Here is a 72089-nt window from a genome sequence, read left to right as displayed (position 1 = left end):
AAAGGATGGTCATTGACTATAGCCAGACCATCAACAGGTACACACAACTAGACGCGTACCCTCTCCCCCGCATATCCGACATGGTCAATCGGATTGCCCAGTATAAAGTCTTCTCCACCGTGGACCTCAAGTCCGCCTACCATCAGCTCCCCATCCGCCCAAGTGACCGCAAGTACACAGCCTTCGAGGCAGACGGGCGATTATACCATTTCCTACGGGTCCCTTTTGGCGTCACAAACGGCGTCTCGGTCTTCCAACGGGAAATGGACCGAATGGTTGATCAACATGGGTTACGGGCCACGTTCCCGTACCTCGACAATGTAACCATCTGCGGCCACGATCAGCAGGACCACGACGCCAACCTCCAAAAATTCCTCCAGACTGCCAAAGCCTTGAACCTCACGTACAACGAGGACAAGTGCGTTTTTAGCACCGATCGGCCAGCCATTCTGGGCTACATAGTGTGCAATGGGATAATAGGCCCCGACCCCGAACGTATGCGCGCACTCATGGAATTTCCCCTCCCGCACTGCCCAAAAGTCCTGAAACGCTGCCTGGGGTTCTTTTCATACTACGCCCAGTGGGTCCCCCAGTACGCAGACAAGGCCCGCCCCCTAATACAGACCACGACTTTCCCGCTGTCGACAGAGGCTTGCCAGGCTTTCAGCCGCATCAAAGCGGACATCGCAAAGGCCACGATGCGCGCCATCGACGAGTCCCTCCCCTTCCAGGTCGAGAGCGACGCCTCTGACGTAGCTCTAGCGGCTACCCTTAACCAAGCGGGCAGACCCGTGGCCTTCTTCTCCCGAACCCTCCACGCCTCAGAAATCCGCCACTCCTCAGTGGAAAAGGAAGCCCAAGCCATAGTGGAAGCTGTGCGACATTGGAGGCATTACCTAGCCGGCAGGAGATTCACTCTCCTCACTGACCAACGGTCGGTAGCCTTCATGTTCGATAATGCACAGCGGGGCAAGATCAAGAACGACAAGATCTTGCGGTGGAGGATCGAACTCTCCACCTTCAACTATGAGATCTTGTACCGGCCCGGAAAGCTGAACGAGCCGTCCGATGCCCTATCCCGCGGGACATGTGCCAATGCACAAATTGACCGCCTCCAAGCCCTCCACGAGGACCTCTGCCACCCGGGGGTCACTCGGTTTTACCACTTCATCAAGTCCCGCAATCTCCCATACTCCTTAGAGGAGGTCCGTACAGTCACAAGAGACTGCCACATCTGCGCAGAATGCAAACCGCATTTTTTCAGGCCAGATGGAGCGCACCTGATTAAGGCTTCCCACCCCTTTGAACGCCTCAGTCTCGATTTCAAAGGGCCCCTCCCCTCCACCGACCGCAACGCGTATTTCCTTAATGTAGTGGACGAATACTCCCGCTTCCCTTTTGCCATTCCCTGCTCCGACATGACCGCGGCCACAGTCATTAAAGCCCTGAACAGCATCTTCACGCTGTTCGGTTACGCCGCATACGTCCACAGCGACAGGGGGTCCTCTTTCATGAGTGACGAGCTGCGCCAGTTCCTGCTCAGCAAGGGCATAGCTTCAAGCAGGACGACCAGTTACAACCCCCGGGGGAACGGGCAAGTAGAAAGGGAGAACGGCACGGTCTGGAAGGCCGTCCTACTGGCCCTACGGTCCAGGGATCTCCCAGTTTCACGGTGGCAGGAGGTCCTCCCAGACGCTCTCCATTCCATCCGGTCGTTATTATGTACGAGCACTAATCAAACGCCTCACGAGCGTCTCCTTGTCTTCCCTAGGAGGTCCTCCTCTGGAACGTCGCTGCCGACCTGGCTGGCGGCCCCAGGACCCATCCTGCTCCGAAAGCACGTGCGGGCACATAAGGCGGACCCGTTGGTCGAAAGGGTTCACCTCCTCCACGCAAACCCCCAATACGCCTACATGGAGTACCCCGACGGCCGACAGGACACGGTCTCCCTGCGGGATCTGGCGCCCGCCGGCACCACGCACACCCCCCCGACACCATCAACCCAACCGCCCCCTTCCTGCCACCGCCGCACCCCGTGACCGCCCCCTTCCCAGGAGGATCAGTCCCCCTCCCCTTTGCACCGACAGCTGAAACCGTGCGGCTCCCGGAGGCGACAACGCTGGTACAAGCACCACCACCACCGCCGGGGCCGAGGCGATCGACACGGACGACCAGACTGCCCGACCGACTCGTGGCGTCGATGTAAAACAAAGATGGACTGTCCAATGAACATTTTGTTTTTCCTATATCCTCTGTAAATAGTTGTAACAGGACGATACTGTCCAATACTGTACTACCATGTAACTGTTCTATCCTCCCAGGACCAGCCCTGTAAACCCTTACCACCATACGAAGCATCACCCCGCCGGGTTCATTTTTGACAAGGGGTGAATGTGGTAGTATGTATTGGGGGTCATGTGGGACTGGAAGCCCTAATGTCATTGGCTGACAGATCCCGAGTCCTGGTTGGCCGTTGACCTCATACTCCGCCCTGAAGGCGTAGTATAAGAAGCCGGTGCCTTCCCCCGCAGGCCAGTTTACTATCGGGCTGCTGGGGAACAGACACGCTTAATAAAGCCTCATCGACTTCACTCTATTCGTCTCACGGAGTCTTTGTGCGCCACAAGATGCACAGCAACGTGGTTGACTTTTAAATGCCCTCTGAAATGGACTACCAAGCCACTGAGTTCAAGGGCAATTAGGACATAGAACATAGAACGATACAGCGCAGTACAGGCCCTTCGGCCCACGATGTTGCACCGAAACAAAAGCCAGGCATGGGTAATAAATGCTGGCCTAGCCAGCAACACCCACATCCTGTCAATTAAATCTTTTAATTGGAAGATACTGCTTCCAGAGATTACCATTTTCTCAGAGCAAGGGGTCACCCATCTAAGACAACAATGAGGAAGAATTTCTTCCCTCAGAGGGCAGTGAATCTGTGGAATTCCTTACCGCAGAGGCCTGTCGAGGTTGGCCCATTAAATATGTTCAAGGCTGAGATAGACAGATTTTTAATCGGGAAGGGAATCAAGGGTTAAGGGGATAAGTCGCGTAAGTAAAGTTGAGGATTCATTTCTGATATCAGATCAGTCATGATCTCATTGAATGGCGGAGCAGACTCAATTAGAAAAAGTAGTCTACTTTTGTTCCTATGTCTTATCACATATTGGTCTTATGGCCCTGTTAAGGTAAAAATTGTAGATGGAGAAGTTAAAATTAAGGGTTGTACATGGAGAAGTTAAAATTAAGGGTCTCTCTGTTTTAATTATGCTTGCAATAATGTAATTGGGATTCTGCAAAGATCTGGTGCAGCTTGCAATAATGTAATTGGGATTCTGCAAAGATCTGGTGCAGCTTGCAATAATGTAATTGGGATTCTGCAAAGATCTGGTGCAGCTTGCAATAATGTAATTGGGATTCTGCAAAGATCTGGTGCAGCTTGCAATAATGTGATTGGAAGATTCTGCAAAGTTCTGATACAAAAGTGCAACAAACTAACCGTTTACTGTTGAGACTCTTGTTACTGAAAACAAGGAGTTGTGGACATCAGTTATCGAATGTTTTCAGAGGAATGTGATTGGAAGCTAATTGTTGCTAAGGGGACCTAAGTAGTCATGTATGTAACCCCTTCAAGCTAATGAGGAACATGTATAAAAAAGGCTGACTGCCGCTGTGAAATTGAGATGGTGACTGCGAGCAGTGTGGAGTGCCCGCTCTTCTCCCAAAAGCTTTTGCCAATAAATGGACTTGACTCAACTCTTTGGTGTGGACAGGTTATTACCCACTTCAGACCAAAAGCAAACAAGGCACTTGAATCTTTACTTCAACATAGAAATGATATCCTCTGTAACAATCCTGGTGGTCCCATATATGGCTCTCATTATACCTATAATGCTCAGTGTGATGAGTTTGCCAGGTACCCCTTATACCCTAGCAGCCATTCATTTATATTTCTGGATGGGTGGAAAAGTGGGGAATGGATTAATGTCACAGAATGATGGTGGTATAGTAACTGCCAACAAAACTGATAATACTTGCATCATCCTTTTTTGGTGATTGCCCACCAGTTATACAACGATGGAGGGAGAGTCCAGCATGTTCACGTATCAGCTGGCTCATCCTCTGGTGCCTTAACAACTACATGATTGCCATGCATTTATGCCCTGGACATGAGGGAAGCCAACCATTGCTGCAAGTCCCAGAACTCTCTCATTCTGGCTATTTGCGACAATTTCAAAGGCAAAGTACAAAGAGGTCATTGGTTACTTCTTTGATGCAGCTCTGCACTTTACCGTGGGAGGTATGGGTTAGGTTATAATCAGGCCCTTTGTCTCTGAAAAGTCAACAAGCTTGTGATTTTTCTTCAAAACACATGTAATTTATTTGGTGAAAAAAGACCGCCACTTGTATATTAATTCATTTTAAATAATTGCTTTGGAGGAGGGTAGATCTTTATCTCGTCGAGCAATGCCTGGTGAGTGGAATCTTTGCAGATAGATTGGAGAAGCTGGGACTGTTTTCTTTGGAGAAGAGAAGGTTGAAAGGAGATTTGATAGAGGGATTTAAATTCATGAGAGGCCTGGCCAGGGTAGATAGGGAACAACTGTTTCCACTGGTGGAAGGATCAAGGACGAGAGGGCACAGATTTAAGATAATTGGCAAATGAAGCAATGGAGACTTGAAGAGAACCTTTTTTACGCAGAGTGTTGTTAAGATCTGGATTGTATTACCTGAGATTGTGGTGGAGGCAGATTCAATTGAAGTATTCAAGAGGGAATCGGATTATTATCTGAAAAGGAAGAAGATGCTTGATTACAGGGAGGAAGCACGGGAATGACACTAGATGAATTGCTCATTCAGACAGGTGCAGAAACGATGGGCTGAATGGCCTCTTTTAATACTTTAATAACCCTGCAATTCTGTGATCTTTCATTTTTTAATTTGTTTTGCACAAGAGGTGGTAACATCTATCCCCAAGGCAGGTCCAAAATAGCGCGTTTTCAGATATTTCCACCCTGCCAGAAAGGTGCTTCAATGTCAATCTGACATAAACACCCAATTCAGCACCACTGTGACATTTCTGCTTTCACCGCAATCAGCTCTGAAGGTACCAACTTATTTCCAATCAGTGAAAGGCTATGAACAACTTACAACAATTAGAAACTGGGTAGAGAGCAATCACTCATCTTGCGGGGGCCTTTTAAAGGAAAATTAATTATCAAATTCCAAATCATGGAGGTCTGCTTAAAACCTTCTTGATATATGTTCCCGACCTGCAAAGTTCCACTCTGGACATACAAATTTGTAAAACATGCCGTTTGAAATGAAGAACAACCTACAAGAAGGATGCAATTCTGGGACGGGATTCTCCGACCCCCGCCGGGTCAGAGAATCGCCGGGGCTGGCGTGAATCCCGCCCCTGCCGGTTGCCGAATTCTCCGGCACCGGATATTCGACGGGGGTGGGAATCGCACCGCACCGGTTGGCGCCCCCCCCCCCCCGGCGATTCTCCGGCCTGCGATGGGCCGAAGTCCCGCTGCTGGAATGCCTGTCCCGCCAGCGAGAATCAAACCACCTCTCTTACCGGCGGGACAAGGCGGCGCGGGAGGGCTCCGGGGTGCTGGGGGGGTCGCGGGGCGATCTGGCCCCGGGGGGTGCCCCCACGATGGCCTGGCCCGCGATCGGGGCCCACCGATCCGCGGGCGGGCCTGTGCCGTGGGGGCACTCTTTTCCTTCCGCCTTCGCCATGGTCTCCACCATGGCGGAGGCGGAAGAGACCCCCTCCACTGCGCATGCGCGGGGATGCCGTGAGCGGCCGCTGACGCTCCCGCGCATGCGCCGCACGGCAAAGTCATTTCCGCGCGCCAGCTGGCGAGGCACCAAAGGCCTTTCCCGCCAGCTGGCGGGGCGGAAATCAGTCCGCCGCGGGCCTAGCCCCTCAAGTTGAGGGCTCGGCCCCCCAAGATGCGGAGAATTCCGCACCTTTGGGGCAGCACGATGCCGGACTGATTCGCGCCGTTTTTGGTGCCGGTCGGCGGACATCGCGCTGATTGCGGAGAATCCCGCCCCTGATCTTTCATATGTATTACAGAAAGATTTGAATGATGGCATTTGAAGTTGTCAGGCTGGTGAGGATTCTACAGTCTGATTGGTTGAAGGGTCTTGCTCACAAATGTCACGCATCCCCTAGATACAGCGGCAGACCATTGGGTAGACACTTGACAACAAGTCGCTGCTGAAAAGCCCGCAAAATCTCTGTGTGCAGTCGTCAATGCAGTGAAAGGTGAACACTGTTCCTTCACTATTGACTGCCAAATCCAGGTCTGTATAAGAATTAGAGAGTTGTAGTTATTTATTTGACTGCAGTGGTTTCCCAGGTACTAGGAGCACTTTTTTTTTCTTGAAACTTATTCATGACCTAGACAGTGTAGAGCACAATTTTCAGATGACATAAAACTTTGACGTATTGAGAACTGTGAGGTATACAAGATAATCTCGAAGGAGCAGCAGACTGTTGGAATGTGTGGACATCTGGCAAATGGAATTAAATGCAGAGCAGTGTAAAGTGAGTAGGGGACTTGTGCTGCAGTGGCTAGTGTCCCTGTTATATTATGTGATTGTAATACGTCGTTACTCTTTTGCTTACTTCCAGAATGGTCTGATGGTTGTAATTCAATGAAACTATCAGTCTTCAAATTAAGCAAATAAATGTAATGAATAACGAATATAAATATCAATGAGTTTGTTCCCTCTTCTACAATTATAACTGATGATTAAATAAATAAAAAGTATAAATAATGTTTAACTACACGTGCCAACTAAGCTAACTCTCTAACACTCTGCTATCTAGTCACTCCTAATACGAAGAGGCAGCAAGAACCTCTGAGTTCAGTTTATATACATAGATCTTGAGCTGCCATCTAGTGGTTGTCTAGCACTATGATACAGTTGTTAACCCTTTACATACCAGCACGTATACAGATCACTACAGTCCCTGCCTCTTAACCAGAAGGTCTGGGTTTGACTCACATCCCAGGACTACATAACCATGGTAGGTAATTTCATAACGTGGCCAAACAGGTGGTAAATTCTTCCAGCATGCCTATGGCCCGGGATAAGGGTGAATCCATCCATAGAATCCATAGACCCCTTACAGTGCAGAAGAAGGCTATTCAATAGTAATAATCTTTATTGGTGTCACAAGTAGGTTTACATCAACACTGTAATGAAGTGACTGTGAAAAGCCCCTAGTCGCCATACTCTGCGCCTGTTCGGGTACACTGAGGGAGAATTCAGAATGTCCAATTCACCTAACAAGCATGTCTTTCGGGACTTGTGGGAGGAAACCGGAGCACCCGGAGGAAACCCACGCAGACCCGGTCGGATTCCGCACAGACAGTGGCCCAAGCCGGGAATCAAACTTGGGTCCCTGGTGCTAATCACTGTGCTACCGTGCAGCCCCAGGGTTTGACTCCCACCCCAGTTCGGCCCATCAAGTCAGACGGCCCATTCGGTCCATCAAATCTGCACCGACCCTTTGAAAGTGTCCCTACCTAGGCCCACTCCCCAGCCCTATCTCCATAATCTTGTAACCCCTCCTTAACCAATCCACCTAAAGTGCACATCTTTGGACTGTGGGAGGAAACTAGAGCGCCCGGAGGAATCCCACGCAGACACGGGGAGAACGTGCAAACTCCACACAGTCACCCAAAGCCAGAATAAAACCTGGTCACTAGCGCTGTGAGGCACAAGTGCCAAACTCTGTGCCACTGTGGTAGAGACACCTGGTCAGCCATCTCCATGGCCCTGCACTCAACCCTGGAACACCTAGATAACAAAGACACCTATGTCAGACTCCTATTTACCAACTACAGCTCAGCCTTCAACACCATAATTCCTACAAAACTCATCTCCAAACTCCGTGGCCTTTACCATGGCCCTGTACTCAACCCTGGAACACCTAGATAACAAAGACACCTATGTCAGACTCCTATTTATCGACTATAGCTCAGCCTTCAACACCATCATTCCAACGAAACCCATCTCCAAACTCCGTGGCCTTGGCCTCGGCTCCTCCCTCTGCGACTGGATCCTGAACTTTCTAACCCACAGGCCACAATCAGTAAAGATATGCAACAACACTTCCTCCACGATCATCCTCAACACCGGTGCCCCACAAGGCTGTGTCCTCAGCCCCCAACTATACCCCTTATACACCTAAGTCTGTGTGGCCAAATTCCCCTCCAACTCAATTTTCAAATTTGCTGATGACACCACCCTAGTGGGTCGGATCTCAAACAATGACGAGACAGAGTACAGGAATGAGATAGAGAATCTGGTGAACTGGTGCGACGGCAATAATCTCTCCCTCAATGTCAACAAAAAGAAGGAGATTTTCATCGACTTCAGGAAGCATAGTGGAGAACATGCCCATGTTTATATCAATGAGAATAAAGTAGAAAGGGTCGAGAGCTTCAAGTTTCTAGGTGTCCAGATCTCCAACAACCTGTCCTGGTCCCCCCCATGCTGACACTATGGTTAAAAAAGCCCACCAACGACTCTAAAATCTCAGAAGACTAAGGAAATTTGGCATGTCAGCTCCGACTCTCACCAACCTTTACAGATGCACCGTAGAAAGCATTCTTTCTGGTTGTATCACAGCTTGGTATGGATCCTGCTCTGCCCAAGACCGCAGGAAACTACAAAAGGTCGTGAATGTAGCCCAATCCATCACGCAAACCCGCCTCCCATTCATTGACTCTGTCTACAATTTCCGCTGCTTCGGAAAGGCAGCCAGCATAATTAAGGACCCCACGCACCCCGGACGTACTCTCTTCCACCTTCTTCCGGAAAAAGATACCAAAGTTTGAGGTTACGTACCAACCGACTCAAGAACAGCTTCTTCCCTAACAGCCATCAGACTTTTGAATGGACCCACCTCGTATTAAGTTGATCTTATCTCTATACCTTGCTATAACTGTAACATTATCTTCTGCAGTTTCGCCTTCCTTCCCTATGTATGGTATGCATTGTTTGTACAGCATGCAAGAAACAATACTTTTCACTGTTTACCAATACATGTGACAATAATAAATCAAATCAAATCAAAATCAGCCATGTTTGGTGTAAAGTGGTGCCACTCAAGCTATCATCTCAGGATAGTGACCCATTCTATGGAAAACAGGCCTAAGTGTTTGGGAAGTGTGAAACGATACATTTTGGTCGCAAGAATGAGGAAAGTCAGTATAAAATAAAGGATGCAATAGTGAAGTGAGTGCAGGACCTTCAGGTGTATGTGAACAAATGTTTGAAAGTGGTCGGGCAGGTTTAGAAAGTAGTTCAAAAGGAGTCAGGATCCTGGGCTTTGTAAATAGAGGAACCCAGTACAAAAACAAGAAAGTTAAGATGAATTTTTCTAAAACTCTGGTTTGGCCTCAACTAGAATACTGTGCCCAATTCTGGGTATTGCACTTTAGGACGTTAAGACCTTCGAGAGGGTGCAGCAAAGATGTATGCGTTTAATTCTCAGAATGAGTAATTTAGTTATGTGCGTAGACTGATGTTCAAATCAAGTGGGCTCAAGGCAGAATTGACAGAGAAAATCAGTTCCCATCGTGCAATATTTGAAAGCTAGAGTACATGGTGACTGGTAAAATAACAAATGGCGATATGAGGAAAACCAATTTTTTATTCAGGAAGTAGTTAAGATATGGACTGCATTCCCTCAGAGTGTGGTTTCAAGAGGGTGTTGGATAATCCCCTGAAGAGAAAACAAATTGTAGGCTTATGCAGAAAAGGAAGTGGAATGGGACTAGCTGCAAGGCTCCTACACAGAGCTGGCATGGCCTGGATGGTTTGAATGGTCTCCTATTCTATAACCAATATATGATTATATGTCATGTGACCTCACCGGTATGGAGTTCCTCTGGTCCTCCCTTGCCCCAATGTCAGGAAAATGGAGGTAGCTTTAAGTGATCTATATTTGTATTGTTAAATATTAGAAATAAGGAATAGATTTAAGTGGGTTTAGTTTCATGTTTCTGTGTAAGAAGACTAAAACTCTTGTTATGTTCATGTTAGACAAAGGTGTGTGCATTCAGTTCAAACTGTTTTTTTATTGTGCTGAGAGAGTTTAAGTCTGTGATATCTTACTACATACTGTGTAGTAATAGCTGAAATAATTGTGGAGCAATCGGTGGATGGATCTCAGAGTTTGTTTCAAAGCATTTAAGACAATAGAATACTGAAAGGAGAGTTGGAAAACCTGGAGGCAGATCTTTGCTAAGACAGCTGAGGAAAAGCCTTTCTTGAAAGAATAGTTGGAAAGCTTGGTGGTAGCGGATCTTTGATGAAATCAACTGATGGAAAGCATCGGTTGAAAGAAGGTTTTGAAGCGTGTCTTTTTAAGACTGGAATTTGGAAACTCTCGTATGATAACCATCTGGGGGAAATTTGAGGAGAAGTCGTTGGAAGATCGGTTGAGTGGCATTTGGCACTTGGTCTCCGAGTAGGGTGTTATCTGACCACAGTCAGTCTGTTGTGTTACATGAACAATGTGTTTATTGAGAACATTATAACATAAGATATATTGAGTAACCTATGTTGACTTTAAAATCCTTGTACATTTGTAAAGATAAGGGGGAGTGAAGGAATATTGTATGATAGTCAAACTTTTATGTCTAATAAATGATTTTTTATTGTTGCGCAAAGGTAATTGGCAGTCCTGTCACTCTGTTCCTCCATGATTTTTTAAAAAAAGTAAAAGTTATACTGCAGGATTCTCCGTCGGCGGGATCCTGCGTTTCACTGGCAGCGCATCCCCCGGCCACGGGTTTCTCAACGGTTTGGGGTGGCCACAATGGGAAACCCCATTGGCCGGTTGCGGGAATGGAAAATCTCGCTGCCGGCATTGGGCGTGCCATGCCGTAAAATGGGGCTGGCGGAATGGCGAATCCCGTCCACGATCATTTGAGCCAGGATTACACTCTGAGATCTTCCTGTTCAGCAGTAACATCAACTGGAATCTTGACCCCAAACTGTAAGATGGCAGAATTGATTGACAGTAGTAAATCCATTGGTGAGGGTAAAGTTGCTGGGACTGAGAAATTGCCATAAAGATCATAATTACAGCCTAAGGTGGAACAAAACCATAAATGAAAACAATCCATAAAAACCCAAAATACAATTATCTCAACAATGCTTTTTTTTAAATGAAATTTTTATACTTAACATTACTTTGCAAATGTTGACATCCAATTCACGATTGGTGGATTAGAAATTGGTAGCTTGCGCACCACAATGTTGTAGTACATTGCTGTCCTAATTCATGTTTAAATGAGTATCTTCAGCAGAGTACTTTCTCAACATGTTTTCTATGTCCCTGGATATTTATGCGATGCTCAATATGGGCAGGAATCTGGTGTAATGGATCATCTTCCTAGCTTTTCAAATCATTTTAGATTCCCTTAAGGTAGGTAATTATGCCTTCTTTTTGATTGCCAAAACCATTGAAACAGGAGTGAAGTTGATTTATGTAATCTTACATACCATCCAATAGTCTATATTGCAAAAAATTAAACAATAATTAAAGTTCATCTCCTTCCAAGACATCAGAATACAAAAATTCCAGTTTGTGAAACAGATCTGTGAGTTCATTAATTCTTTACTCGTTCCAGGCAAAGTTTGCTTTCATTTTTTTGTCTGATGGTTTCTTGTTTTTCCAAGTTATTTTAGATTTTGATTTAATGTCACGTGTACAGAAGTACAGTGAAAAGCATTGTTCTGTGTACAGTCCAGGCAGATAGTTCCATATATGGAAAACATAGGTCACATGATAAATGAACAATGTAAATACATAGAGATAGACATCGGGTGAAGCATATGGGGCGGAATTCTCCAACTCACCGCCGGGTTGGAGAATCGGCGCCGTGCGAATCGCGCCACGCCGCCCCGACGCAAAGCGGAGAATCGGCGCCATCGGCGTCAGCGTGGTCGGCGCGCCGCCGGTTGGGGTATGCGGCGACTCTCCGGCCCGGGCCGGCCCGGGCCGGCACAGGCCGGCCCGCCGGTTCTCCGGGCCGGATGGGCCTAGCGGCCGTTAATAAAAGGCCAAGTCCCGCCGGTGCTGTTCTAACCTGCTGTGGGCCGGCGGGACCTCGGCGTTGAAGGGTCTGGGTGCGGCCTATGGGAGAGAGGGGGGTTCCGACCCCGAAGGAGGGGCCTCCGTAGAGGCCTGGCCCACGATCAGGGCCCACCAATTGGCGGGCCAGCCTCTCTGCCCCCCCCCCCGGCCTCCTTTCCTCCACGCTGGCTCCTGTAGCCCTGCGCCATTTGGCGTCGGGGCCGCCTCGGGGAAGAAGGCCACTGCACATGCGCTAGTTGGCGCCGGCTCAACTGCACATGCACCGACCCCGCGGCGCCAGGTTCAGGCCGGGATCGGCAGCTGGGGTGGCAGAGACCGCTCCTGCACTGTCCTAGCCCCCTGTGGGCTGCAGAATGGGGTCCCGGAACGGGCACCGACGCCGGAGTAAAACACTCCCGTTTTTACTCCAGCGTCGGCACTTAGCCGCCCGTTGAGAGAATCCCGCCCCTGGAGTATGGTGCCACGACATTAGAGAAGATGCGTGGAAAGATCAGATCAGTCCATAAGAGGGTCATTCAGGAGTCTGGTAGCAGCGGGGAAGAATCTGTTTATGAATCTGTTAGTGCTTGTTCTCAGACTTTTGTATCTTCTGCCTGATGGAAGAGGTTGGAAGAGAGAATAACCCAGGTGGGAGGGGCCTTTGATTATGCTGCCCACTTTCCCAAGGCAACTGGCGGTGTAAACAGAGACAATGGATGGGAGGCGGCTTTGCGTGATGGACTGGGCGGTGTTCACGACTCTCTGTAGATTCTTACGGTCTTGGGCTGAGCAATTGCCATACTGTTGATCCCCAAATTTCTTTCTCTGTCAGTCTGGCCTCAATAAAAGTTGAGATGGATTTGCACGTAAAAAGAAGTTATTTATTTAGCTTGCAAGCTTGAATCATCTTACAGAAACGTAAGAGACATCCAGCCTCTTACACCCCAGAAAACGACTGAACTAAAAGACAAAGGGATCTCTGCAAAATCAATTCAAATGGTATCAAGTTTCACATACTCGACGGACATAGGTCAGCCTATGTCCCTCCTGACCTGTTCGATCTATTCTGATTGGCTCACTTCCAATCCCTTTCTCTGGCCCCTATCAATGCAGCATCACTCTCATAGACACACCTCTTCCTGCTTTTTCCATGCGGTCTCAAACCCCTTTGTCCCTAACTGCCAGAATCAAAGTGGCTTATTTCTACATTACATTAACTAGTATCTCTAAAGTAACTATTTTATATCACATTCGTCAATACCAAACTGCGATGCAGCCAGATAGGGTGCTTTCTGTGGTGCATCTGTAAAAATTGGTAAAAATCAATGTGGACATGCCGAATTTCCTCAATTTCCTGAGAAAGTATAGGCACAGTTGTGCTTTCTTGGTCGTAGTGTCGACGTGGGTGGACCAGGACAGATTGATGGTGATGTGTACCCCTAGGAATTTGAAGCTGTCAACCAGTGAACAAGAAGAACCTGTAAACAATTTCCTCTTCCCTCACGACACAGGACCTCATTTTTGCCATGTGCCTTCATGAGGTAAGAAACTTAGTGCTTGGGGAAATGGTGGGTGTAAATCAAAGTGGAACCACGAGAACTCAAAAGATAATAAAGCTTGAGGAAAAATCAGCCCCACAGGATAAATTTCTTTCATAATCCAAGTAAAAATACTGCCAGAAAGGATAGATATTCCAAAGGTTTATTGTCAAACTTTTTTAAGAGGGTCAAAGTTCACTTATCTTGCTGAACTAACAATATTTCTACTCTCACCAGATGCATAAAGCATGAATCCTGCTACCATTGAACACAGATAAGGGCAGATTTCCAATTGCTCAACGCTTGAGTAGTGAGCTTGAAGTGGACAGAAATTCAGTATATCAGATTTCTGCATATTCAATGTACCATCTAATTTTCCAATGGGTTTCACCAGTTTGCAGTATTTTTATTCAAGTTATTTAATAGTTAATTATATAAAAGATGGACATACATGGATTGGTACCTGGGACTACGATGTTGTGGCCATTACAGAGACGCGGATAGAACAGGGGCAGGAATGGTTGTTGGAGGTTCCGGGGTTTAGATGTTTCAGTAAGATTAGGGAAGGTGGTAAAAGAGGTGGAGGAGTTACATTGTTAATCAAGGATAGTATAATGGCTGCAGAAAGGCAGTTTGAGGAGGACCTGTCTACTGAGGAAGTGTGGGCCAAAGTTAGAAATAGGAAAGGAGCGGTCACTTTGTTAGGAGTTTTCTATAGGCCCCCAAACAGTAACAGAGATGTGGAGGAAAAGATTGCAATGCAGATGTTGGATAGGTGCGGTAGTCACAGGGGTAGTTGTCATGGGTGACTTTAACTTTCCAAATATTGATTGGAACCATTATAATTTGAATAGTTTGGATGGGGCTGTTTTTATCCAGTGTGTGCAGGGGGGTTTCCTCACACAACATGTGGATAGACCGACAAGAGGCGGGGCCACATTAGATTTGGTACTGGGTAATGAACCGGGCCAAGTGTTAGATTTGGTTGTGGGAGAGCACTTTGGAGATACTGACTTTCTGACTCACTGGAAATTCGGTGACTTTCACTATAGCAATGGAGAGGGGTAGGAACATATGGCAGGGCAAGGTTTATAATTGGGGGAAGGGTAATTATGATGCGATTAGGCAAGAATTGGGGAGCATAAGATGGAAACAGGAACTGTCAGGGATAGGCACAATTGAGATGTGGAGCTTGTTCAAGGAGCAAATACTGCATGTCCTTGATATGTATGTCCCTGTCAGGCAGGGCGGAAATGGTCGAGTGAGGGTACCATGGTTTACAAAAGAGATTGAATGTCTTGTCAAGAGGAAGAAGGGGGTTTATGTAAGGATGAGAAAACAAGGTTCAGTTAGGGCACTTGAGGGATACAAGATATCTAGGAAGTGTCATAATATACAGGCAGGTATATGATGGTGCACAGACAGGCAGTGATTGACAGACAGGAATACCAGTGAACACACAGAGCACAGCAGCCAATCACCAGACAGGACACAACTACTATAAAGCCAGAGTGCACTAGTTTTCCCGCTCTCTTGGGATCCAGCCTCTGAGACAGTCAGAGCCCGCGAGCAGCAACTAGAACATACACCATGTGGTAGTAAGATAGTCTGGTCAGGTTAGCCTTAGGTCTCCAGTCAAGTCAGCATACTGTCAACCCACAGTTAAAGTATGTATGATAGTTAAGAGTTCAATAAAATCGAGTTGCATTTCTTAAAGTGTTGGAAACCTGTCTCTCTCACTGCTGCAGCAAACGCAGTCCTCGCAGACCCGGCATACCCAACACATCAGGAAGGAGCTCAAGAAAGGGCTTAGGAGAGCTAGGAGGGGGCATGAAAAGTCCTTGGTGGGTAGGATCAAGGAAAACCACAAGGCTTTTTACACTTATGTGAGGAATAAAAGAATGACCAAGGTGAAGTTAGGGCCGGTCAAGGACAGTAGTGGGAAAGTGTGCATGGAGTCTGAAGATACAGGAGAGGCCCTAAATGAATACTTTTCTTCAGTGTTCACAAAGGAGAGGGGCCATGTTGTTGAGGAGGATAGTGCGATACAGGCTGGTAGGCTGGAGGAGGTAGATATTCGGAAGGAAGATGTGTCAGAAATTTTAAGAAGCCTGAGGATAGATAAGTCCCCTGGGCCTGATGGGAAATATCCTAGGATTCTTTGGGAGGTGAGGGATGAGATTGCAGAGACTTTGGCTTTGACCTTTATGTCCTCACTGTCTACAGGAATAGTGCCAGAAGACTGGAGAGAGGTGAATGTTGTCCCCTTGTTCAAGAAAGGGAATAGGTATAACACTGGGAATTATAGGCCGGTTAGCCTCACTTCGGTCATAGGTAAATTATTGGAAAGGATCCTGAGGGATAGGATTTATGATCATTTGGAAAAATACAGCTTAATCCAGGATAGTCAGCACGGATTTGTGAGGGTAAGTCTTGCCTCACAAGTTTGATTGTGTTCTTTGAGGAGGTAACTAAGTACATAGATGAAGGTAGAGCAGTTGATGTCATATACATGGATTTTAGTAAGGCGTTTGATAAGGTGCCCCATGGTCGGCTCATGCAGAAAGTAAGGAGGCATGGCATAGAGGGAAATTTGGCCGATTGGATCAGTAACTGGCTATCATATAGAAGACAGAGGGTGGTGGTAGAGGGTAAGTTTTCATTCTGGAGCCCAGCCACCAGCGGTGTACCACAGGGATCAGTGCTGGGTCCTCTGCTATTTGTGATTTTTATCAATGACTTGGATGATGGAGTTGAAGGTTGGGTTAGTAAATTTGCTGATGACACCAAGATTGGTGGAGTAGTGGATAATGTGGAGGGATGTTGTAGGCTGCAAAGAGACATTGATAGGATGCAGAGCTGGGCTGAAAAGTGGCAGATGGAGTTTAACCCTGATAAGTGTGAGGTGATTCATTTTGGTAGGACAGATTTGAATACGGATTACATGGTTAACGGCAGGGTTCTGAAGAATGTGGAGGAGCAGAGAGATCTCGGAGTTCATGTCCATAGATCTCTGAAAATTGCCACCCGAGTGGATAGAGCCGTGACGAAAGCCTATAGTGTGTTAGCATTTATTAACAGGGGGATTGAGTTTAAGAGCCGTGAGGTTATGCTGCAACTGTACAAGACCACATTTGGAGTGTTGTGTGCAGTTCTGGTCACCTCATTATAGGAAGGATGTGGAAGCATTGGAAAGGGTGCAGAGGAGATTTACCAGGATGCTGCCTGGATTGGAGGGTAGGTCTTATGAGGAAAGGTTGAGGGAGCTAGGGCTTTTCTCATTGGAGCGAAGGAGGATGAGAGGTGACTTAATTGAGGTGTATAAGATGATGAGAGGGATAGATAGAGTGGATGTTCAGCGACTTTTTCCACGGGTGGATGTAGCTGTTACAAGGGGGCATAACTATAAGGTTCATTGAAAGATATAGGAGGGATGTCAGAGGTAGGTTCTTTACTCAGAGAATGGTTGGGGCGTGGAACGCACTCCCAGCTATGGTAGTGGAGTCGGACACTTTAGGAACTTTCAAGCGGTTATTGGATAGGCATATGATTGGAAGTAGCTTGATTTGATCTTAGTTTCAGACTAGTTCGGCACAACATCGTGGGCCGAAGGGCCTGTATTGTGCTGTACAGTTCTATGTTCTATATACAATGCTGCTAATATGAGGAATATAGCAATAGTGTTCGAAAATAAAATTGAATGAGTAACTCATGTGCAATCATACAACCTTAGCATATTGACATACAAAATAGTAATGTTTACAATTGTAAATTAGATTACGAGGTCAAAAGGTCTCAATGCAATCCTTACACAGTGCAATTACTGTTGATAAGCAGACAATCATCACACCAATTCAATCATAAATGTTCTGCAAACAACTGCAAATGAATTCTGCATTGGCAGTACGATTGGTTGTGGCCATGACACTGGAAATGCCTTATGCATCTTCAAATCATTGCATATTTCTTAACTTCCACATGAACTATTGTAACAGGACTGCAGTTTATGTCTTATCTGAAAACAGCACACCAATTGTGCAAAATTCCCGTAATAAGGCACTGGAGGTTGTGCCTAAATTATGAGTTCAAATCCTATTATGCTGCTCAAATCTTAACCCTCTTGCCAAAGAGCTCAAATAAACATATATAAGAACCAGGCATGGTAATAATTATGTCCTGTGAGCCTTACTCGCTCTTAAAAATATGTTATGACAAGTAAGTATTGAGCAATTGGCCGGTTTCCAGTTGGAATTGATTTCCTATCTTACAAACAAGACTCTGAGGAGTGCACATTAACGAAACACTGACAATTGCTTCTCATTTGGCACAACTTTGCCTCTGCATTTCTCACGGCCAAGTGTCATATTTACTGCACACCCTGGATAAATGTAATAATTTGCTAACATCTGGTGCTCAACGTTTGTATATGTAGAGCTCAAATTGGCTAAGAGGTAACGATCGGAACTAATTTAGCCCAGCCTCAATCAAAGGGGAAAATTCCTCACAGGGATAATTTTGAATACATTTGATTGTAAAAGCGTTTTTAAAATGTTGGTTACACTGTCCCTCTGCTCCCAGTATCTGCTATAATGTATTCATTGTTTTGTGTGTCTCATCTCTGCTTCTTATTATTTCTCTTTCCCAAACTGATGATCCTTATTGTAAACTGGGTTCAGCTTCATGATAAGTGAGACCAGTGTCATGCTCAGTAAAAGGCATTTCAGATTCATAAATTTAAACATGGACTATGCTTGCATGTAAGTTTCTGGTACTGACATTATTTATTTAAAAATGGACACTGATGAATAGTTAAGGTGGCTCTCATTGTTTGCCGTGACCTATTAATAGGCCATCAAACTTCTGGAAAGTTCTGAATTGAATCATAGTGGGAGGGTGTCTTAGACAGCACTTTTGTGGAATTTATACCTGTCATTATTTGAAGTTTGCTCCATAGCATAAAATCAATGGGCTCCTGGCTGTCTAACAAAGGATGTCTGACAAGACCAGTTATCCACAAGATAAGTGTGAAAGACCATCCATTGTATGTCAATGGTCATTGGCCAAGAGAGTGAAACTGGTTCTCTGATACTGAAATCCTTTTACTCCAAAACTCAGAAGAGACCTGGAGGCAGTCTGTAGAATAACACCAATAAGACAACAACAGTCGAGAAATGCTGTGCGATCTTTGCCTTTGAAGAACTGAGGACATAAAAGTATTTTAAAAAGTCTCTCAGTCTGATTCAAAACTCCAAGTTCACCTCGAAAGAAATGCTTGACTTGGTGATCTGCTAAACAGTCTTCTCTTCCAATGCAGTCTACAATATCTGACCCAAGCTATCTGAACTTCTATGAACGACAATTCGAGAGTGGGAAAAACGTCCTTTTTTCATTGAACTCGCAAAGAAACAGACGTCGTTTGCTATTCTTCTGATTTAAACTTGTGGAAGTGCACTATTTTCTTTAATTGTATGTTTTCTGAAATGTGTGGTATGTGCCTGGCATAGCATTTAGATCTTGTGAGATGAATGTGTGAATAAGTAATCCTCCTTGTTCAAACGCACAAACGTCTGCTGCGGTACTTTTGAATTGACCACGTGCGAACATGGATTTAGACACACACACCTACACCAGAAACACAACCATCTTTAAGGTCCAGCCCAGACCACACACCATCTGACTTGAAACCATGTCCTTTCCTTTCACTGTCGCTGGGCAAAAATCGTGGAACCCCCTAACAGCTCTGTTGGTGTACCCACAACACATGGACTGCAGTGGTTCAAGAAGACAGCTCATCATTTATCTTGTGGATAACTGGTCTTGTCAGACATCCTTTGTTAGACAGCCAGGAGCCCATTGATTGTATGCTTTGGAGTAAACTTCAAATAATGACAGGCATAAATCACCTCCTTCTCAAGGGTAATTAGAAATGGGCAGTAAATGCTGGTCGATCCAGCAACACCCGAAACCCTTTAAAGAATTTTAAAATCAATCTTTTTAAAAAGAAAGACCGGATCAACTGGACTTTTGGGCCGCACGGTAACACAGTGGTTATCCCTACTGCCTATGACGCTGAGGACCCGGGTTCGATACCGGCCCCGGGTCACTGTCTGTGTGGAGTTTGCACATTCTCCCCTTGTCTGCGTAGGTTTCACCCCCACAACCCAAAGATGTGCAGGGTAGGTGGATTGCCCTTTAATTGGATGAGAAATAATTGGGTACTAAATTTTTAAAAACCTGGGCTTGTACTCACTGGAATTTAGAAGATTGCGAGGGGAACTCATGGAAACATATAAAATCCTGATGGGACTGGACAGGCTAGATGCAGGAAGAATGTTCCCGATGTTGGAGACGTCGAGAACAAGGGGTCACAGCCTAAGAATAAGGGGTAAGCCATTCGGGACTGAGATGAGGAAGTACCTCTTTTCCCAGAGAGTGTGAACTTGTGGAATTATTTCATAATAATAATCTTTATTGTCACAAGTAGGCTTACATTAACACTGCAATGAAGTTACTGTGAAAAGCTCTTAGTCGCACATTCCGGTGCCTGTTCGGGTACACTGAGGGAGAATTCAGAATATCCAATTCACCTAACAGCACGTCTTTCAGGACTTGTGGGAGGAAACCGGAGCACGCGGAGGAAACACGCAGACACAGGGAGAACGCGCAGACTCCAACAGACAGTGACCCAAGCCGGGAATCGAACCTAGGTCCCTGGAGCTATGAAGCAACAGAGCTACCAACTGTGTTACCATGCCGCCCACAGGTTGTTGGGGCCTGGTCATTGGAGCTGAATGTGGCCCTTGCTGCTGAAGGAATCAACCAGGATCATATTGAATGATAGTGTGGCTGGAAGGGCTGAATGGCCTCCTCCTGCACCTATTTTCTATGTTTAAACCATATTGATTAACATTGAATGGGAAGGGAAGTTGGATTTTCAGTTTATCTCTCCTCCCATGTCGATAACACCAGTATGACGGAAATTTGGCTGTAGGGTTTTCAAGCCCAAATCTAGGGTCAACAGGTTGTTGCTGTTCTTGTTGTTGTTTTGCTGATTTTCATTGCGGAAAAAATACACTTGGCGCTGCATGTCACCTTGTGCTTCCAGTATAGATCGTACATAGTTGAAATTGCACTTGAGAATGTTCTTCTACAACATTTGCTGCCCATCCTGCATTTAGTGCAGTTTAAAGGATTTGTTTAGTGGTTCTGGAATCTTCAATGTGAATGAAATGTTATGACAGGTACAGCTGTACTCTATCAGCATGGTCTGAATGATGGCTGCCTTGCCATGTTCAATCTTTTGGCAGTTGGTACTTTCGTTCTGTGGCGGAAATGGATGGTTGATGCGATGCACCAAGTGCGTTAGCACAGTGGGTGGTGCATAGTCTGCTTGTCACTTCTTGCTTTTAGCTCTCACCGCTGGCTAGCCAGTGCAACCATTGACAAAAGAGAGCCGAGTGTTCTCCCGCCAGAATGTAGCCTCTTCTTCAGCAAGCCCCATCTCGTGCCTCCCTGTGGAGATATACATGAACAGCTTACCTTTTTGGTCCAGGTTAAGCTTAAGTGGACTTGGAAGAGGTCTGAACCTCAAATACGTGGCATATAGGCGCACTGGCATGTCATTGCACCCTGGTGCCCCACAAGTGGACTCCCAGATGTGGGTAAATAGCCCCTGTGCCTCAGATGTCTTGAGAGAGGAGTAAACCCTGATAGAAAATCCAAAGTGGAGCCAGTAATCTGTCACCTCTCATACAGTTTTTCTGATAACTCCTGCAGCTGAGCTGATTGCTGGTGGTGGTGGTGGGGGGGGTCTTGGTGCTTGGGGAACTCAGGGTCGCCATACTATTTGTCAAGGCCTGCATCTTGAGGAGGTTGCTCCAAATTCTGATCTCCATTGGCACAGCAAGGCAACCAGTTATGAGGTCTTGCACGATTGGCGCCAGGAGTTACTCCTGATGATAGGAGAGATCATCACGTCTGATTGGATAGCTACCACTGCCTAAAGCTGAGCAGCTCCAGTCAGTTGGGTGCTGTGTCGCCCTGGCCTCTTTGCTTCAATGGGTGCTTGGAACTCGGTGAGTTCTCTGTCGACAAGCTGGTCACTAATCTATACACCAGACAAGCCAAATTCAACAAAGAAGACACCAGTCTTTCATGGAAACATGGAAAATAGCCTGTTATGCCATTCATTGTGATCATGGCTGATCATCCAGTTCAGTAACCTGTGGATGTGGAGACTTCGGATAGGGTGCAGAGGAGGTTTACCAGGGTGCTGCCTGGTCTGGAGGGTGTTGTCATAATATGCACCCATGCACATCATGAGGTAAAAGCAGGCAGTGACAGACACCCAGGTGAGCCAATCAATATACAGAACAGAACACGACCAATCACCAGACAGAACACCAGAGGGGGGCTTCCAATTATAAAACACACGAGGCATCAGCACTCTGCCTCTTTCCACTGGTGACAACTGTAGTGACAGTCAGGGTGTACAAATCATTCAACACCTTCTACAGGTGGATCAGAGCTAGCATGGTCTCAGATAGTTAATGTTAGTTTACTTAGAGTAGTAGAGAGTCAACCCACAGGCAGCTGTGTGCTTCGTTACTGAAGTTCAATAAATCTTATTGAACCAACGCCGTTTGGTGTATGCTTGATAATTTCACTGCGTCGTGTTGCAGTCCGTGTTACCCCAGGGTGAATAACACAACAGGTGTTAGCTATGCGCAGAGGCTGAATAGACTCGGACTGTTTTCATTAGAACGATGGAGGTTGAGGAGTGACCTGATATAGGTCTGCAGGATTATGAGAGGTATGGATAGACTGGATGGGCAGGCACTCTTTCCCAGGGTGGAGGGCTCAGTCACCACGGGGAATAGGGTTAAGGTCCATGGGGCAAAATTGAGAGGAGATGTGTGAGGCAGGTTTTTTACACAGAGGGTGGTGAGTGCCTGGAATGCGTTGCCAGGGGAGGCTGTGAAAACAGATACATTAACAGCGTTCAAAAGGCATTTTGACAAACACATGGATAGGATGGGTATAGAGGGATACGGCACCAGGGAGTGATGAGGGTTTTGCCAAGGGTGGTATCATGACTGGTACAGGCTTGGAGGGCCAAAGGGGCTGTTCCTGTGCTGTATTGTTCTTTGTTCTAACTTCCCCCCCATATTCTTTATTCCCTTTAGCCCCAAGAGCCATATCGAACTCCTTCTTGAAAACAGACAATGCTTTGGTCTCAACTGCTTTTGGTGGTAACGAATTCCACAGGCTCACCAGTCTCTGGGTAAAGAAAGTTCTCCTCATCTTCGTCCTACTCGGTCTACCCCATATCCTGAGACTGTGACCCCTGGTTCTGATCACCCCCTCATCTGGAACATCCTTTCTGCATCTATCCTGTCTAGCCCTGTTAGAATTTTACAGTTTTCTATGAGATCCCCCCTCATTCTTCTGAACTTCATTGAATATAGTACTAACTGACTCATCTCAGTCCTGCCATCCCGGGAATCAATCTGGTAAACCTCCAGCCCCTGGTCCAGAGTCGGTGTTACTGCCAACCCAGGGCCTGCAGGTAGGTATCACAGAGTGGGGTTGCAGGCGGGTGGGGGGGAGGTATGGAGGTCAGATTCGGTGTCCGTGCCCCTGGCCAGCCCCGCCCCCCAGTCGGTGAACCTGGAATTCGATCAGGGCATCCTGTGCACATTGGCACTGGCGCACACGTCATGTGCGACCTCCCGTGCCTGCCTTGGCCCCATATCTTACTCACCCTCGCTCTCCCCCGCATCGTCCTCCAACACTCCATCCCTCTCAGCATCATGCTGGACGGCCCCTCCAGAGCGGTCCAGGCACCTGAACCGCATCTTCAGGATACCAAAACACTGCTCGATCACGCCCCTGGTCGCTACATGGGCGTCGTTGTAGCAGGTATCGGTGTCGGTCTGTGGCCAAGACCGCAGTGGATACCCCTTTTCGCCCAGGAATCAACCCCCCAATTGGGGGGGGGGTCTCGAACATGTCAGGAATCGTCGAGTGCAACAGGATGAAGGTCGTGCACACCGTCTGGGTATTGGGTGACATGCATCCCGTCAATCAACCCCTGGACCCGGGGCATCCCGGCGATTGTGGTGAACCTTGTTGCCAGGGCATCTTGGTGGGCTCGGTCCACATTGAAATGGATATATTGTGTCAACTGAGCATATAGGGCCTCTATGATGGCACGGATGCACCTGTACTCGGCGTTCTGTGAGATCCGAGACAGGTCCCCACTCGGCGCCTATCAAGAGCCCGTGGAGTAAAGGTTCAGGGCGATCACCAGGAGCGGCTGTCCTCCCTCATACCCCTGCAGTGCCATGTGCGCCATGATCTGGCAGATATGTCGCACTGTCTCCCTTCTCAGCCAGAGTCTTCGACAGGCATTCTGGTACAAGCGAAGCCTCATGCGGCGCCTCCTTAGCACCTCCTCATCTTGTTTGGCGGCCGGGTCTCCATCCCATGCGGCTGCCACTTGTTCCTCCGTTGGTGAGCAGCACCTTAAGGCCTATGGCCATGGCAACCGTCCCTGCTGCCAGGAGAACCATTGGCTAGCACTGCCCTTGCTAGCGGTACGCTCCACGGCCACTGTCCGACACCCCCATAGGGGCTACAGTGGACGTTGCCCTGGGTGGGCCGCCTGATGCCCTGCCGGTGGGTTGCAGCTGTTTGGGCGGTCGGGGTTATGGCGGACGGTGGGATACGGGGTGGGAGACACCCATACGGTTGGTCTCACTCTTCAGGACCAAGGCCAAGGTGGGTGGTCAGCGGGGTGTGCATTAAGATGGCTGCCTTTCTGCCGCAGTAATGGCGGTCCGAGCCTGAATACTGCCCCAGTCCCGTAGGGGGTCACCCCAGCCCCATGGCCATTCCCCTGTCACCCCCACCCACACACCCCTCCGGTACTGGCAGGGGCCACCTACTCCAGCCAGCCCGGCCAGTGACAGACAGACCCGGCAGCCCGCAGTCGCACCTTTCTGTGTTCTACCTCCTCTCTCTCCCTCATCAGCCACGATGCCGGTTTCAAAATTTTTAAAAGCACAAGTGAACCTCGGGAATCCGTCCTATCGGAGGTGGAGAATCGCGGAGACCCCGGTGAATACCGGGTTGGGCCCGCTAGTGATATGCAAACAGGTTTACTGTACGTGCATTCCAAAATGCATTGACGCCACTGTCGAGGCGCCAGAGAATTGCGATTTGGCATGAAATCGGTGCCTGCCACAATTTCGGCGTCGGAACTTATTCTCCACCCAATCGTGTTCCTGATTCCGCCGTCGGTCAATGGAGGATCCCACCCAGTATGTTTTTGAAGAGCAGTTAGATGTAGCACTTGGGGTGAAGGGGATCACCAAATATGGGGGGAAGGCAGGATCAAGCTATTGAGTTTGATGATCGTCCATGATCATAATGAATGGCAGAACAGGCTGGAAGGGCTGAATGGCCCCCTCCAGCTCCTAATTTCTACGTTTCTATGTTTCCCAAATCCTTGGTCCTGTTCAGCTTCTCCTGGGTGCAGCTTAAAAATAAACTTAAAATGTATTTCTAACCTAGGATGTCTCTTGCTTACTATGCAACAACCTGGTTTTCCTTTAAACCATGTTTCCTTTTCTATCATAAACTCTCATTATGATACATACACCTAAACCAAGCTAAAGTCATTTACCCTTTCAAATCTGGAACCACAAAATTAAACTAACCTAAAGCTGTGCCATTGTTCTAACGTTCACAATACGAAAGTGGATTATTTAAAACTACCCCCGTTAACAGACAATACAACAGACTATAATAATAGTTGAGATCCTGGCAAGGCTACCTAAGAACATTGGGTGGACATTAACTCAGAGGTGGGAGGGAGCGGGTGTGGTTACTGGTTGGTTTGAAATTTCAGAAGGATAGGTTTCATGCAGTTCCTGCCGAATTTGATTAGAGTTTATTTTCCTTCATTTCATAGGATCGTAGAATCTCTACAGTGCAGAAGGAGGCCATTTGGCCCATCGAGACTGCACTGACCCTTGAGCACTCCACCCATGTCCACCCACCCCACCCTGCCCAATCCCACAACCTAACCTGCACCTCCCTGGCCACTAAGGGTCAATTTATTATAATAATCTTTGTTAGTGTCACAAGTAGGCTTACGTCAACACTGCAATAAAGTTACTGTGAAAGGCCCCTGGTCGTCACACTACGGCGCCTTTTCAGGTACACAGAAGGAGAATTCAGAATGTCCAGTTCACCTAACAAGCACATCTTTCGGGACTTGTGGGAGGAAACCGGAGCACCCGAAGGAAACCCATGCAGGCACAGGGAGAACATGCAGCCTCCCACAGACAGTGACCCAAGGTCATAATCAAACCCGGGTCCCTGGCGCTGTGAGGCAGCAGTGCTAACCATTGTGCCACCGGGCAGTAAGGGTAGCTGTCTGATATGCAGGCCTTCAGCACCAGGCCCCAGCCAGGAAACAGGGGTGAGGGAGAGAGGGATCAGATGGGTGCTTATATCCTGGATCCAGCAGTCTTTGCCTCCTTTTAGCCAATGGCCTCTTAAGGCCCGGATAACTGTCCGATCAGGGTTAAATTTAAAATGTTTGTTAAATGAGACATGCATCCTCATTATAACATTTAAATTGCCAACCTGTCTCCTCGGAGCAGGATGCTTGCCTGCGTTAAAGTAGCTGGATTACAGGCATGGTCGGACTAGGATTCATATTTTTTACATTTTAACAAAGTGTCTGACCCAAGTTCGCTTATTTTTGGGGATTCGAATTCCCCCACTGTCTTTGATCATCTGAAACTTTTCGCTCTCCCATGGTGCGTTCCACAATTATCCTGATGGTCACGTGTTTGGTTATACCACTAGTCAAGAAATTGTTCACAATTATCACAGGAGGTTCATGGACGAGTAGGAAGAACAATATTTGTTCAATATTTCAAACCCTTCACACATGACATGACAACATGAAAGCATTATTACCGCCTGCACATTCACATATGGATATGTATATTATGTAAAGCATGTATCCATTTTTATGTATATGGTCACATGTGGAATTTGATAAAATATGCTTTTTTTAAAATTCATGGGATGTAGGCGTCGCCTATTACCAATCCCTAGCTGCCTTTCGGAAGATGGTGATGAATTGCCTTCTTGAACTGCTGCAGTCCTTGAGGTATAAGTACACCCACTGTAGTAATAATAAAATGATCTTTATTGTCACAAGTAGGCTTACATTAACACTGTAATGAAGTTACTATGAAAAACCCCTTGCCGCCACACTCCGGCGTCTGTTCGGGTACATGGAGGGAGAATTCAGGATGCCCACATTACCTAACAGTCATTTGGGACTTGTGGGAGGAAACCGGAGCACTTGGAGGAAACCCACGCAGACACGGGGAGAACTTGCAGACTCTGCACAGACAGTGACCCAAGCCAGGAATCGAACCTGGGACCCTGGTGCTGTGAAGCAACAGTGCTAACCACTTTGCTACTGTGCCGCAGTTTGTCAGTGGTGGAGGGTTTGAATGTTTGTGGAAGGGGGAGCAATCAAGCAGGCTGTTTTGTCCTGGATGGTGTCAAACTTCTTGAGTGTTGTTGGAACTGCACTCATCCAGGTAAGTGGAGAGTATTCCACTACACTCCTGACTTGTGCCTTGTAGATGGTGGACAGGCTTTGTGGGGTCAGGAGGTAGGTTACTTGTCGTAGGATTCCTAGCCTTTGACCTGCCGTGGTAGCCACGGTATTAATATGGCTAGTCCAGTTCAGTTTCTGATCAATGTTAACCCCCCAGGATGTTGATTGTGGGGGATTCAGCGATGGCAACGCCATTGAATGTCACGGGTAGTGGTTAGATCCTCTCTTGTAGGAGATGATCATTGCCTGGCACTTGTGTGGCGCCAATGTAACTTGCTATTATAAAAGTCACGGGATGTGAGAAGGGGCTAATTGATTATATGCATGAAAACAACCATTTCCTGCCTGTGGTAAACACCACTAGTAACACATTGCATGTATTACGGTACTGCCCATGTATTACAGGTACCACAGTAAATCCCAGCCTGCTGGCTCCTCCCAGCAGGTGGCGTATAAAAGTGTATGCTCTCCTGCGCTGCTCCCATTCTGGTTCCAGCTGCAGGAGGCACAACATTTTGTGCAATAAAGCCTCGGTTGTTTCACCATTCTCGTCTCGTGGTCATTGACGGTGCATCACTGCCCTTTGGGGAAACCAGCCTGTCAGTACTCTCTTTTCAACTTTCTGAGTTCTATGGGGAAAGTGATGAAGAAGTTTCCTCCACCTGTCTTAGGCATCAAATGTACTACGGATTGAAGAATTTAGTTTATATCCTCTCCAGTCACTTATGAAGATCCAGAGCATAACAGTTCAAGGCAATAGTTACCTCGACAAGTACTGACAGAAGAATCATTCTTGTGGAACTCGGTTTAAGGTCTGGCTCAAAGATATGGCGAAAAGACTTTCTTCCTAGTGAAACATAAGGCGATGAAGGCAGACCTCATGAGGTGTGCTGAGATAGCTGCGCCTTGATCTGTGTTCCAGGTAGTTGATTCAAGACCGCAACGCGCAACCCACCTTGGCTGTAAACATACCTCTGTATTGCATCAAAATATGCTTTTGGAGCTAAAGTAGACATATTTTAAGACTGCCAATCCCAAAATTGCTGGCTGCGTTCTCAACACAGACTTACTTGTCTTCAAATGCCGTTCAATTAATTGGTTGTCTGTGGCAAAAAAAAACATAAATGTAGCAGTGGCAGAATAACTGAAAGAATTCTTGATGACTTAATGAAGATTTTCCATGAAACATGTGATAGCATTCTGTGAAAATTGGTGACAAAATGCTATTTTCTGCAGATCTGGGTGAGAAACAGCCTGGCTGTTTTATCCTGTTCATCTTGCTCACACGGCACAAAAGGTGCAACTTATGTCGCAAATCACCTGAACAGCATTTCCCCAAAACTTGCACCTTAAAAAAAAAGTATACCCAGATCATTATTTATTTCCCACCAGTCATGTTCACTTATTGCAGTCCAAGAGCTGGGTTCGACATCAAACGCAATAATCATCCTGCTGTGTTGATGCCGTTGCCTAGGTAACAAGGTCAGACAGCATTTTTTTCATCTGTCATGGAAGGGATATAGAACGGTTGTTGATTGATATTTTTATTTAACGTGACAGGCTTGTCTAAGATGACAAAGTAATTTTTACATCTTTTCTAGTAATATCTAGGAAAAAATATGAAAGCTGCAAAAATTAGAACAGCGTTTTTCAAAGTCAGGGTTGAGACCCGTGGGTGGGTCCCAGGCGGGTCGGAAGGTCACGGAATGATCGATTGCGCCGTTCCTGCGGTGGTTCTGATCACGGGAGGTGTGGCCATCTTTTACTTTGAGAATAGCAGCCAAGTTTGAAAATGTCCGCACTTCTGGCAGAGAGGGCGAGTTAGCAATGGGGGGTGGTCAACAGGGTGGAGAGAGAAATGTAAATGTCCGAGGCTCGGGGCTGACCCCCTGTTTGTGTGGAGATGTCCGAGTGCCGGCTGGTGTCCGGGAGGTGTTGTGCCATGCGCTCGGGGTGAGCAAGTCCCGGTGATTGAGGGAGAGGTGAGGCCGCTCCATCCCCATGATCGGGAGGAAAATCCACCCCTTGTGAGTATTTTGATCTGATTCCCGGTGCGCCTGCGCCCGGCCCGGGAGTTCATCAGCTGAGATAGGCCCTGGTGACTGAGCCCCCCCCCCCCCACCTTGCTTAGGGTGAGACCCACCACCAGTTTATGATTTGGTTTTGGGAGCATGGGGGGGTGACTGAGCACCGGGTTTTCTTTTGGTGGGGGGGTGGGGGGGCAATATTTGGTAAAGCCCTGGGCTGCACTGAGTGCCGGGCTAGCAGATGACAGTCAATGTAGTAATTCTCAGGAGTTGTGTCCATGGCTTTTTACATGTTATTTTAGTATTTGAAGTAGCATTTTGAAAATTATTCCAGTCTGTACTGAGAGACCAATCTTGTGAGGTAGACCGAACTTTGGTGTAAAATGACATGAACCCGGAAAGGTCTACAGAGATGACCTGAATGTGAGAGATTGGGTTTTCCGTTTTCATAAAGATGAAGACGGCACAGAGGAATTGGCTGAATTCTGCACCTGATATGTGCATTTTCCTCTCCTCCTTTGAACCTAATTCAAGTGAGATCGTGGAGACCAAGCAAGCTCCCCTTTCGCATTAAAGGTAAGCAAACTTGGTGTTTGTCGTGAAGGTCGACCAGCGTGGGTTCTGAAGATTGGTCAATGTGGGTCCCGAAGGTCAGCCGGCATGAGTCCCGAAGGTCGGCCAGCGTGGGACCTGAAGGTCAGCCGGCGTGGGTCCCGAAGGTCGGCCAGAGTGGGACCTGAAGGTCAGCCGGCGTGGGTCCCGAAGGTCGGTTGGCGTGGGTTCTGAAGGTCGGCAGGCGTGGGTCCCGAAGGTCGGCCAGCATGGATCCTGAAGGCCAGCTAGCATAGGTCCCGAAGGTCGGTTGGCGTGGGTTCCGAAGGTCGACCGGCGTCGGTCCCTAAGTTCGTCCAACGTAGGTCCCGAAAGTCGGCTAATGTGGGTTCCGAAGGTCAGCCGGCGTGGGTTCCGAAGGTCGACTGGCGTCGGTACCGAAGTTCGTCCGACGTGGGTCCCGAAAGTCGGCCAGCATGGATCCCGAAGGTCAGCCAGCAGGGGTTCCGAAGGTCGGCCAGCGTCGATCCTGAAGGTCGGTCGGCGTGGGTCACGAAGGTCGGCCAGCATGGGTCCCGAAGGTCGGCCAGCAGGGTTTCCGAAGGTCGGCCAGCGTCGATCCTGAAGGTCGGTTGGCGTGGGTTCTGAAGGTCGGCCGGCGTGGGTCCCGAAGGTCGGCCAGCATGGATCCTGAAGGCCAGCTAGCATAGGTCCCGAAGGTCGGTTGGCGTGGGTTCCGAAGGTCGACCGGCGTCGGTCCCTAAGTTTGTCCAAAGTGGGTCCCGAAGTTCGGTCCGTGAGTTTCATGTAGGTCGGCCAGCATGGGTCCCGAAGGTCAGCCAGCATGGGTTCCGAAGGTCGGCCAGTGTCGATCCTGAAGGTCGGTCGGCGTGGGTCACGAAGGTCGGCCAGCATGGGTCCCGAAGGTCAGCCGGCGTGGGTCCCGAAGTTCGGTCCGTGTGGGTCATGTAGGTCGGCCAGCATGGGTCCCGAAGGTCGGCCAGCGTCGATCCTGAAGGTCAGCCGGCGTGGGTCACAAAGTCGGCCAGCATGGATCCCGAAGGTCGGTCGGCGTGGGTCATGAAGGTCGGCCAGCATTGGTCCCGAAGGTCAGCCGGCGTGGGTCCCGTAGTTTGGCCAGCATGGGTCCCAACGATCGGCCGGCGTGGGTCCCGAAGTTCGGTCAGCATGGGTCCTGAAGGTCTACCGGCGTGGGTCATGAAGGTCAGCAAGCGTGGGTACCGAAGGTCGGCCAGCGTGGGTCCCGAAGTTCGGCCAGCATGGGTCCCGACTGTCGGCCGGCGTGGGTCCCGAAGGTCGGCCAGCATGAGTCCCAAAGGTCGGCCGGCATGGGTCCCAAAGGTCGGCCAGCATGGGTCCCGAAGGTCGGCCGGCATGGGTCAAGGAGGTCGGCCGGCATGGGTCACGAAGGTCGGCCAGCATGGGTCCCGAAGGTCGGCCGGCATGGGTCACGAAGGTCGGCCAGCATTGGTCTCGATGGTCAGCCGGCATGGGTCCCGTAGTTTGGCCAGCATGGGTCCCAACGATCGGCCGGCGTGGGTCCCGAAGTTCGGTCAGCATGGGTCCTGAAGGTCTATCGGCGTGGGTCATGAAGGTCGGTCAGCGTGGGTCCCGAAGGTCGGCCAGCATGGGTCCTGAAGGTCTATCGGCGTGGGTCATGAAGGTCGGCCAGCGTGGGTCCCGAAGGTCGGCCGGCGTGGGTCCCGAAGGTCGGCCAGCATGGGTCCCGAAGGTCGGCCGGCATGGGTCCCGAAGGTCGGCCAGCATGGGTCTCAAAGGTCGGCCAGCATGGGTCCCAAAGGTCGGCCGGCATGGGTCCCGAAGGTCGGCCAGCATGGGTCCCGAAGGTCGGCCGGCATGGGTCACGAAGGTCGGCCAGCGTGGGTTCCGAAGGTCGGCCAGCGTGGGTCACGAAGTTCGGTCCGTGTGGGTCCCGAAGGTCGGCCAGCATGGGTCCCGAAGGTCGGCCGGCATGGGTCACGAAGGTCGGCCAGCGTGGGTTCCGAATGTCGGCCAGCATGGGTCACGAGGTTCGGTCCGTGTGGGTCCCGAAGGTCGGCCAGCATGGGTCCCGAAGGTCGGCCGGCATGGGTCACGAAGGTCGGCCAGCATTGGTCCCGAAGGTCAGCCGGCGTGGGTCCCGTAGTTTGGCCAGCATGGGTCCCAACGATCGGCCGGCGTGGGTCCCGAAGTTCGGTCAGCATGGGTCCTGAAGGTCTACCGGCGTGGGTCCTGAAGGTCTACCGGCATGGGTCATGAAGGTTGGCCAGCGTGGGTCCCGAAGGTCGGCCAGCGTGGGTCCCGACTGTCGGCCGGCTGGGTCCCAAAGGTCGGCCGGCATGGGTCCCGAAGGTCGGCCAGCATGGGTCCCGACTGTCGGCCGACGTGGGTCCCGAAGGTCGGCCGGCATGGGTCCCGAAGGTGGGCCGGCATTGGTCACGAAGGTCGGCCAGCATGGGTCACGAAGGTCGGCCAGCATGGGTCCCGAAGGTCGGCCAGCATGGGTCATGAAGGTCGGCCAGCATGGATCACGAAGTTCGGTCCGTTTGGGTCATGAAGGTCGGCCAGCGTGGGTCACGAAGGTCGGCCAGCATGGATCCCGAAGGTCGGCCAGCGTGGGTCCCGAAGTTCGGTCCGTGTGGGTTCTGAAGGTCGGCCGGCGTGGGTCACGAAGTTCGGCCGGCGTGGGTCACGAAGGTCGGCCAGCGTGGGTCCCGAAGGTCGGCCGGCATGGGTCACGAAGGTCGGCCAGCATGGGTCACGAAGGTCGGCCAGCGTGGGTCCCGAAGGTCGGCCAGCGTGGGTCCCGATGTTCGGTCCGTGTGGGTCACGAAGGTCGGCCGGCGTGGGTCATGAAGGTTGGCCGGCGTGGGTCATGAAGGTCGGCCGGCGTGGGTCATGAAGGTCGGGCAGCGTGGGTCCCGAAGGTCGGCCGGCGTGTGTCCCGAGGTTCGGTCCGTGTGGGTCACAAGGTCGGCCAGCGTGGGTCCCGACGGTCGGCCAGCGTGGGTCCCGAAGGTCGGCCAGCGTGGGTCCCAAAGGTCGGCCAACGTGGGTCCCGAAGGTCGGCCGGCGTGGGTCCCGAAGGTCGGCCGGCGTGGGTCACGAAGGTCGGCCTGCGTGGGTCCCGAAGGTCGGCCTGCGTGGGTCCTGAAGGTCGGCCGGCGTGGGTCCCGAAGTTCGGCCAGCGTGGGTCACGAAGTTCGGTCCGTGTGGGTCACGAAGTTCGGTCCGTGTGGGTCACGAAGGTCGGCCAGCATGGCTCACGAAGGTCGGCCAGGGTGGGTTCCGAAGGTCGGCCAGCGTGGGTCACGAAGTTCGGTCCGTGTGGGTCCCGAAGGGCGGCCAGCTTGGATCACGAAGGTCGGCCAGCGTGGGTCACGAAGGTCGGCCAGCGTGGGTCACGAAGGTCGGCCGTCGTGGGTTGCGAAGGTCGGCCGCGTGGGTCACGAAGGTCGGCCAGCGTGGGTCACGAAGGTCGGCCAGCGTGGGTCCCGAAGGTCGGCCAGCGTGGGTCCCGATGTTCGGTCCGTGTGGGTCACGAAGGTCGGCCGGCGTGGGTCATGAAGGTCGGCCGGCGTGGGTCATGAAGTTCGGCCGGCGTGGGTCATGAAGGTCGGCCAGCGTGGGTCCCGAAGGTCGGCCGGCGTGTGTCCCGAGGTTCGGTCCGTGTGGGTCACAAGGTCGGCCAGCGTGGTTTCCGAAGGTTGGCCAGCGTGGGTTCCGAAGGTCGGCCGGCGTGGGTCATGAAGGTCGGCCAGCGTGGGTCATGAAGGTCGGCCGGCGTGGGTCATGAAGTTCGGCCGGCGTGGGTCATGAAGGTCGGCCAGCGTGGGTCCCGATGGTCGGCCAGCGTGGGTCCCGAAGGTCGGCCGGCGTGTGTCCCGAGGTTCGGTCCGTGTGGGTCACAAGGTCGGCCAGCGTGGTTTCCGAAGGTTGGCCAGCGTGGGTTCCGAAGGTCGGCCGGCGTGGGTCCCGAGGTTCGGTCCGTGTGGGTCATGAAGGTCGGCCAGCTTGGGTTCCGAAGGTCGGCCGGCGTGGGTCATGAAGGTCGGCCAGCGTGGGTTCCGAAGGTCGGCCGGCGTGGGTCACGAAGGTCGGCCGGCGTGGGTCCCGAGGTTCGGTCCGTGTGGGTCACAAAGGTCGGCCAGCGTGGGTTCCGAAGGTCGGCCAGCGTGGGTTCCGAATGTCGGCCGGCGTGGGACCCGAGTTTCGGTCCGTGTGGGTCATGAAGGTCGGCCGGTGTGGGTCCCGAAGGTCGGTCAGCGTGGGTCCCGATGGTCGGCCAGCGTGGGTTCCGAAGGTCGGCCGGCGTGGGTCCCGAAGGTCGGCCAGCGTGGGTCCCGATGGTCGGCCAGCATGGGTCCGGAAGGTCGGCCAACGTGGGTCCCGAAGGTCGGTCGGCGTGGGTCCCGAGGTTCGGTCCGCGTGGGTCACGAAGGTCGGCCAGCGTGGGTCCCGATGGTCGGCCAGCATGGGTCCGGAAGGTCGGCCAACGTGGGTCCCGAAGGTCGGTTGGCGTGGGTCACGAAGGTCGGCCGGCGTGGGTCCCAAAGGTCGGCCAGCGTGGGTCCCGAAGGTCGGCCAGCGTGGGTCCCGAAGGTCGGCCGGCGTGGGTCCCGAAGGTCGGCCGGCGTGGGTCCCGAAGGTCGGCCAGCGTGGGTCCCGAAGGTCGGCCAGCGTGGGTCCCGAAGGTCGGCCAGCGTGGGTCCCGAAGGTCGGCCAGCGTGGGTCCCGAAGGTCGGCCAGCGTGGGTCCCGAAGGTCGGCCAGCGTGGGTCCCGAAGGTCGGCCAGCGTGGGTCCTGAAGGTTGGCCTGTTGACAAACGTGGGTCCTGGGAAAAACATTTGAAAAACATTGAATTAGAAGAACAGCGTAGCAGTTTAACAGCAAAGGTTTTCAAGCCCAGGTTAGTCATGTGCCCTTTGAGGTTTTTTTCCCAATTACCATCAATTGATACATTGTATGCTCATCCTAATGCTTATAAAACTAGACAATGTCAAGCTATTCATCATCTTCATATCGAGCACAACTGTGTCAGGTATGACATGGGTTCGACACAGGGTGTCTTATTCTAAATCGCTGGCTTTTAAAGCAGACCAAGGCAGGCCAGCAGCACGGTTCAATTCCCGTACCAGCCTCCCTGAACAGGCGCCGGAATGTGGCGACTAGGGGCTTTTCAGTGTCTTCATTTGAAGCCGACTTGTGACAATAAGCGATTTTCACTTTCACTTTTCTTTTTTCATCTTGGAGATGGTACACACTGCTGTCACTGTGCACCATAGGGTCCCGAAGGTCGGTTGGCGTGGGTTCTGAAGGTCGGCAGGCGTGGGTCCCGAAGGTCGGCCAGCATGGATCCTGAAGGCCAGCTAGCATAGGTCCCGAAGGTCGGTTGGCGTGGGTTCCGAAGGTCGACCGGCGTCGGTCCCTAAGTTCGTCCAACGTAGGTCCCGAAAGTCGGCTAATGTGGGTTCCGAAGGTCAGCCGGCGTGGGTTCCGAAGGTCGACTGGCGTCGGTACCGAAGTTCGTCCGACGTGGGTCCCGAAAGTCGGCCAGCATGGATCCCGAAGGTCAGCCAGCAGGGGTTCCGAAGGTCGGCCAGCGTCGATCCTGAAGGTCGGTCGGCGTGGGTCACGAAGGTCGGCCAGCATGGGTCCCGAAGGTCGGCCAGCAGGGTTTCCGAAGGTCGGCCAGCGTCGATCCTGAAGGTCGGTTGGCGTGGGTTCTGAAGGTCGGCCGGCGTGGGTCCCGAAGGTCGGCCAGCATGGATCCTGAAGGCCAGCTAGCATAGGTCCCGAAGGTCGGTTGGCGTGGGTTCCGAAGGTCGACCGGCGTCGGTCCCTAAGTTTGTCCAAAGTGGGTCCCGAAGTTCGGTCCGTGAGTTTCATGTAGGTCGGCCAGCATGGGTCCCGAAGGTCAGCCAGCATGGGTTCCGAAGGTCGGCCAGTGTCGATCCTGAAGGTCGGTCGGCGTGGGTCACGAAGGTCGGCCAGCATGGGTCCCGAAGGTCAGCCGGCGTGGGTCCCGAAGTTCGGTCCGTGTGGGTCATGTAGGTCGGCCAGCATGGGTCCCGAAGGTCGGCCAGCGTCGATCCTGAAGGTCAGCCGGCGTGGGTCACAAAGTCGGCCAGCATGGATCCCGAAGGTCGGTCGGCGTGGGTCATGAAGGTCGGCCAGCATTGGTCCCGAAGGTCAGCCGGCGTGGGTCCCGTAGTTTGGCCAGCATGGGTCCCAACGATCGGCCGGCGTGGGTCCCGAAGTTCGGTCAGCATGGGTCCTGAAGGTCTACCGGCGTGGGTCATGAAGGTCAGCAAGCGTGGGTACCGAAGGTCGGCCAGCGTGGGTCCCGAAGTTCGGCCAGCATGGGTCCCGACTGTCGGCCGGCGTGGGTCCCGAAGGTCGGCCAGCATGAGTCCCAAAGGTCGGCCGGCATGGGTCCCAAAGGTCGGCCAGCATGGGTCCCGAAGGTCGGCCGGCATGGGTCAAGGAGGTCGGCCGGCATGGGTCACGAAGGTCGGCCAGCATGGGTCCCGAAGGTCGGCCGGCATGGGTCACGAAGGTCGGCCAGCATTGGTCTCGATGGTCAGCCGGCATGGGTCCCGTAGTTTGGCCAGCATGGGTCCCAACGATCGGCCGGCGTGGGTCCCGAAGTTCGGTCAGCATGGGTCCTGAAGGTCTATCGGCGTGGGTCATGAAGGTCGGTCAGCGTGGGTCCCGAAGGTCGGCCAGCATGGGTCCTGAAGGTCTATCGGCGTGGGTCATGAAGGTCGGCCAGCGTGGGTCCCGAAGGTCGGCCGGCGTGGGTCCCGAAGGTCGGCCAGCATGGGTCCCGAAGGTCGGCCGGCATGGGTCCCGAAGGTCGGCCAGCATGGGTCTCAAAGGTCGGCCAGCATGGGTCCCAAAGGTCGGCCGGCATGGGTCCCGAAGGTCGGCCAGCATGGGTCCCGAAGGTCGGCCGGCATGGGTCACGAAGGGCGGCCAGCTTGGATCACGAAGGTCGGCCAGCGTGGGTCACGAAGGTCGGCCAGCGTGGGTCACGAAGGTCGGCCAGCATGGGTCCCGAAGGTCGGCCGCGTGGGTCACGAAGGTCGGCCAGCGTGGGTTCCGAATGTCGGCCAGCATGGGTCACGAGGTTCGGTCCGTGTGGGTCCCGAAGGTCGGCCAGCATGGGTCCCGAAGGTCGGCCGGCATGGGTCACGAAGGTCGGCCAGCATTGGTCCCGAAGGTCAGCCGGCGTGGGTCCCGTAGTTTGGCCAGCATGGGTCCCAACGATCGGCCGGCGTGGGTCCCGAAGTTCGGTCAGCATGGGTCCTGAAGGTCTACCGGCGTGGGTCCTGAAGGTCTACCGGCATGGGTCATGAAGGTTGGCCAGCATTGGTCCCGACTGTCGGCCGGCTGGGTCCCAAAGGTCGGCCGGCATGGGTCCCGAAGGTCGGCCAGCATGGGTCCCGACTGTCGGCCGACGTGGGTCCCGAAGGTCGGCCGGCATGGGTCCCGAAGGTGGGCCGGCATTGGTCACGAAGGTCGGCCAGCATGGGTCACGAAGGTCGGCCAGCATGGGTCCCGAAGGTCGGCCAGCATGGGTCATGAAGGTCGGCCAGCATGGATCACGAAGTTCGGTCCGTTTGGGTCATGAAGGTCGGCCAGCGTGGGTCACGAAGGTCGGCCAGCATGGATCCCGAAGGTCGGCCAGCGTGGGTCCCGAAGTTCGGTCCGTGTGGGTTCTGAAGGTCGGCCGGCGTGGGTCACGAAGTTCGGCCGGCGTGGGTCACGAAGGTCGGCCAGCGTGGGTCCCGAAGGTCGGCCGGCATGGGTCACGAAGGTCGGCCAGCATGGGTCACGAAGGTCGGCCAGCGTGGGTCCCGAAGGTCGGCCAGCGTGGGTCCCGATGTTCGGTCCGTGTGGGTCACGAAGGTCGGCCGGCGTGGGTCATGAAGGTTGGCCGGCGTGGGTCATGAAGGTCGGCCGGCGTGGGTCATGAAGGTCGGGCAGCGTGGGTCCCGAAGGTCGGCCGGCGTGTGTCCCGAGGTTCGGTCCGTGTGGGTCACAAGGTCGGCCAGCGTGGGTCCCGACGGTCGGCCAGCGTGGGTCCCGAAGGTCGGCCAGCGTGGGTCCCAAAGGTCGGCCAACGTGGGTCCCGAAGGTCGGCCGGCGTGGGTCCCGAAGGTCGGCCGGCGTGGGTCACGAAGGTCGGCCTGCGTGGGTCCCGAAGGTCGGCCTGCGTGGGTCCTGAAGGTCGGCCGGCGTGGGTCCCGAAGTTCGGCCAGCGTGGGTCACGAAGTTCGGTCCGTGTGGGTCACGAAGTTCGGTCCGTGTGGGTCACGAAGGTCGGCCAGCATGGCTCACGAAGGTCGGCCAGGGTGGGTTCCGAAGGTCGGCCAGCGTGGGTCACGAAGTTCGGTCCGTGTGGGTCCCGAAGGGCGGCCAGCTTGGATCACGAAGGTCGGCCAGCGTGGGTCACGAAGGTCGGCCAGCGTGGGTCACGAAGGTCGGCCGTCGTGGGTTGCGAAGGTCGGCCGCGTGGGTCACGAAGGTCGGCCAGCGTGGGTCACGAAGGTCGGCCAGCGTGGGTCCCGAAGGTCGGCCAGCGTGGGTCCCGATGTTCGGTCCGTGTGGGTCACGAAGGTCGGCCGGCGTGGGTCATGAAGGTCGGCCGGCGTGGGTCATGAAGTTCGGCCGGCGTGGGTCATGAAGGTCGGCCAGCGTGGGTCCCGAAGGTCGGCCGGCGTGTGTCCCGAGGTTCGGTCCGTGTGGGTCACAAGGTCGGCCAGCGTGGTTTCCGAAGGTTGGCCAGCGTGGGTTCCGAAGGTCGGCCGGCGTGGGTCATGAAGGTCGGCCAGCGTGGGTCATGAAGGTCGGCCGGCGTGGGTCATGAAGTTCGGCCGGCGTGGGTCATGAAGGTCGGCCAGCGTGGGTCCCGATGGTCGGCCAGCGTGGGTCCCGAAGGTCGGCCGGCGTGTGTCCCGAGGTTCGGTCCGTGTGGGTCACAAGGTCGGCCAGCGTGGTTTCCGAAGGTTGGCCAGCGTGGGTTCCGAAGGTCGGCCGGCGTGGGTCCCGAGGTTCGGTCCGTGTGGGTCATGAAGGTCGGCCAGCTTGGGTTCCGAAGGTCGGCCGGCGTGGGTCATGAAGGTCGGCCAGCGTGGGTTCCGAAGGTCGGCCGGCGTGGGTCACGAAGGTCGGCCGGCGTGGGTCCCGAGGTTCGGTCCGTGTGGGTCACAAAGGTCGGCCAGCGTGGGTTCCGAAGGTCGGCCAGCGTGGGTTCCGAATGTCGGCCGGCGTGGGACCCGAGTTTCGGTCCGTGTGGGTCATGAAGGTCGGCCGGTGTGGGTCCCGAAGGTCGGTCAGCGTGGGTCCCGATGGTCGGCCAGCGTGGGTTCCGAAGGTCGGCCGGCGTGGGTCCCGAAGGTCGGCCAGCGTGGGTCCCGATGGTCGGCCAGCATGGGTCCGGAAGGTCGGCCAACGTGGGTCCCGAAGGTCGGTCGGCGTGGGTCCCGAGGTTCGGTCCGCGTGGGTCACGAAGGTCGGCCAGCGTGGGTCCCGATGGTCGGCCAGCATGGGTCCGGAAGGTCGGCCAACGTGGGTCCCGAAGGTCGGTCGGCGTGGGTCACGAAGGTCGGCCGGCGTGGGTCCCAAAGGTCGGCCAGCGTGGGTCCCGAAGGTCGGCCAGCGTGGGTCCCGAAGGTCGGCCGGCGTGGGTCCCGAAGGTCGGCCGGCGTGGGTCCCGAAGGTCGGCCAGCGTGGGTCCCGAAGGTCGGCCAGCGTGGGTCCCGAAGGTCGGCCAGCGTGGGTCCCGAAGGTCGGCCAGCGTGGGTCCCGAAGGTCGGCCAGCGTGGGTCCCGAAGGTCGGCCAGCGTGGGTCCCGAAGGTCGGCCAGCGTGGGTCCTGAAGGTTGGCCTGTTGACAAACGTGGGTCCTGGGAAAAACATTTGAAAAACATTGAATTAGAAGAACAGCGTAGCAGTTTAACAGCAAAGGTTTTCAAGCCCAGGTTAGTCATGTGCCCTTTGAGGTTTTTTTCCCAATTACCATCAATTGATACATTGTATGCTCATCCTAATGCTTATAAAACTAGACAATGTCAAGCTATTCATCATCTTCATATCGAGCACAACTGTGTCAGGTATGACATGGGTTCGACACAGGGTGTCTTATTCTAAATCGCTGGCTTTTAAAGCAGACCAAGGCAGGCCAGCAGCACGGTTCAATTCCCGTACCAGCCTCCCTGAACAGGCGCCGGAATGTGGCGACTAGGGGCTTTTCAGTGTCTTCATTTGAAGCCGACTTGTGACAATAAGCGATTTTCACTTTCACTTTTCTTTTTTCATCTTGGAGATGGTACACACTGCTGTCACTGTGCACCAGTGGTGTAAGGATTGAATATTTAGGCTGATGGATGGGCTGCTTTGGCCTGGTTGTGTCGTGTTGGGTGTTCCGCTATACAGACGACCCAACACGGTTGTAGATGGTACAACTCTGTTTTATTACTCTTGATAACAACATCTGTAAACTTATGACTGTGGTTCGTAATTTACCCGTTAACCTGTGGACCTAGCCTTAACACTATCTTAGAGAGGCACTCAGCACATGGTGTATGTCTGAGTGGCACGCTGTGAGCTCTGTGCCCTGTGCTGTCTCCTGCTGGAATGAGCGGGAACTGTGGTGTTCCCCGTTTTATAGTGCGTGTGCTCTCACTGGTGATTGGCTGTGATGTTGCGTGTGTGTTGATTGGTCCGTTGATCTGTCCATCAGTGTGTATGTGTGTTTGCACCATGATATGTTTATCTGGATATCATGACATCCCCCCCTTTTTACAAGAATATGTGCCTATGTGGTAATAAATATTGGTGTGTACTGAGTGCAGCTGAATATGTGTGTGCATGATCTACAACATGTACATGAGGCTAAACTATATACATAGGAAGGTGTCAGGTGCAACATAGCAATGAGGTTGTACCATAAACAAAACAAGTGCAATCATCAAACATCGAAAATGAACTCCTGTAACGACAAAAAGAGAAACACATTAACATTGTGGCATAACACTTTAGTGAGTCCAATGTCCAGCCTAGTAGGTGGGCGACGAATTCGGGTTGATTGCCTCAAGGGTGGGTTAGGATCCACCGGCTGAGGAATGGGCCTGGCCACAGGCAACAGAGGAATAGGCATGGTGGCAGGAAGCTCCACGAAATCGACATCAGGGACAACAGGAGGGCGTGGCACCGGTGCATGATCATGTAGCGAGCGCAGAAGCAGCCAAAGAGCCCGGCAATTACGCCGGCGAATGGAGCCATCAGGCATGCGAACCAGGAACGAGCGGGGAGCCACGCGGCGGAGAACTTCGGCAGCTGCTGACCAGCCACCCTCTGGTAGGTGGATGCGGACGTTGTCTCCAGGTGCCAAGGCAGGAAGATCAGTTGCCCGAGTGTCATGTGCCACCTTTTGCTGAGCACGCTGCTGTCGCATCCTCTGCAGTACTGGAGCATGGCCGGGTTTAGGAACATGAATGGACGGTACAGTGGTCCTGAGGGCGCGACCCATCAACAGCTGGGTTGGTGAGAGGCCAGTGGACAGTGGGGCCGAGCGATAGGCCAGCAGGGCTAAACAGAAAACCGATCCGGCATCAGCAGCCTTGCAGAGGAGCCGTTTGATGATATGGACGCCCTTTTCCGCCTTGCCATTTGACTGGGGATGCAGAGGGCTGGACATCACGTGTGTGAAGCCATACGAAGCGGCAAAAGAAGACCATTCTTGGCTTGCAAAACAGGGCCCATTGTCCGACATGATGGTAAGCGAAATGCCATGGCGAGCGAAGGTTTCCTTGCATGCCCTGATGACAGCGATGTCAAATCGTGCAGGCGTACGACCTCTGGATAATTTGAAAAATAATCAATTATGATGACGTAGTCCCTGCCGAGCGCATGAAAAAGGTCCACACCCACCTTCGCCCAGGGGGACGTCACCAACTCATGGGGCTCAAGCGTCTCAGGGGGCTGTGCCAGCTGAAATCTTTGGCAGGTGGGGCAGTTGAGCACCATGTTGGCAATGTCGTCGCTGATGCCCGGCCAGTATACAGCTTCTTGGGCCCTCCGCCTGCACTTCTCAACCCCAAGATGGCCTTCGTGTAATTGTTCGAGGACCAACCTGTGCATGCTGTGTGGAATCACAATCCGGTCCAGCTTTAGGAGGACGCCATCAATGACGGCCAAGTGGTCCCGAACATTGTAGAATTGTGGGCACTGTCTTTTGAGCCACCATCCCGTCATGTGGCGCATCACACGTTGTAGAAGGGGGTCAGCCGCAGTCTCCCGCCGAATACGGTCCAGACTTGCATCATTAGCTGGCAGATTGGCCGATGTGAAGGCCACCTGCACTTCGACCTGACAGACGAACCCCTCCGAGTCGGGCGGCGTGCTCACTGCTCTGGACAGGGCATCCGCGATGATGAGGTCCTTTCCCGGGGTGTAGACTAGTTGGAAGTCGTACCTCCGGAGTTTGAGCAGAATGCGCTGGAGGCGTGGGGTCATCTCATTCAGGTCCTTATGTATGATGCTGACCAGGGGGCGATGAGCTGAGGGAGACCATACACGTAGTCGTGGAACTTATCTATGCCGGTTAACAAACCCAGGCACTCCTTCTCACTCTGCGCATAGCGCTGTTCTGTGGGGGCCATGGCCCGCAAGGCATAGGCGACCGGGGCCCATGATGCAGTGTCGTCCCATTGCAGGAGTACCGCCCCAATGCCGGACTGGCTGGCATCAGTCGAGGTCTTCGTATCTCGAGAAGTGTCGAAGAACGCCAATACCGGGGCTGTGGTGAGCTTAATCTTGAGCTCCTCCCATTCCTTCTGGTGTGCGGGCAGCCACTGGAATTCCGTAGTCTTCTTCACTAGGTGGCGAATAGCCGTTGTGTGGGAGGCAATGTTGGGAATGAACTTCCCGGGAAGTTGACCATCCCGAGAAAGCGTAGCACTGCCTTCTTGTCTGCCGGCTGCGGCATGGCTGTAATAGCTGTCACTTTGTCTGCATCCGGACGCACCGGGATATGTGGTCCCCCAGAAACTTTAGCTCAGTTTGGCCAAAAGAACATTTGTCTTGGTTGAGGTGCAGGCCGTGTTCCCGTATCCGAGCACGCTGGAGACGACTGATGTGCTCCTGTGGTGTGGTAGACCAGATGATGCCGAGATGATGCCAAACGGCATTCTATTGTAGCAAAACCTGCCAAAGCGAGTGTTGAAGGTGCACAGCGTCCTGCTGGACTGATCCAGTTGAATCTGCCAAAAACCCTTTGAGGCATCAAGCTTTGTGAAAATTTTAGCCTGGGCCATTTCGCTCGTGATCTCTTCCCGTTTGGGTATGGGGTAGTGTTCCCTCATGATGTTGTTGTTCAGGTCTTTCGGGTCGATGCAGATCCGGAGTTCGCCAGAGGGCTTTTTCACGCACACCATGGAGCTGACCCATGGCGTGGGCTCCGTGACCCGGGAAAGCACTCCTTGGTCCTGGAGATCCTGCAGCTGCTGCTTGTCTTTGAGTGGTGCTGGGACTCTATGAGGTGCGTGAATGACCGGGGTGGTGTCCGGTTTGAGCCGTTTTCTGTAAGTGTAGGGAAGTGTGCCCATGCCCTCGAAAGCCTCCTGGTTGTGGGCGAGGAGCGAGTGGAGCTGTGCCCTAAAGTCTGCATCCGGGAAGTCGGACGTGCCTTCTGGAGACAGAGTGTGTACCCGCTGAACGAGGTGGAGAAACTTGCACGCCTGTGCGCCTAGCAGGGAGTCCTTCGATGATCCAACTATCTCAAAGGACAGTGTGGCTGTGTCTGCATTGTGTGTAACCTCGAACTGGCAGGATCCCATGGCCGGGATAACATTCCCGTTGTAATCGACCATCTGACAGCGGGCTGGCCGAATCGGTGGTTTGACCTTCAAGGTGTAGAAGACTGACCATGCAATAAGGTTGGCGGAGGCACCAGTGTTTAAACGGAATGTGATTGGTAATCGGTTGACCATTAGGGTGGCACACCATTCATCACCCGGATTAACGCTGTTCACTGGCATCGGCTGGTGGGTCCTACTTGGGGACATCCGATTCCCGTCAATGACCGCAACGCGGAAGGCTTCCCGGACGTTGGTATCACCGGTCTGTACGTCGTCAGGGTATGACTCGGTGTATGGAGGCTGAATGGCCCGCACGTCCCTGCGGAATTGGGGAGAGTTGTCAGGTTGAGCTGCTCGACAGCAGGCAGCGTAGTGTCCCATCTTGCCACAGCGGAGGCATTGTCGATTCTTTGCTGGAAATTGCCGCTTTAAATGTGCGGATCCACAGTTGCCGCACACCGTGACATCATGGCGTTCGTCGCGCCACCGCGCATGTGCAGGTCGGTCCTGCGTAGAGTGCACCTGCGCGTCACGTCCCTCTGTGTTGATGTCTCTTTTTGCGCGTACAAGCGCGGGAAGACACGGAAAGCGCGCAAAATGGCCGCCCTCGTCCGGGCCGCGGGCCGGGAGGAACTCGATCGACTGGACCCGCTCAGCCTCGTAGGACCCCTGCCGTGCCGATTCGGCCGCCTGGAATTGGGAGTAGCGGCTGGTCGCGTTTTCATGGAGGACGCAGGCTTCGATAGCGGTGGCTAGGGTGAGGCTCTTAAGTTTGAGGAGCTGCTGACATAGGAGCTGTTGGCCCGAACGACCCCAAAAACTATCTGGTCCCGAATAATGGAATCGGAGGTGGCCTCATAGCCGCAGGACTGCGCGAGGATACGGAGATGTGTCAGGAAAGATTGAAAAGGCTCATCCTTACCCTGCAGACGCTGCTGGAAGAGATACCTCTCGAAGCTCTCGTTCACCTCGACGCTGAAATGTTGCTCAAGTTTTAGAATGAGCGTCTTGTACTTCGTCTTGTCCTCACCTTCTGCGAACACCAGGGAGTTGTAGATGTGGATGGCATGTTGCCCTGCCGTGGAGAGGAGGAGGGCAATTTTCCTGGTGTCTGATGCATTCTCCCTTTCTGTGGCTTCTAGGAAGAACTGGAAGCGCTGTTTAAACAGCTTCCAGTTGACGCCGAGGTTTCCAGCGATTTGGAGCGGCTGCGGCGGGCTGATGGTGTCCATGGCGCAGGATGGCGGATCCCTGAAGATGTGCAGGTAGGTCTCACAGTTGCTGGGTTCCAATCCTGGTACTATGTCGTGTTGGGTGTTCCGCTATACAGACGAACCAACACGGTTGTAGATGGTACAACTCTGTTTTATTACTCTTGATAACAACATCTGTAAACTTATGACTGTGGTTCGTAATTTACCCGTTAACCTGTGGACCTAACCCTAACACTATCTTAGAGAGGCACTCAGCACATGGTGTATATCGGAGTGACACGCTGTGAGCTCTGTGCCCTGAGCTGTCTCCTGCTGGAATGAGCGGGAACTGTGGTGTTCCCCATTTTATAGTGCGTGTGCTCTCACTGGTGATTGGCTGTGATGTTGTGTGTGTATTGATTGGTCCATCAGTGTGTATGTGTGTTTGCACCATGATATGTTTATCTGAATATCATGACAGGTTGGTGGTGCGTTTTTGAGTGTTGTTGCAGCTGTATTCATCCAGGCAAGTGAAGAGTATTCTATCACACTCCTGACTTGTGGCTCATAGTTGGTGGATAGGCTTTGGGGACACAGTATTTACTTGGCTGATCCAGCATAGTTTCTGGGCAAAGGTAAAGGCCAGGATGTTGATAGTGGGGGATTTAGTGATGGTAATGCCATTGATTGTCAAGTGAAGATTGTTTTATTCTCTTTTGTTGAAAATAGACATTGCCTGGAACTTTCATATGAACGTTGGAGCGGGAGAAGTCCTAAACTGCTTTGTAATCTCCAAAATACTCCTGATTCCATCCACAACTGTTTCTGTTCCCACAAATAATGCCAGACAAATAGATTAAATCATCCTCACATCATTTGCACTGTAAATAAAGTGTTTATGTTCATAGCCAAGTACTGAAACATATGGGCTGGAAGTCTCCCTTTTGGGGACTAAGTCCCCACACCCGTCGGAAATCGGGCAAGAATCACTGTGGACTTTTTCCTCTAATGTCCGGGGTGATTCTCCGTTTTCCAGGGGGCTAGCAGGGCCCTGGCGTGCGTCCCGCAGGTCTGGCTGGCGGCGGGCCCTGCTGTCCAGACCGTGTGGCCGCGCATCCGCATGGCGGCGGCGGCCCACTTCGGCGCGGGCGCCGCAGACATGGCGGAGCTAAACAGCAGGCCTGCACGGAGTAAGGTAGGTTCCCCCCCCAGATCACGATGGCCCGCCGGTTGGTAGCCCCCGACCGCAGGCCTGGCCACCGCTGAGGCCACCTCCGGAGTCAGTTTCCCCCCGCCCCCCCACCAAGACCGCCACCGTGGTCGCAGGTCCGAGCTCCTGCCGGATGGTACCAGATGTAAACCACGCCGGCGGGAGTTCGGCCGATCGCCCACGGAGAATCGCCGCGGGGGCCTATTTCAGCGGCCCCCGACTGGTGCCCCGGCGACCGCGCGGGCTCAGAGAATCCCGGCCCTGAAATTTGAGACATCAGGCTCAAAAATAAAGTGATACAAAATTTGAAATGAAAATACATTATTTTGGTAGCACAGTGGTTAGCACTGTTGCTTCACAGTGCGAGGGTCCCGGTTTGATTCCCGCTTGGGTCACTGTCTGTGCGGCATCTGCACGTTCTTCCCACGTCTGTGTGGCATTACTCTGGGTGCTCCGGTTTTCTCCCACAAGTCCCGAAGACATGCATTGGACATTCTGAATTCTCCCTCAGTGTAACCCGAACAGGTGCCGGAGTGTGGCGATGAGGGGATTTCCACAGTAACTTCATTGCAGTGTTAATGTAAACCTACTTGTGACAATAATAAAAAATATTATTATTATTATTTCTGAGTCAGACTAACTTTTCCACTGAGTGCAACAACATTGAACAAAACAGTTACGGGCCTGAAATCAAATTAGGTGGAATTGGTTTTAAGGCACATAATTAATTTTGTATTGCTCTAAGAAATTCCACTGAATGTTCCAAATTTACGTTGCAAATTTGTTAGGAAGTACAACAGATTGTTTACGCCATTCTTCGCAGAAGTAGTGTTGCTCTCAAGCCTGAAATGCTGCATTTGTTTGGCAAGTATACAGAACCAAGGTGAATGGTAGCACATGTCTCTGATCACAATGGCACATTGTGACAAATGAGTTCATAAGAGCACTCCGGCAACACAGCTAATAACCTTGAAGATAATGTGGATGGCAGCTTTATTATTGTGCCACAGCAGAAATAACTGTGTGACTGGGAGCTGTAATGGAATTCAGTCTCTTGAAGCTCAAAGGACAGTTAAAAATGACTTCTCCATGGATAACATTTTAATTATAAGATAGACAAGCTTCAAAAGCTCTGGCTGCAGGCTTACAGATGTGTGTCAAGAGGGAAGGATAATTAATCAGGAGACGCAGGAACTGCTTGCACGTAGTTATCCTGAAGAAGGATGGATGTCCAAAATGTCCTGATTGTACAAAGCATTTGCACATACATCAGTAAGGCGAGCTTTCCTTTCTGTTGACAACAGCTCTGGAGTGAGATGGTGCGCATAAGTTTCAACCCAGAGGTGAAAACATATTGCACTTACAGAGCATTGTAGAAAAGCATAGCGAATCACTGTGCTGTTCTGGGGTTATTAAATTATGTTTAGTTGTGCATGAATAATCTACAAGGTTTGTTTAAATACATAACCAGAAACAAACAGCTTTAAAACAGCTTTATAGGGAATGCAAAAGATTAGACAAAAGAGGCAATCTCTACATGTTGCAGTTTCTGCATAGATGCCTTGTTAACATAATTCTGAAAAGGACAGTCTTTCCAGGTCAACATCTGAATGACAAAGACAGATTCATATTTTGGGGAGATAGTCTTCAGTAGTCTCATCCCAGTTCCCTCCTCCATTTACAAGCTGTTACTTGGATGTAATTGGTACTGTGACAATTTATGTGCCTGTGACTGTAGCATTTACAATGCTAATTTCTTATTTTTTAATTTTTCTTTATTAGACCCCTTGGACACAATAAAGCATATGCTGCTATGGCAACATGGGTCTGTGCGTTGATATGACTCCTCTTGCTATCTATTCAATTAAAAAGAAAAAGAAAATCATATTGCAAAATTAATTATTCAAAGGCCACATTTACTGTCATGAGATTGAGTCAGGGGAAGGTACAGTGAAACCTTTTCTACTGAAGTATTTATTCTCTTCTGATTCAGTCATTAACTCTGCACTCCTAAGATTAACCTTCTGGCAAATTGCCCTTTTGCAGTGCTCCCTGAGCAGACTGACATTGTGCGGCTGGAGAACATGTTCTACCTGATGACATCTATAGAAAATATTCTTCAGATGCATCGGCTTTGGAGAGAATGCAAATGATTCTCATCCATGGGGTCAATCACATGGTAAACAAACAGGACAGCAAAGATTTTCTTTCGGTAAATCAAATACTCAAAGATTAATAACCAATTCTAATCTATGTGAGGCGTGGGGAAATATCTTTACACTGAAAGATTTTGAATCCCCTTGTCCCCATTTGGCCTCTCCTTTCATTGTGAAGGGTCTTGGGCAGTTACTGTATACAACCACACAAGCACGCACATAATCAGAAAGACTTCTGGTTTTCTTTGTATATAAGCCCAATGAATGAGAAGATATTCAGAGTGTTTGAGGAAGTGAAGGACCTCGGAGTGCCGTGTCCATGGGTCCTTGGAGGTGGCAAGACAGGTGGACTAGATGGTAGTGAAAGCAGATGGAATGCTTTCCTTTATTGGGTGAGGTACCGAACACAAAAGCAGGGCTGTACTGATGGAACTGTATAAAACACTAGTCAGGCCACTGCCAGAGCTTTGTGTACAGTTCTGGTCACCACATTACAGGAAGGATATAATTGGACTGGAGAGAGGACACAGAGGAAGTTTACAAGAATGCTGCCAGGGACTTCCGATGGCGTTTGCGAGCGGGTCGGCCGCATCGAGAAGAGCTCCCGCCGGTGGCCACCATTTGTGGTGCTTTTGGGGGTTTCCCCGATTCTTCGCTCTCCGCCTCGATTATTGGCAGCCTTTGGGGCCGGCCCGGTCAGCAAGCGTGGCCGGTTTGAAAACCGACGAGGAACCGCGGGTGTCGGGCGGCTGGTGCTGAGGCGTCGGGCCCAGCGCGCGCGCGGAGGTCGGAGCAGCGGGGGCGGAGCTAAACGGAGGCCGAGACGGCAGGCCCGAAGCCAGGGCGTGATGTAGGTGAGATATCCCACATCGGATGGCTCCCGCCTAGAATGTGGTGAGAAGATTGAAGTCCAGTCCCAGGGAAATTCTGGAGGAATACAAAGAGAAGAGAAAGACGTTTTAAAGAAATTTGGTGAAAGTTATTTTTTCCCCTTTTTTTTTGAAGGAAGGAAACATTTTTTTTTCTATTAAAAAGAAGAAAGAAAAGATTGAAGAAGGAAAGAAGGGTGGAAAAAAAAGGAAAAATGATAAGCCGTTAAAGGATGCGAAGAGCAGCGTCGAAGAAGGGAGGAAACGGAGGCTCGCCATTGAATGTGAGGCCAAGCAAAAGTGCTGACAAGATGGCGGATGCCGGACCGCACTGTACAAAAAGGGGGTGCGATTTGGGATGGTGTACTCAGCGAAGCTGAGGGTGACGTATGATGCCAAAGACTTTTAGTTTGAGACAGTGGAGGCGGCTGAGGCGTTCATGAGGGCAGATGGCTTGGGACAGGCGTGAGGAGCGGAGCTGGAAGAGAGACTGTGGACTGTGATTGGGGAGCTGGAAAATGTATAAATGCTATAACTTCTTTTTACTGATGTGTATTGTAATTTACTTCTCTTCACATTGTTACAGAGTTCAAGTTATTGGTTGAGCTTCCCGGTGGAGCCGGCCTCCACATTGCTGGAGGAGGTGCTGACGACAGGGGGACTGGAGAAGAGGGTAGTGTCAGCGGTTTACAGAGCTATTTTGGAAGAGGAGAAGGCACCACTGGAAGGGATCAAAGCAAAGTGGGAGAAAGTGTTGGGAGAGGATATGGAGGAGAGGTTCTGGTGTGAGGTACTTCGGAGAGTGAATGCCTCCACCTTGTGCACGAGATTGGGGCTGATACAGCTGAAGGTGGTATACAGAGCACACCTCACGAGGGCGAGGATGAGCCGATTCTTTGAAGGAGTAGAAGATGTGTGTGAACGTTGCGGGGAGGCGGCGCTAATCACGTTCATATGTTTTGGTCCTGTCCAAAGCTAGAGGATTACTGGAAGGAGGTTTTCAGGGTAATTTCTAAAGTGGTGCCCGTGAAACTGGACCCGGGCCCCTGGGAGGCCATATTCGGGGTGTCGGACCAGCCAGGGTTGGAAAACGGGTGCAGAGGCAGATGTTGTAGCCTTTGCTTCGTTGATCGCCCGAAGGTGGATCCTGATGGGATGGAGGGCAGCCTCGCCATCCTGTGCCCTGGCGTGGTGGGGGCACTTGTTGGAATTCTTGACTCTTGAGAAGGTTAAGTTTGAACTGAGGGGAAGGATGGAGGGGTTCTACAATTCATGGGCATTATTAATCATGCACTTTCAAGAACTGGATAACATCGAACATTAGTTGGGGGGTGGGTGGGAGGGTTGGGGAGAGGGGGGGCGGTGTGTGTTGATGGTGACTATGGGTGATTCCTGATTCCTTTTTGTCATTTGTTTATGTGAACATGCGGGCGAATGTTTGGGGGTTTGGTGGGAGAATCATTGTTATTGATATGGGAATTGACATATTTGTTATTGATTATTGTTTGTTGTTGGTGGGTGTAAAGTTGGGAGAAAATGTGAATAAGGAGGATAAAAAATATATTTTTTTAAAAAGAATGTTGCCAGGGCTTGAAAATGGCAGCTAACCGGAGAGATTGGATAGATTGTTTTCTTAGAACAGAGGAGGCTAAGAGTGACCAAATTGAGGAGTGCAAAATTATGAGGGGCCTGGACAGGATAGACAGAAAAGATTTGTTTCCCTTAGCTAAGAGGTCAATCACCAGAGGGAATAGATTTAAGGTGATTGGTAGGAGGTTTAGAGGGGACATGAGGAAAATGTTTTCAGCCAGAGGGGGGTGGGTGTTTGGAATTCACCCCCTAAGTTAGTGGTTGAAGCTGCAATGCTTACCTCATTTAAAATGAACTGGATCTGAAGTGCGGTCACCTGAAAGGCTACGAATCAGGTGCTGGAAAAGGGGATAAAAAATGAGCAGCTAGTTTCTTTTTGTATTTTTTATAACGGGCACAGACACAAAGGGCCGAATGGTCTCTTTCTTCACCATAACTTTTCTATGGCTCTATAAAGTGTAATTCATAAATGGTTGCATTAGAGTTACAAAAATATCCAGGTCACATTTTATGCACCTTTACACCTGTGGATATGCAGACATTACGGGGGCGATTCTCCGAACCCCGCGCCGGGCCGGAGAGCGCCATGACGCCCCGACGCCAGCGCGCGATTCTCCGAGGTGCGGAGAAACGCCGCCATTTGTGCCGGCGCATTTGCCGCAATGCCGACCGCGGGCCGCTGGAATCGGCGGGGCCGCCGATTCTCCGGCCCGCATGGGCCGAGCGGCCGCGCCGATACGGCAGAGACCCGCCGGCGCTGTTCACCCCTGGTCGCTGCCGGCGGGAACTCTGGGCGAACAGTTGGGGGGCGGCCTGTGGGGAAGGGCGGGGGGGGGGCTCCATCACCGGGAAGGCCTCCAATGGGGTCTGGCCAGCGATCGGGGCAGACCGATCGGCGAGCCGGCCTCCCCCCCCCCCCCCCCCCCCGGGCCTACGTTCTGGCGCGGCCGGTCCCTGAACACCAACTCCACATTGAGTCGGGGCCGGCGCGCTAAAGAAGTCCACCGCGCATGCGCAGGTTGGCGCGTCCCAACTGTGCATGCGCGGGTTGGCGCGGCGCCCATTTAGCACCGCGAAAGGAGGCTGGAGCGGCGTGAACTGCTCCAGCGTCGTGCTGGCCCCCTATGGGGGCCAGAATCGGTCGTACCAGGGCCATGTTTGCGCCGTTGTGAAACGCGACGGCATTCACGACGGCGCGAACACTTGGGCTCCATATTGGAGAATCGCCCCCTACATGTACGCAATTTGACACAATGATTTTATGTGAGAAGAGTGCCCTCACACAATGTCATTGTGTCTAATTTGTCACAGATGTTTGCTTATTTGCCACTCTGTGTAATACTGCGCATGTCAGCCTTGATTTTGGAAACTGCTTTTGTTTTTTGTAAACATTCGTTAGCCTATTGGCAGCCAGTGCACTGAGGAGCTGGACTCTGATTGGATGAGCTGGAAATAGCGGCAATGTCAGTGTTGAAAGTCCAGGCAAGGGAGAGAGCGAAGGTGACCAGATGACAGAGGCGGCGAAACAAGTTTGGCCACAGCCCTGGGAGGGGAAGCAGCCTTGGATGGCGAACTGGGGGGGAAGTTGCCATGGAGCAATGTTGGGAGAGGTATGAGTGTGTATGTGTGCGTTTGTGCATGAGAAATAGAGCGAGGTGAGAGTATGAGTATGTGAGAGAGGGGGAGAGGAGTAAATGTGAGTGTGTGTGTGAGAGACAGGTGGGAGTGTGAGTGTCTGTGTGTGACAGAGAGAGAGAGTGTGCTTCTTTTGGGTGCTTCTTTTGCCGGGCCGGGCCAGGGGGTGGGGGGGGGGGGGGGGGGGGGCGAAATATGTGTGTGATATGAGAATCCAGCTCTCCAGCAGCACTCCTAATATTCCACAAATTTCTGAGTAAAGAAGCGGCTTCACTCCTCCCACTAAAAATGCCAAAAAGAAGGCAAAATCTAAGTATTTGTTGACTGAGAGAACATTTAAATTATAATAAACGTTTCCAGATAAGAAATAGAAAGTAGGGGGTGGCCCTACCCGGTTCGAATCCCGGCCTTGGGTCACAGTCCGTGTGGAGTTTGCTCATTCTCCTTGTGTCTGCGTGGGTCTCACCCCCACAACCCAAAGATACGCAGGTTACGTGGATTGGCCACGCTAAATTGCCGCTTAATTGGAAAAAATTATTGGATACTCTAAATTTATTTTAAAAAGAAATAGAAAATACTTTTATGAATTTGTTTTTGTATGTTTGCACCTATTGCTCAAAAACAATTAATATATTTGTGGTTTAAGACTTCGCCATGATAAGAATGTTTTTCAGGGGTTTCGCCAGAGCTCTTGGGAGGTCAGAAGGGTTCCATGGCCAGAAAAACCTGGGAAACGCTGGTGTGGGGGATCGAGAACTACTTCACCTCCTGACCCACAAGCAGTTCTGTAAAAAATACTCATCGACTGCATCTGGTTGAATAGGTGACAGTGTGAACAAGATTTGAGATGTGAGGGCGAGGCTTGCAGCAGTGCTAAGCACGCGAAGGTGAAGTTTGGCCGGGAATGCGAGGCATGGTTTAGGGTGATAGAGATTTTTGACAGGTGAGTGAAGGGGCTGTGGTGAATGGAGAAATGGGGCAACTCATGATACGTAGGAAATGGCATGTGAAATGAAATGAAATGAAATGAAAATCGCTTATTGTCACAAGTAGGCTTCAATGAAGTTACTGTGAAAAGCCCCTAGTCGCCAGATTCCGGCGCCTGTTCGGGGAGGCTGGTACGGGAATTGAACTGTGCTGCTGGCCTGCTTGGTCTGCTTTCAAAGCCAGCAATTTAGCCCTGTGCTAAACAGCCCCTGAAGATGCATTCACTGACATTGGCCACTCGTGTGAAGTCGTTAAGCTTCTTTTGTTACTCTATCCAGACCCCCCCCAGAGCTAGATTAGTGCCATTGGCAGTAACACTACTTGCCCCCACTGCCTTCCCTGTACATATGTGGAGGGTTTCTTGGCCCCCTAAGGTAAGAGGACCTCACTTCAATTGTGTCATCGCAGAACCTTGGGACATACTGTGTGACTTTTACATAATTTCTGCTGGCTATTCCTTGTCTTCAACTATAAGCATATGACGAGTGATGAATGTAACTGAGGCTTTATTACAATAAACAGCTAGCCGCCTGGCCTCTGGTCCCGAACTGGGACGGAGGCGGAGACTAGCCACCTTTATACATGAGCCCGAAGGGAGGAGCCACAGGCGGAGCCAGCCGGTACAAGCCCAGGCATGTACAACACAACACAATGCAACACAGTGGTTTACCACATTCACCCCCTGTTAAAAAAAAGAGTCCGGCGGGGGTGAAGTGGTCTTAAAGGTCAAGTCTGTCGGGGGCCTTGATCTTCCGCCGTGATCGCCTCAGTCCCGGCTGTGGTGTGGGCACCGGTGTGGAGACCTGCACGTCCGGGAGCGTGTTGTCCTCTTCTTCACCCAGTTGTTGAGTTGGTGAAGGGGGGGGGGGGGGGGGCGGTGTATGGGCGGAGGTGGTGGTGATAGTCGCCGGTGGGCCTGCGGGTGCTAGTTCGTGAGGTAGGTGGGCGGGGGTGGGGAAAGACGGTGTAGGGTCGGGGGTGGTGGTGTTGATGATCGCTGGGGAGCCTGCTGGTGCCAAATCCCGAAGGGAGACTGTGTCCTGTCGCCCGTCCTGGTGTGCTATGTAGGCATATTGTGGATTGGCATGGAGGAGCAGGACCTTCTCGACGAGGGGGTCGGATGTATGGTTCCTCGCATGCATCTGAAGGAGGTCGGGCCCTGGGACTGGCCAGCCAGGACGGCAGCGAGAACCCGGAGGTGGACTTCCTGGGGAAAGCAAACATATGCTCGTGAGGAGTCTCGTTGGTGGCTGTACACAAGAGCGACCGGATGGAGCAGAGCGCATCGGAGAGGACCTCCTGCCAGCGGGAGACTGGGAGACTCCTAGACCTTAGGGCCAGGAGGATGGCCTTCCAGACCGTCGCGTTCTCCCTCTCCACCTGCCCATTTCCCAGGGGGTTATAAATGGTCGTCCTGCTGGAGGTGATGCCGTTGCTGAGCAGGAACTGACGCAACCCGTCGCTCATGAAGGAGGAACCCCGATCACTATGGATGTAGGCGGGCAACCCGAACAGGGTGAAATGACTGTGCAGGGCCTTGATGACGGTGGCAGAGGTCATGTCAGGGCATGGGATAGCGAAGGGGAATCTTGAGTACTCGTCAACAATGTTGAGGAAGTACACGTTATGGTCAGTGGAAATCGATGCTGAGGTGCTCAAAGGGGCCTTTACCAGGTGTGCTCTGTCTGGCCGATAGAAGTGCGGCTTGCACTCCGCGCAGACCTGGCAGTCCCTGGTCACGAACCTGACCTCCTCGATGGAGTAAGGCAGCTTGCGAGCCTTGATGAAGTGAAAAAAACGGGTGACGCCCGGGTGACAGAGGTTATTGTGGAGGGCCCAAAGTCGGGAGGGGGCGCATGTGGTCGGGGTCGGGCCCTAGGACGCCGTGTTCCACGACGTAGCCAAGGATAGCTAGGTGGGTTGAGCTGAAAACGCATTTTTCTTTATTATAGGTGAGGTTCAGGAGTTTAGCGGTGTGGAGGAAATGCAGGAGGTTTTCATCATGGTCGCCGCAGATGGTGACGTTGTCTAAGTACGGGAACGTGGCCCGCAGCCCGTACTGGTCAACTATTCGGTCCATTTCTCTTTGGAAGACCGAGACCCCATTGGTGACGCCGAAGGGGACCCTGAGGAAGTGGTAGAGGCGGCTATCTGCCTCGAAGGCAGTGTATTGGCGGTCCTCCGGGCGGATAGGGAGCTGGTGGTACCCAGACATCAAGTCAACTGTGGAGAAGACTCGATACTGCGCAATCTGGTTGACCATGTCAGATATGCGGGGGAGGGGGTACGCATCGAGCTGCATGTACCGGTTGATGGTCTTGCTGTAATCGATGACCATCCGGTGCTTCTCCCCAGTCTTGATGACCACCACTTGGGCTCTCCAGGGGTTGGTACTAGCCTCAATGATCCCCTCTCGCAGGAGTCGCTGGACCTCCGACCTGATAAAGGCTCTGTCCCGGGCACTGTGCCGTCTGCTCCTAGTAGCGACGGGCTTACAGTCCGGGGTGAGGTTTGCGAAGAGTGAGGGTGGGTCGACCTTAAGGGTCGCGAGGCTACAAACGGTGAGGGGGGCAGGGGTCCACCGAACTTTAAAGTAAGTCTCTGGAGGTGGCACTGGAAGTCGAGCCCCAGTAATAGGGCAGCACAGAGATGGGGGAGGACATGGAGTTTGAAGTTAGTGTACTCTACACCTTGTACAGTAAGGGTCACGGCACAGTACCCCTGGATTTCTACTGCATGGGATCCGGAAGCCAGCGAGATTTTCTGGGTCGCGAGTAAGATTGGGAGGGAGCAGCGCCTTACCATATCTGGGTGAATGAAGCTGGCTGTGCTCCCGGAGTCAAAAGACAGACCGTCTCGTGCCCATTGATCCGGACGGTCATCGTAGACTTCGCGAGGTGGTGCAGCCGGGACTGGTCGAGCGTGATGGAGGCGAAGTTCGGAAGGCGGTCAGTAGGCCGGTCGGAGGTAGCGGCGGTCAGTGTACAGTCGGGTGAGCCAGGCTCCCGGGAGGCATCGGCGATGGCATCCTAGATGGCGGCCCCATGGGTCGCGTGTGGCGCGTGGCAGTGGCAATGGCATCCAAGATGGTGGTCCCCATGAATCGCGAATGGCGGTTAGAGGATGCGCTAAAGATGGCGGCCCCCATGGGTCGCACGTGGCTGCTGAAATTGAAGATGGTGGCATAGATGGCGCCGCCCACAGGTCACACATGGCGGGTGGCGCGGCAACTGGGGGCGGCCCCGACAAGCAGCAGGCAGCGCTGCTGGGCCTAGAAGTTTTAGGGGGAGATCGGGCCTGGCAGGCTTTTGCAAAGTGGCCCTTCTTCCCACAGCCGTTGCAAGTTGCGTTCCGTGCAGGGCAGCGTTGTCTGGGGTAGCTGCCCTGGCCGCAAAAGTAGCACCTTGGACCTCCGGCGTTGGTGGGCCGCTGCGCAGCACAGACTTGCGTCGCACCCGGGTCGGATGATGGCTGCGCCCACGAGGTCCACGAGGGTGCCGTGCGGTCGGAGGTGTAGGTCTCCATGTTCTGGGAGGCCACCTCCAACGAGTTGGAGAGTTGCACTGTCTATGGGAGGCCGAGTGTACCCCCTTCTAGTAATCGCTGGTGGATATAGTTTGATTTTATGCTCGCGACATAACCATCCCTGATCAGCAGCTCCGCGTGCTGGGTAGCCGATAGCGCCCGGCAATCACAGTTCCGGCAGAGTACACACAAGGCACGCAGGAATTCTTCAAGTGATTCGCCCTGACGTTGCCATCTCGTGGCAAGGAGGTGCCTAGCATACACCTCGTTAACGGACTTCACGTATTGTCCCTTCAGCAGAATTATTGCATCCGCACACGAGGGCGCGTCCCTGATGAGAAGAAAGACTTGCGGGCTCACCCGTGCGTGGAGGATCTGCTTATTCTGGAGGTCTGTGAAGTCTTTGGTGAAGAATGTGGGAGGAACGCTTCGAAGCAGCTTAGCCAGTGCTCAGAAGTTTCTGTAGCGCGGCTGCTTGCGGGTCCAGCTCCAGGTGATCGTGCTTGAGTGATGAGTTCATCTTAGAAGTTTAGTGTAATAAATTGATATGCCATCAATAACACACGACGAGTGATGAATGTAACTGAGGCTTTAATACACTAAACAGCTAGCTGCCTGGCCTCTGGTCCCGAAGTGTGGTGGAGGCGGAGACTAGCCACCTTTATACATGAGCCTGAGGGGAGGAGCCATAGGCGGAGCCAGCTGGGACAAGCCCAGGCATGTACAACACAACACAATGCAACACAGTGGTTTACCACAGTCTTCAACTATTTTTTTTTAACCCTGTGTTTCCCAAACGTATACCCAGTGTGACTGGGATGGGGATTAGAGGGTAAGAGTTGGGGGAGGGTGGGATGAGGAAGTTTCAGTCATTGTTGGGAGGGAAGGCTTCAGTTGATGAGGGTTTCTCCAACAGGAAATTAACAAATTGCATTTCCACAGGCTTGCAGCATCAATTCGGCTTCAGAGAGTATTTGATTTGACTGTAACCACCATTAGAAAAAATACAACAATTAAAGGGACCTCACAGATGTCAGACAGATGTCTAAGCACCCTGCTGATTACATTTTAACCAGTTCCAACCCCAGCTACTAACAAAATGCACTTTGCCTTTAAGAAGTTCAGGCGGGCTTTGTGTACAGCAGGCGAGCTTGAAGTGATGTTAGCCCGGCACAAACCTGGGCTCCCTCTTATGGTATGCAGTCATTCTACAGCACCTTTAGAACCAGTGTGCACATGGCAATCAGCATAATTAACAACCAACACAAGGTCTGTCTGCTGCATGTGCCTCTTTGAATAGATGCAAGTTAATCATGCATCATAATCCCCATGTCCAATTTTGGGAGCTGTAACCTGAATGTTTACAGTTATGTCATGAAGAAGACAGGTTGAGACGAACACACGCTCTGCGTAACCCCGTCTCCACTCTCTCTTTAACATATTGGATTCCATTTTCTGCTCAGAGGAAGTGGAGTGATAGCGGGCCAAAGATTAGCAATGCATCAGCTGTTGGCCCATTCTCGCTGCTGTTGGTCTCACTAAGTTTCTGCATTGACGTGTCAGGTGCCCACCTGAACAAGTATTCTGGGCACTGAGTTAAAAATACTAATCAAATAAATATGTCTGGGGAGGAAACCGACTGCCATTTGTTGCTCTTTGATATGTGTTCATGAAGTCAGCAACACGTCGGAAAGGTAGAGATTATTTTCAATGTGAAAATGTCAAACTTTGTATCTCATTTGCAGCCCAGTGGGGTGGAGGTGGTGTGTGGTGCAGACAGGGTGACAGATGACAACATTCTTCCAATCTTCCTATTTACTTTTCTAACCATTTAATATATTTTTAAAAGATTTTTTGGTTCACTCGCCAAACACTAGCTAATAGGTACGATTGTAAATCTGCCACAAGGACAACATCAAACACCAATCTCCTGCAGCGATGGGAATCCAAATTATCTAATTTACATAAAGCTGAAGCTAAACTGTGCCAACTGAGGCTGAATTTCGTTCCATCTGGTGTACAGGCACAGCAGTTAACGCAAGCATTCGCATCTGTAAATCAAATTTCTTTTCCGTTATATTTGATCCTCTCTGATAGCAGGTATCCAACGCTACCCGAACATTTGGACATCAATCTTGCGTTCAATGTGCTCAAAAAATATTCATGATAATTTGACATTAAATGTCCTAATTTGGAATGAGTTTATCACAGCTCTGCAGAGTTTTGCCATCTTTGACATCAAATGCAATCAAATGGCAAGAGACCCTCAAACACATCAAGTGCATTCAAAGCTTTCCAGAGGGTTTTTGCCAAGGGTGGTATCATGACCAGTACAGGCTTGGAGGGCCGAAGGGCCTATTCCTGTGCTGTATTGTTTTTTGTTCTATGCTCAAAACCATCCGATGCATGCAAAGCTATCAAATACACTCAGCAATATGCATTGCAAAATACAAGAAAATTAGTTGCCATTCATGATAATTATTATAGTAAAAATATTATTATAATAATTATCATCTGAATTTATTCATTTTCTTCATTTAGGCCAAGAAATATTTCCCCTACACAGTACATGTTTGAGAGTACATGCATCAGTTCTTAATTCATTTTAGTCTCTGGGTCCAGACTTTCCACCCACCCATCCACCAAGTCTCAGGGGCTAAACTCTCTCCACCCACTTGGGTTTCAGGGTTTAAACTCTCACCCGCCCACCAATGGTGGGGAGAAAATTGCTCTGTGGGGGGAGTTAGGGAAGTAAATGATGTGGGGGGGGGGGAGGGGGGGGGAGAAAAAAGCTGCAATCTCTGGCGGGAGGGGGGGCGGTTTGCTGGGTTGTAATGCACAAGTTATAGATTATGAAGAAAAACATAAAACAACGTTTTAAAAACAGACTGCTTTTTCTAATGTTACCTTAGTTTTAGGATGTTTTAAGTCATCAAAATTCAGAAATATTTAAAATAAATTCTGATTGTTTTTGGTGAATAACCGCAGTGAAGGATAATTAATGACTTTGATGCCAGTTATGTTACTTGCAATGTTAAATGATAGCTAAACGATTGTTTTTGAGCACAATTGATGTCAAATGATAGGTGAATGATTGCTGTGTATCACATCAGCTGTCAAATGAGTGCAAATGAAAACCGTTCAAATCGAATGTTGTCAAAATTTGCAGGCAAGGAGTCTGGCAAGCTTGCTTTCCCTCCGAGTACCGGCTCACCAGACAGAGAATGAGGAAATTCTGATCTGCGAGTCCACACTCCACCTCACCATTGCCCCCCACGCCTCTGGTCTGGTTTGGGGCAAACTGAGGCCCTGCCACTTTTAAGGCCATTCATTATTACACATAAACTTGTTAAACTCAGCCTTTCTTCATTATTACACAAATAGCTTTCAGTATTTCTGGTGATTGATGAAAAGATGAAAAGCACATTGGGCGGGATTCTCCCCTACCCGGCGAGGCGGGGGGTCCCGGCGCCGAGGAGTGGCGTGAACCACTCCGGCGTCGGGCTGCCCCAAAGGTGCGGAATCCGCACCTTCAGGGGCTAGGCCGGCCCCGGAGTGGTTTGCGCCGCGCCGGCCAGCAGGGAAGGGGCTTGGCGCCACACCACCCCCCAGCCGGCGCGAGTTGGCGCATGCACGGGAGCGCCAGCATGTGCTGGCGTCATCCCAGCGCATGCGCAGGGGGGGTTAATCTCCGCGTCGGCCATCGCGGAGGACCACAGCGGCCGATGCGGAACAATAGAGTGGCGGACCGTTACACCGGCAGGCACGGAGGGAAAGAGTGCCCCCACGGCACAGGCCCACCCGCGGATCGGTGGGCCTCGTTCGCGGGCCGGGCCACCGTGGGGGCACCCCCTGGGGTCAGATCCCCCCTGCACCCCCCTGAGGACTCCGGAGGCCGCCCGCGCCGTCAGGTCTCGCCGGTAAGGATTACTCTAATTTACGCCAGCGGTACCGGCAAAAATCGGGCAGCCACGCGACCCATCATGGGCCGAAGAATCGCCGGTGGGGCCGCTGCCAGCGGCCGCTGACCGGCGTGGCGCGATTCCCGCCCCCAAAAACCCCAGGGTGGGGGGGTCACAGAATTACGCCCATTATATTGCACGGCGCGGGATAGCATTAGCTCTGCTTACTGTAATGGCGCGATTTTGACCCCGTGTTAGACATCAGCGACAATGCCACATAATCCGGTGAGAATGGGGAAATCCGATTCTCACTGGTGAGATCGCATTTCCCGATTTTCCACAACCCTCACGATGACATAACAAGGTTCATACCACGAAAGTCGGGAACATCATTTAAATATATTGGCATATCATTAGCGAGCCCTCCCACTGGACGTCCGCCCTCACTGACTACTTACTGGGTGCTGGCGTGACTTACAGCAACTGTATGAAAATGAGGAGCTAGTGACCTCACCTCAGAAGGGGCTGGTTTAGCACACTGGGCTAAATAGCTGGCTTGCAATGCAGAACAAGGCAGCAGCGTGGGTTCAATTCCCATACCGGCCTCCCCGAACAGGCGCCAGAATGTGGCGACTAGGGGCTTTTCACGGTAACTTCATTTGAAGCCTACTTGTGACAATAAGCGATTATTATTAAGGGGCTGGTTTAGCTCACTGGGCTAAATCACTGGCTTTTAAAGCAGACCAAGGCAGGCCAGCAGCACTGCTCAATTCCCGTACCAGCGTCCCCGAACAGGCGCCGGAATGTGGCGACTAGGGGCTTTTCACAGTAACTTCATTTGAAGCCTACTTGTGACAATAAGCGATTTTCATTTCATTTCATTTCAAGGGGATATCGGAGGTGAGCGCTCAGATTGCCATCACCCTCCAGGGTGTCAATTGCAGACGGGCACTGGTGAGGATGCGGAGGACCAGATAAGTGCAACTCAGGGCCGGGTGGGGTGGGTGAGGAAGGCTCAGTCTCGGCATCTCAAGTGGGGTCACTTTGAGACCTTCGTGGCCCTTCATAGTTGTGAGCCTCTAGGTTTCAAGGGGTCAAGGTGCGCAGACAGCACTTCCCGTGACCTTCTTGCTGGGCATGTGGCGATATCACCACTGAGGGATTACCCTTTTAAAATGGCAGCTTGAAAATGGATGGCAAAAGGTTAAATCACAGGGGGCGAATTGGGGGTCACTGGTTGGGTTCCCATGAAATGCCAAGCTGCAGGGGCAGAGCGCGGCCTCTGACAAGGGCTGTTTCCCAGCTCCATCAGAATTGAAGACCCTCCACACGGGGGTAGAGTGAGTGCAGTCAGAATGAGCCACACACTCAGGCTGTACTTTGCTGCCTGAGGTCACCAGCTGTCTGGAGGTGCAAGGCCAATGGTTATGGAGGTCAGGCTGTCAGAGATTGTATATGGGTGGCTGACTGTTCAAGTTGGAACGCTTGATAATCTGCAGCCCATGATATCTCGGGGGATGAGGGTGCCATCTAAGGATGAGGCTGACTGTAAATTACAGTCTTCACATGTGTCAGATCTGCATTCCCTGCCACAAGGGGACGCCAGTTGCCTAATCATCTTCCTGACCTGTTCTTGGTGAGTCAATTGTGCCAATTTAGTCAGCATTGAAATGCATGAGTGTGCCACTGATTGGCGCCCAATACTTAGCCCTTTAGAAGCTTAGCCATCAAGCATTGACTTTTGCCTCCATATCAAAAAGGTGACACAAACGTTGTCCCTATAGCAAGGAGTAATGGTGAATGTGCTCATCAGTCACCCCATTCAGGACATGATGGATGACAGCGGCTCGTTTCCCCATGAGGTTGGAGCACAGGTCCATTGAATACATTCAATTACCCTCACCATTTGGGCATGACATGGCCCGCTGAGGCTCTCAAAGGTCGAAGCGCTTCATTCAGATAGAGTTGAGAGGGGTTATTGTGCGATAGGGATCGGAGTGAGGCTCATTGGAAAGGCGCTCACATAGGGGGATGCACTCGGCTGGATGTCCCTGATCCTGAGAGGGCTGTGGACCAGGGCACTGTCAGGACTCCTCATCACTCACTTTGATATTCTCTTCCTTTCATTTTTGATTCGGGAGAATCATGGAGTCAGTGCAGCTGGCAATTCTTTTGATTGAGCAGCAGAAGTGAGGTTGTCATGCCGCTGCACCCGGCCAGGAACAGCGCCCTGCACAGGAGGGGGAGGTAGGGCCCACTGATCTTTCACAGGCAGGCCCAAAGATGGCGGAGCCCAGGAGGAGACACCAGCAGCCATGGGTTTACCACCATAGAAGTTCCTACCTCCAAGTGCCAGAGGTCCAGTGCTGGAAAAGTCTGTGCCTGTCCCAGAGGACAAGTGGACCAATTATGTCAGGTGATGCAGGACTGGAACCATATGGATTGGGAGGTCACCCTTTGCTTGTGACCCTGAAAGTAACTGCCACTTTGAACTTTTATACCAGCAGCTCATTTCAGGGCTGTACAGGTAACCTGTGCAGCATTTCCCAGTCTACCGCACTCAAGTGCATAAGGGAGGTCGCAGGTTTGCTATTTGTGAGGGCCCACATGTACATCAATTTGGACTGGGACCAAGTGAACCAAGCCGCCAGGGCCATCGGCTTCACCTGCATAGCAGGCATGCCCCAGGTGCAGAGTGTCTTCGACTGCACCCACGTGACTCTGCATTCCCCATTGTTGTGGTGGGTGGCCATTTGTGAACCACAAACGTTTCCATTCACTCAATGCTCAGTTCATCTGTGGCCACGCAATGCGCATTGTGAATGTGTGCGCCCATTTTCTGGGAGCATCCATGACAGTTACATCTCACAATACTCGCAAATCCCAGCCATCTATGAGGGAGGGAAGCGGCTGGAGGTAATGTTCCCCGGGAACAAAGGGGTTCCACTCAGGAGGTGGCTGATGACGCCAGTGTGGAGGCCACAAACACCCGCTGAAACCTACTATACCGAGGCTCATGCGTCAACGCATGCACCGTCTGAGTAGGTGATTTGCCTGCTCAAAATGCCATTGCAGTGCCTGAACCAGTCAGGGGGAGCCCTCCAATTCAGCCCCCAGAGGGTGTCCCGCTTCATTGTGGTCTGCTGCGCTCTGCACAAACTGGCACTGCTGCGGGGCAATCAGCTGGATCAGGAGCAGATGGAGGAGTGCCACGTCTACCTGGATAAGGAGGATATCGAGGAGGGTGGCGAGGGGCAGCAAACAGAGGAGGAGAAGGAAGGATCTCGGTCAATGACCAGAACCTGCTTGCGCGCAGAGTTCGGGGTGCCCTCATAGCCTCTCGGTTTGGAAACGTTCAGGACTAGGTTGTAAAGCACTCTCCCACCATGGGGTCTGACATTCTCTCACTACTGTGGTACCTGCCAGAAGTCATCATGATAGTGGCAACATTCATGGGCAGGATGCTAAAGCAATTGGCCATACTCTGCCGGAGAATGATAATGATTTGCAGCGAGGACAGAGTGTTGCTCCCCCTATCCTCAGCAAAATGTCTGACTCCTGCCTGAGAGAGAGCGGAACGGGACCAGCCACTGAACGGGGTGATCTAGGAGCTCGGAGAGGCTGAATGACAAATCTCAGCTGCAACTGCTGCCTCGGAGGTCAGTGCTCCCAGAGTATGTCTCCACCTGCTGACAAGGTGAATAGACTTACACTCTTTCCCTCATTGCTAGAGATTGCTGACAGACATGAGAGGGCTGAGCATTGCTTTGCGGGGAGGTGGGGGGGAACTTTCCATAGATGGGGGGGGGGGGGGGTGGCGGTGTGGCCTGTGCCAGCAACGGTGTGGATTTCCTGCGCTGTGAGTGTGGGAGGCGGGAGAGACGCTATGCTGCCATTCTCTTCCTGCACAGGGAGGCAGCGCCAAGTTTACACGGGGGGTTTTCAGAGCACGGTGCCATGACATGACAGCGCGGAGGATCTTAATGGGTCAATAAAGTGATTTTTATTTCTTTTTTTTAAAACACATTTTATTCAAACTTGTATCAGAGTAGTTTACAGTAAATAAACACCCCGGGAAACATTCTTCCCAACAATCAGCTATACAGTTTGTACAGATTTTGCGACTTTTTCACCCCCCCACCCCTCCCCATCACCCACCCCCCTGCGACGAACAGCTCCTCAAACACGGTCTCAAATATCCCCCACCTTTTCTCAAACTCCCCTGCTGAGCTTCTTAACTCATAGTTTATCTTCTCTCACCACAGGAAGTCGGACAGGTCGCCCAACCATGCTGCTGCCCCTGGTGGCGATGCCGACCGCCACTCCAGCAAAATTCACCGCCGTGCAGTCAGAGAGGCGAAGGCCGAGACATCGTCCTTCCTCCTTGCTAGGAGCTCCGGCTTCTCTGAAACCCCAAATATCACCACCAAAGGGTCCAGGTCCACTCCCTCCTCCACTATCCTGGCTAAGATCGCGAACACTCCCGCCCAGAATCTTCCCAATTTTTCACAACCCCAAAACATGTGCGCATGATTCGCTGGCCCCCGCCCACACCTCTCACACTCGTCTGCTACCCCCTGAAAGAACCCACTCATTCTCGCCCGAGTCATATGCACCCTGTGCACCACCTTAAACTGTATCAGGCTCATCCTTGCACAAGAGGAGGTCCCGTTTACCCTTCGCAGTGCCTCACTCCATACTTCCCAATTGATCTACATTCCCAACTCCGCTTCCTATTTCTCCTTGACCTTCACCACCCGCTCGCCTCCCTGTTCCCCCAGCCACTTATATATATTCCCAATTCTTCCCTCCCCTTCCACATCCAGAAGCAGCAGTTGCTCCAGCAGTGTTTATCCCGGCAATCTAGGGAACACCTTCCAGACCTTTCGTGCAAAGTCCCTAACCTGTAGATACCTGAATTCACTACCCCATGGCAGCTCTACCCTCTCCCTTAGCTCCTTCAGACTGGCAAACACTTCCTCCAAGTACAAATCCCTCACCTTGACCAGCCCCACTTCCCTCCACCTCCTGTATACACTATCAATCCCCCCCCCCCCGGCTCAAACCCATGATTCTCGCACAGCGGCGTTAGCACCGACATCCCTTCCACCCTAAAATACCTCCTCAGCTGATTCCATATCGTCACCGTGGACTGCACCACTGGGCTCCCTGAATACCTACTCAGAGCCATTGGCAATGCTGCCGTCACCATAGCCCTCAACTAGACCCATTACAAGATTCCTCCAACATCCTAACCCACTCTACCCCTTCTCCTTCCCACCACCGCCGCAACTTGTCCACATATGCTGCCCAAAAATAATGAAGCAAGTTTGGCAGTGCCAACCCCCCCTGCTGCCTCTGCCTCTGTAGCAGGGTCCTCCCCACCCTCGGCACCTTCCCAGCCCATACAAAGTCAGAGATGATTGTGTCCACTTTCCGAAAAAAGGCCGTTGGTATAAAGATCGGGAGAGCCTGAAAGATAAACAAAAACCTCGGCAGAATATTCATTTTCACCACTTGGACCCTCCCCGCCAACATTAAGTGCAGAGTATCCCACCTCTTAAGATCCTCCCTGGCCTCCTCCACAGCTTCGTTAAATTCCACTTATGGAGCCCCGTCCATTCCCTCGCTACCTGAATCCCCAAGTACCTAAACCTATCCCTCGCTACCGTAAATGGCATCTCCCCTAAATTAGCCCGCTGTGCCAGCTCTTTCACCGGGAATACCTCGCTTTTCCCTACATTCAGCTTGTATCCCGAGAACCCTCCAAACCTCCCCAACAGGCCATAATCCTTCCCATACTCTCCAACGGATCCGAAAAGTACAGCAAGAGGTCATCGGCAAAGAGCGACACACGATGCTCCCTCTGTCCCCTCATTATCCCCTGCCACTCTGCCAACCCCCTCAGGGCCATCGCCAATGGCTTGATGGCCAGCGCAAACAGCAGCAGCGACAGCGGGCACCCCTGCCTCGTACCCCTGTGTAAATCAAAGCTTTGTGCGCTCAGATCATTCATCCTCACCCTCGCTCTTGGCGCCACATACAGCAACCGTACCCATGCCACAAATCTCAGCCCAAACACAAACCTTCCCAAAACTTCGAACAAGTACCGCCACTCCACCCGATCAAATGCTTTCTCCCCGTCCATGGACACCACCACCTCCGGTACCAGACCTCTCGACGGATTCATCGCCACATTCAACAGCCGTCTTATATTACTCACGAGCTGCCTGCCCTTCACGAAGCCGGTTAGATCTTCTGCAACCACCCCCGGGACACACTCCTCCATCCTCCCCGCCAACAACTTAGCCAATACTTTCACATCCATGTTCAACAGTGATATGGGTCTATACGACCCACATTCCACCGGATCCTTCCCTTTTTTGGGGGATTAGTGTGATTACTGCCTATTTCGTCGTCTCCGGCAACTCCCCCTTCTCCAATGCTTCATTAAACGCCCCCAACAGAGGTGGTGCCAGGTCCGTCGCAGATTCCTTATAAAATTCTGCCGGGTACACATCCGGCCCAGGGACCTTCCCCAACTTCATACCCCTGACACTATCCAGCACCTCCCTCAGCCCCAGGGGCTCCTCCAACGCCTGCCTCTTTGCTTCCTCCACCTGGGGAAATTCCAGCTCGTCCAGAAACCACCCCAAGTCCCCCTCCTCTCCTCCTGGATCTGCCTCATAAAGTCCCTGGTAATACTCTCTAAATGCCTCATTTATCTTCCCTGGCTCTGACACCACATCCCCAGCCCGGATCTTCAATATTTCCCTGGACGCAGCCTGCCTCCGCAGCTGGTGCGTCAGCATGCGGCTCGCCTTCTCCCCATACTCGTATTGCACCCCTCTTGCCCTACGCAGTTGCCCTACCGCCCTCCCTGTTGTCAGCCTGTCAAATTGCCCCGGCAACTTTTTCCTCCTTGCCAATCCCTCCACGGTGGGCACCCTCGAATATCCCCTGTCCACCTCCACTATCTCGCTCACTAGACGGTCATGTTCCGCCCTCCTTTTCTTATTCGCACGAACCGTAAATGAGATAATTTCTCCCCGGACCACTGTCTTCAGTGCTTCCCAAAAAATGCCCGCCGACACCTCCCCATTCTGATTGAACTCCACATAATCCCTAATCGCCAACCGCACCTTATCACAAAAACCTCCATCCGCCAACAACCCTGAGTCAAACCTGGCCTCTGCTCTCGTCCCGTACTGAGCCGTATATCCAGCCAGTGGGGTGCATGGTCCGAGATAACTATCCCCGCATACTCTTCCCCCTCCACCCCAACCAAAATCTCCCGACTCACTGCAAAGTAATCAATCCTCAACGTGTGAAAAGAAGGAATACTCCCTTCCCCCTGGGTTCTGAATGCGCCATGGATCCACCATACCCATCCTCTCCATTAACCTCCAGCTCCCTTGCCGTTTGTACCCTATCCATCGACCTGGGGCTCGATCTATCCACCCTCAGCTCCAGGACACAGTTAAAATCTCCTCCCATGATCAGCTGGTACGTGGCCAAATCCGGGATTGCTGCCAGCAACCTCCTCAAAAAACCCACATCATCCCAATTTGGGGCATACATATTGACCAACATCACTGGCTCCCCTTCCAATACCCCCCTCACAATCACATATCTCCCAACCGGATCCCTCACTCCTTCGCACTCACAAATCCCATTTTTTGCTCATTAAAATCGCTACACCCCTCGATTTCAAATCAAACCCCGAGTGAAAAACCTGCCCGACCCACCCCTTCCTTAACCTAACCTGGTCCTTCACACAGTGGTGTGTCTCCTGCAAAAAGACAACCCTAGCTCCTGAGGTGCGCGAACACCCGCGATCTTTTAACCAGCCCATTCAGTCCCCGGATGTTCCTCGTTAACAACCTTACGGCTTGCGCCTCCAATCCCCTCTACCGTCTGTCATCTTCCCCGCTTAACTCCTGCCCCTTTAATTCCACTCTGTACCTAGCCCATCCCAGATGGCCCTTTTCTTCACCCTTGACCATGTCATCTCTCACCCCCTGCCGCGTCGCAGAAACCCCCCCCCCCCCTACTTTTCCCCTTCCCCTCCTTCCCCCCCACTTCCCCTTTCCCCCGGCCACCCCTTTTGGCCTTCTCCCCACCACCTCACTTCCGTTCACCTGCATAACCTGCTAGCGCAGCTGCCCCTGCCCAAAGGCACATCCTAATGACCTCCCCCTCCCTCTCCCCCCCACTCCTCAGCTCAAAGAAGAAGGCCTCCTGCTGGCCTTACCCTCCCCCACCCAAACAAGAACTTCTCCTGAACTCCAGGTAGCCTTCTCCAAAAGCAAACAAATAGATGTTAAACACAAACAGGCCCATAAAACAGGAGGGGGGATGGGACCATCCATCCCCACATAAACTTTTCATCCGTACAACTCCTTACAATCTCAACATTGAACAGAACCCCGCTCCCCCCCACAAAAAAAAGGCGAAAATCCCCCAATCCCTACACCCACTTCAAACATGTTCCCAACCATTACATAATGCCAGCATCCCGGTTCCCAAGCATTGTCCACTCAGTTCTCCCCCAGTTTATGCTCCTTAATGAAGATTTTGGCCGCTTCTGGGGTGTCGGAATAGTACTCCCGGCCTCCGAACATCACCCATAATTTTGCCAGGTAGAGCACCCCAAACCTGATCTGCCGCCGGAACAGCACCGCTTGGCCTTGTTGAAACCTGCCTGCCGTTTTGCCAACTCGGCTCCGATGTCCTGATAAATCCAGACGTTATTTCCCTCCCAGTCGCAGCTACGCTTCTCCCTGTCCCACCGTAGAATTTTCTCTTTCTCCACAAATTTATGGAGCCCCACGATCACTGCCCGCGGCGGCTCCCCAGTTCTAGGCTTTTGCCTCAGAGACCTATGCGCTCGGTCCACTTCAGGTGCCTTATCCAGCACCCCTTCTGCCACCAGTCCTGCCAGCATCCTCGAGACGTACCTCGTGGCATTCACACCTTCCACCTCTTCAGGCAGGCCCAATATTCGCAGGTTCTGCCTTCTCGAGGTATTCTCCTGCTCCTCCACCTTTGCCCTCAGCGTTTTACAAAGGTCTCCTACGAGCCCCACCTCCGCCTCCAGAGCCACCACATGATCGCTGTGGTCCGAGATCACTCCTTCAATCTCCCGAATCTGTGACCCCTGCACCTCCAAACACTTCTCCATCCGCTCCAAAGTACTCTTCAGGGGTGCCACAGCTTCTGCAATGGCCTTTGCATGTTCCTCCTGCATTTCTTTCCTCTGTTTATGGAATTCCTCCTTGATAAAAGTCATCAGTTCCTGTATCTGGGGCCTTACAGCTTGCCCCTCCCCCGCCTGCATGCTGGAAGAGACTGTCTGTGAAGCACAAGGCCGTCTCAACTCTCCAGCCAAACTCCTCACCGTTCTCCGCCGGGTCCGGCGACCAGAAGACACATCACTCCAGGGGCAAACCACTCCTCCAACACTCACCCATGCCCCCCCATCAAAACTCCACCCGGATCTGGGTAAAAAGAGCTCTTTTCTGTGACTTTGAACAGGAACAGCCCCCCAAGTGACCAATCACTCCATGGTCACAAGCAGAAGTCAGTGATTTTTATTTCAAGTGCGATATTACAATGGTGATTTATCTATTCCCTTGCCTTGGTGCATTCATGTCCACTAGGTGTCTATCATTTCTTACTCTTCCTCACCCTCCCGCTACATCTAGGTGGATCTCCAGGATCAACAGCCGAGGCTGAGGAGGCCTGCTGACTTCCACACCCTGATGCCTGAGATCACCTTGATGGGTGTCCCATCAGCGAGCCTGGACCTTGAGGCCCCGGGCCTACCTTTGAGTCGCAAAATTGTTGCAGTGCTACCCTCCTTGGTATGCAGGACTGGAGATGTGTTGCTCAAAGGAAGGGTGTGTGTCAGATGGGATGGTCACCCCCCAGGCCTTCCTGTGTGGAAGGCCCAGGGTTGCACTCCAGCCCATCCTCTTCCCTTTGGGTGCCTGGCGGCCTTTGGGCTCCTTCATGGGATAGAGGGCAGCTGGTTGGAGATCATGAAGGCCTGCCGTTCTTGACTCTGACATTCGAGGGTTTCACTGGTGCCTGCACCATGCAGTTGAAACCCTGCAACAGATATGTGGGTCTCAGATATGTGGGATTGGGGGGTGTCTGATGGGAGGAGTCTGATGGGGGTTGGATTTGTGATGTGGGGGAAGGAGAGTCCTGGGCTCTGGCATCCCTTGAGTCCTGGATCCATGAGATGTCCCTGCCTCTGCCTGCTGTGGATCATCAGGTGCTCACCAGTGAGTGACCCAGAAGCCTGCCTCCTAGTTATTCCCACTGAGGTGTCAGTATCTGCATTGATGGAGGGTGCAGGTAAGAACTGTGATGCCTCTTCATGCTTGTCTCTGAGATGATTCCCTGAAAGCTGCTCAGGTCTGTGGTCTCAAGAGGATGCAGGGATTGTTCAGACTTGTCGACTGATTAATCTGCAAGGGAAGCGAGATGGCATTGGTGTGTCGCAGAGGCAGACTGATGGGAGAAGGTGAATTCATGGGAGGCTTGCACCATGGCTGCATATTTGTCTCTTGCCCTCACCTCGCCCTCTGCACATCTGTGGTCCTGCTCCTCATCGGCCAGCTCAAAGACTCTCTCCTCCAAGGGCATTAGGGTTCTCAGCTCAGGCATGACTCTGAAGGCTGTGCCCACTGACGCTAGTTGTGCTTGAGTTTGTCCTACAAAGAGACGGATGGGGAGAGTGTCGGCAGGTCAGATGGTAATGATGTCTGGCATGCATGGAAGGTGGAGTGGGAGCAGGGATGTGAGGAACTAAATAGCTACTGGAGGCATGGGGAATCATGGGGAGTGGGGGAGGACAACAGGACAAGTGTTGGGACCCTGTGAGGTGGTTGGGAGAGGGATCACCGTGGAGGCGTTAAGGGGGCAGCAGGAGACATGAGGAGGCAGACTCACCCTGGCTGCACGAAGGTCACATTCATCTTCCTTCGGCACTGTATCTCCGTCCTCTTATGGAGTGAGCTGGCACTTACTATCAGGGCCACAGTCCCCCAGGTTGGGTTGGTGACTTTGCTTGCTTGACTTCTGGCCCATTGCGGGTAGAGGATTTCACACCTCTGCTCAACACCATCCAGATGTTTGGTGAAGGCTTCCTCCGTGAAACGTGGTGCTGTCTCCCTGGCAGTCATTAACCTGACTGAACTTGGAACAAGTGCTGGGGAAACATTTAAAA

Source organism: Scyliorhinus torazame, chromosome 7 (genome assembly GCF_047496885.1).
Source record: "Scyliorhinus torazame isolate Kashiwa2021f chromosome 7, sScyTor2.1, whole genome shotgun sequence".
Taxonomy (NCBI): Eukaryota; Metazoa; Chordata; class Chondrichthyes; order Carcharhiniformes; family Scyliorhinidae; genus Scyliorhinus; species Scyliorhinus torazame.
The sequence above is the reverse complement of the archived record's forward strand: the minus strand, read 5'-3'. Positions refer to the sequence as shown.